Here is a 72089-nt window from a genome sequence, read left to right on the forward strand (position 1 = left end):
GGTATGTCATTGCAATCCTACGTTTTTCTATCGTACGAATCAAAGAGAGCAGTTGTGCATGAAACATTCAGTTATCTTTGCATGTTGGTTAATCCAGTATCTGTGGGTGTTTTTATTTGTCCCGTTATTGTTTTACGTGTCATTAACAAGTGGTCCCAAATTCCACATCACCCGAAAATGCAATGGTTGTTGACATGATCCCAAATCGTCTATCGCTTGGCGAAAACATCCAATAGTTGCAGCATTCCATAGTTGCTGAAACATTCTATCTTTCCTTGATCGTCAATTCCCAATATCTCTTGGAAGTTGATATTCTATTCCGGAAATCTCTTTCCTACAGACTCCTTTAGAAGGTACAAATTTGTTCCAATTTTGTGAAGACTACAAAATTCACTGCACTTGTAAGATCGTGATATGAATATTTTCAAAAAAAAGGAAACGGAAAGATCAAAATTCTCACAAACCCATACATGCTTCAGGTTGCAAGACAGACAGGAAACCCAATGTGGCATCCATTTGGCAGTGGTGGTTGCATAGGAATTCAATACACCAAATGAACACCTCTAGCACCAAAATAAATCCAGTTCCACATAAGAAAAGGTGTATAATGACCAAACTAACATTGAAGGGAAATTCTCCACAGCAGCACAACAAGATGTATGACTTTGTTTTGCAGAAGATTGATGGCCTTTGACAAGTTATATGTCACATCATAAGTTGACTAGCAGAAGCTTTACATGTCCGCATGTCTAATACTTTGAAGTTTCAGAACACTTGTAGATACGGTCCTAATAGTACCTACATCTGTCAAAAGTATGTATCTCCATTGTGGCAATCTGATCATGTACCTGAAAAGAAAATTCATCATGTGTATTAGAACAAATACCCAAGGCTACTGGTGTGTAGTTGGTACATCGTAATTTTGTACAACGTCAGCCATGTTTACAAAAAGTATTATCTAAGATCACAGTCGAAAAGAGAGAGAAGGAATTAAGCAAGTCATTGCGTGCATGATCCATCTACATTGTGCCACTACCTCAGTAACAACCAACAAGGTAATAGCAGTGTAGCACCCACAGCAGTTCAGTGGCCTCGATATGCAACTTGAGAGTACAGTGCTCTACTTGAAGGGGACCAGTTGGTGTGATTTACTCTCAAGTTTAATGACTTTACGCACACATTGCATATAGGGACCGGGCACGACAGTGCTCGTTTGCCACACCAATTTGTTAGAGTGGCCATGCCTGCGGGCAGGTGGGCTGGCTGCAAATTGCACTAGCAATGCTCTCCAGGTGCCAATCAAACGCACCGCATGCCAGTGGAGCATGAGTATGCCATGGCGTCTGTCACCCAGGGGATGGCTTTTATTTTGCAGGGAGGGATTACATACTATTAATCTAGAGAGAAACACTTCAATTTTAACGATATAGACCTGCAACTTGGGAGTTCGATGACCCAAGTCAGGTCACCCAAAACACCATCAACTGTGTATAAAAACAAATATAAAATTGCCTGAGCCATGGGGGTAACAGGATCATGCTTCCAAATAAGCTAGGTGTGAACTATACTCTTTAAAATAATAGTGCACAGGAAACGTTTCTAAGTAATCAAAAGTTCCTAAGCTATATTTGCATAACAAAACAACTACACTGAACTTTTGGTAAATTATTCAGTATATAGTATAATTCATCCAAAGAAGAACCGTGAAGAAAATCCCTTTAGTGGTGCCAAATTGAGCATGAGAACCAATTATTCCAAGGAGTCCGCAACAAAAATGAGCAATGAATGCTAAATTTCTGAAGAAAAAGACAGTTCGTATAGAACTTCTGAAGAAACACCGGAAGAAGAATTGGCAATCCCTACTCACTCACACAGTTGAATATAGAGCAAAAAGAACAATCGATTATCCCAATATAGCTAAGCTAAAGGGTGAAGAGCTCACCCTCGGTCTTGGGGGCGGATTGCTTGGGCTCAGCCTCAGTCTTGGGGGCGGACTGCTTGGCCTCACCGTCAGTCTTGGGGGCAGATTCCGCGGACTCCACCTCCCTCTTAGCCAGCCTCGCCTTCTTCACAATCTGCACCAGGCGAGCGTCAACCCAGCTCAATCGAGGCACCGGAATAAAACGAAACAAGGGGAGCAAGGAGGCGGAATTGGGGGTGGCGGCTACAAAGACTCCGGGCAAACCTTGTTTTTGATGGGGCAGACGTACGGGCAGGTGGGGCAGAAGAGGCGCAGGCGGTGGCCGCCGGTGGCCGGCTGGATCTGCAGCAGCATCCCGCACGCCGGGCAGAAGTCCATCGCTCGCTGCCCTTGTCTGTCGCTTCCTCCGGCCGTCGGCGGCTGAAACCGCCGCTAAAACCCTACGACAGACGAGTTGGGGGCGTTTTAGGTTTGGGCCCGGCGTGACGGCAGTGGACTTCAACTAATGTGAAGTTCAGCCCATAGATTGTGGGCCCGTCTATCAAATGGGGAATTGTTGGCTCACGGGAATCACATGGGATTTTTTTTGTCTAAAAAAAACTTCTGAGAAAGAAAAATAAAGGCAGAAGTTTTATGTTATTTCGTTCGAACGTGAAGTCATATATACGACCAAGTGCAAACACTCCTCTGCCAACTCAATTCGAATTTTCATGTAAAAGTTGCACTCATGTGAAATTTAGATTAAAATGAAAGCTCCTGTGAAGTTTCTCCAGAATTATTACTCACACGTTCGTTAGATGTCTATGACATTATAAAGCTTAAGTTTTGCGGTCAACCAAACAAACACGTGTGCAAAGGGCACTCTCAGTCAAAATAAAATGATCTCGAAGAACAGAAAGACAAAAAAAAAAAAAACTGCAATTCATCAGACACTGGGTGATTCTATATGAACTTAGGTATACTGAAGTTGGACTGATGAGCGTGTACAGCCACACGGGCAAGCATGTTGCCAATGTATCGCTGAAGGAATTACACTTGCTCCTTCTCTACAACTACAACACAAAAAGGATACAGGTGACAAAGACTAGTTAAACAACAGTAGATCCTTGCAAGATGACTCCTCAACGTCAAGCACAGTCAGGTCCTCAGAAGGTACCAGCATCAGGTTGGGCGCTCACCATCCGATACAGCCGGCTTCTGTGATGGAGTACTTTGATCAGCATCCGTAGGTGCGCTTGCTCTGGGAGGTGATGGCGGCTGCACTTCGAAATCAGGATAAGCAGCCTTGTACCTTGCCCTCAGCCCTTCATCCACAAGCCTCGTTCCACTTACCTGGTTACCGAGAGAAAGCCATCTGACCAAACAAAAAAAAGGCTAAAAGGTAAGTACATGATATCTAGAGCGCACAAGAGAATTATAGGTGGAGAGGGACAAATAACTAGTGCGCACCCAGATTGCGTATTATGCATCCTTGCGAAAAGTTCGAGCTTCCTTGTTCTTGGGCTTATCCTTTCTAGCATGGCGTACATCTGCACAGTATAACAGACTTGAAGCAGTGTTTTCGGGAAAAAACTATCAAAAGAAAATAAAACCTACAGATTTTCGGCTGTAGAATTCAAATTAGTATGTGCATGTTTATTATTAGGAGATGCAAATCTGTGCAAGGATCTCTAGTTACAAACACAACCAGGCCATGTTTTTTGTAAGTAATATAGTTGCACTTGTTCTGAACAAGCTAGTGTGAACCATTGGAGCGGGCGTATTACCTCATCAGGTTTTCTGCTTGTTTCGCGCACTTCAGCAACAATAACATCAGTGTCTATATTCCTGTTCACTAAGGGGCTCCCTTTTATTCCAACAAGACAATGTTCTTTACTGTGATTCAACCAATGGCCAGTACGGCCGGTTCGGATAATGCGTTGAAGTTGATTGGTCTTCACCCAAATAATTTCCTCAACACGCTTGTATCCCCAGAGCTCCAAACTGAAGAATAAAAAAGAGGTGCAAGTGGATCAGTGAAAATCAACTGTTTTCCAAAACAAAACAAAATCACCACAAACCAATAAATAACATTGCATCCTGCATAGTGGGCACTGAAGTATAAAAACAATATATAAAGTGCAGAATACCAATTTTGCCAACTAGCATCTGTTGAGTTACAAGTATGAAACATAATGAAAACCCACCAAATGACAAGACATATCATTGGAATGGAAAACAATGTCAAATATGTGTTATGAAGTACAAAAAAAGGCACCCAATGGCAAAGGATTTTACTCCCCTGGCAAATTTTCTGAAGAAAAGTTAAAAGTTTGACAACTTACCACTCCCGACCAAGTTCCATTGCACGCCCAGTGACCCATAAGAAAATCAAACCATCTGTTTGTAAAGCAGGAACATTAAGAGTCCTCATTTCATCGTCTGCCATTGTGCCATATGGCAGTTCCATATGAATATCCCACGGGGGGTCAGCCATGATTACACCAAATTGTCCTAAGATATCCATTCTGAAGTTCCGAATGTCACAATTTATCCATTGCGACTCTCCAAGCTCTATCTCTGAACAATATTCAGCTCTATGGGGCTTTATTTGCCTAGGGGGAGCAAGGGCGCCAGCCATCATTGGAGCTATATCAGGTGTTTGATCAAGCTCGTAGTGGACATACTTGCAAGTCTGCAATGTAGGATACATGTAAGATAAAAAAATGGGTGTTTGAGAAGGTATTAATAAAAGGGTTTATGCCTCTATGACAACCTTAGTGTGACGGCAGGTGTCCAGAAAAGAGCAATCTCCTAGATTTGTATCAGTATGTGGAGCAATAATACGCCGAAAGTGAACCTGCTCAGAATGAAATAAAAGTTGGACACTTATTGTCATTAGTAGCTATAAAAAATGTAGTGAACTAGTAAAGTGTTCAAGCATAGTACCAAGAAAATTTATATGAAGATCTTATTGAAAACATCATATATGGTACTATTGGCACCTCCCAATTCAACAAATATTGAACAACCATATTATTTCCCAGTTCATATACATGTGCTAAAATAACTACTCCCTCCTATCCAAATTACTTGTTACAGATTTAGGTAAAATGGTGAATCTGCAATAGGTAATTTGGATCGGAGGGAGTATTTAACTTACTTCATTATATTATTTAAATTTAAATTACTTCTCCAAATCATTAACAAGAAACTGACAAAAGGATTGTCCTTGAGTCCAGACATGGATTTGGAGCAATGAATGGCAACTACGATTATACCTACTCCAGTTCAGTTTCAATTTACCGAGCCTAGAGAAGCTCTAAAGTAGAAATTTCACATAATATGTTGATGAATCAGATAATTCTAGGGAAAATATGTGCGACCTTATGCATTAGACAAGCTGGAACCTGAGAAACGTAAGGAAGTATTGCGTTACATATACAAGATATATATACGCCTAAAAGAACCAGTCAGAACTCTGAAGGCAGTTAACTGCCATGTAGGTTAAAAAAATCTCAGGAAGTAAACATTGAGTAGGCAAAACAAGTATAATAACATTACCTTAGCACAGGACACAAAGGAACCAGATTGGCGTCTGCAATCTTCTTTAGTCAAATTGGTGCAATACTCCTTTAGCTGGGAACCACCCTTTGTTTTGAACTGCCAGATAAAAAGTAAGGTTAGTAGATAACTAAAATTAGACGATACTCAAACAACGGAAGCCCAAAGATGCCAATCACACTGAGTGATTTAGTATCGCTCATAAAACAAATTAACGCATAAAAATTACTCTATTAATGATTTCAGAAAGTTGGCAACAGGAACTCAAGAAGATCATGCTGAAAATGTCTAAAAAAACAATCTTGCTTGTCTTTCACATTTATCCAGTGCAGCAATTAATACTCGTGTTTCCCAATGACTTAGTCCACCAAAGTCTCAATTTTCTACTAGCTCCGCCCACAAATAAGTGTACTTCTATGTTTTGACCTAACTCCTAAGTAAAACTTTTTAACGTTTGACCAACTTTATGGAAAATTGAAGCAATATTTATGATACGAAATTAGTAATATTATGAAGCTGCAATAGAAGATGCATCTAGTGATATTAGTTTGGTGTTGTAAATATTGATATTTTTCCTATGATATTTTTTATGGCTCAGTATGATATTTTTGTGAACAGATATACATGTTAGCCAATCTAATGATTCCATGGTTTCAAATTAGCCCGGGACTATTACATAGGTTTAGTGCTTGTGTATTGCTGCTTAGCATTAACGAATCGATCCACCTTCTGCTTTTGGGGCCTAACAATATAGGGAGACTTTTAGTCATCTCAAACTACACAGAACAACAGCACATAACAACTAGCAGCTATTTCGGAGTTGGAGGTTGAATGGGAACAAACCTTTGCCGCGACAGCGGTCTCCTTTGCTGTTGGGCGGTGAATGAGATCCAGCAGCTCCTCCCCAGTTTTGGTGTTCTGCTTCTCCTTATATGTCTTCTTGCTGAGCAGCACCTCAAGGTCCTTGAGGTCCTCCTCCTCGGTCCTCTGGTTCTGCTGGGTAGGCATAGGCCCAGCACCTGCGCCCATTGAGATAACTCCGCTTGGTGCCATGAAGGGCCGCATCAACCCTGGCATCATCCTCTGCATCCCCGGCATTGGCATACCCCTGGGCCGTGGGAACATGGGTGGCATCGAGTGTGCCCACATATCCTGCTGCTGCTGCTGCTGCTGTGGTGGTGGTCTTGGCACGATTGCAGTGCTAGTATCGGTCTCCGACGAGGTTGGCTGAGGAGCGGGTGGAGGTTGGGGCGGCAACAATGTGGTGGACTCCGGCAGCTCTTTGAGGAGCTTGGTCCGGTCGATGGCCCAGACCATCATCATCTGCTTGCCTCCAATCATGGCCTCCTCGATCTGCACGCCGCCGCTGTCCTCAGCGATGCGGCGGAGGGCGAGGGCCACGGCGGCGGGCACGGAGCCGCCGAGCTCCGTGGCCAGGTCCGCGAGAGCCGCCCGCTCGGCGTCGCTGGCGGAGGAGGTGTCCGCCTGCAGGCGGCGCGCGAGCACGGCGGCGTCGGTCTCGGCGAAGGGGACGAGCTCGAGGAGGAAGACGGCGACCATGGTGCGCACGGCGTCGAGGCCGCCGGGGGCGGGGGCGGAGGCCGGGGAGGAGCCCGGGGAGGTCTTGCGGCGGGTGGAGCGCGCCGGGTCGGGGGCGGCGCGGCGGTGGTGCGGCTTGAGGTTGCTGCTGGGGTTCTGCGGGTCGGCGGCGGCGGCGTTGGGGTTCGGGGTGGGGGCGAAGGGGCGGGCGTTGAAGGCGGCGACGAGGCGGAGGGAGCGGTCGAGGGTGGGGACCAGGTCCGGGACGAGGCGCTGGAGGGAGCCGACGAGGGCGAGCTGCGCGTCGCGGCGGAAGGTGATGGCCTCCTCCATGCTCCGGCACTGCTCGCGCATGGCCGCCAGATCGTCGCCGCCGCCGGGAGCTGCGTCGGCCTTGGTCCCCATTGTTTTTTGCCCTTGGGATTTTGCCCTTTGGTCGACGGCGAGAAGGGGATGGAGATTTTGGATCGAGCTCGCTGCGAACTCTCTGATTCTGGGCTACAAGCCAGGCCGGTGGAATCCTGCTCAGACACGTCTCCCAGGCCGGTACCGCTCAAGAAAAATAAAAGGCGGCCAGGCCGGTTGAGAGGGCTTTGTGGGCCGTGAAGATAGCCAAGTTTAAATTGTGTGATGGTAAAAACTACTACTCCCTTTGTTCCATTCTATAATGTTTATAGTTTTTTGGCACGGAAATTAGCGTAATAGTATTTTTTACACAAGACCCCCTAGCTGAACGATTTGAGATCAACGCAAAATTTGGGACATCCATATCTTCCTAACTTACCATAACAAATCCCACAAATCTCTCTTGTTGATTCTCCATATATGTGCAAACAAGTTTGATTAAGGAAAGTAAAACATTGTTGCCTAATTTTAAGGAATCGTTGGGCCATGCATTAGAAATCTCAATTAATTGTTTTCAATTTTGTATGGATTTTTTCTCACGCATATTGTGTGGGAGCTGAACGGGGAGGGGGTAATTGAAAAAAAAAAGGCAAGCTATAACCTTATATTCTGAAATAAATACCAAAAATCTATAGGCACTATAGAAAGGAACGGAGGGAGTATCTCTTAAAGCATTTTGTTTGGTTTATATACTTTAATTTGTATTTTATCTATTTTTAGTACAAATTCGCTCACTTAGGTTTATGTCTAGTTTATTTTTTAAATACCTAAAATATCTTATAAGATAATATAAGATATATATATCTTTAGGAAGCTTTGATGTTATACTTTTTAATAATACAATTTTTATATTGCGCAATTGATATTATGTTGGCCGAATTAACAACCTAGAGATACGCACAAGCTCTGTGAACTGTGGGAGTAGTAAAAAAATCTAGGAACGAATGGTTTAGTACTCGGTGACTGAACGAAAGCTATTGATGATTTGATGATAGTGCTATTACTCAACGGTTTCAAACCATGAAGAATATGAAAAACTTATAGCCCTAGGTTAACTATCACATCATTGTTACTATCTCGATACATTCCATTACCTCACGAATTACAACATATTGTAAATGCATGGTCATATGATTTACTATCCATCTTTCTTTGTTATCTTGTAGATATCATCGTGGGTGCATTTGGACATGTATGATTTCGATGGTGCCATCTGATAAATCAAACGGCTAAAAGAAATGACATGAATGATTGGATTTCTAAAATAATTAATGATATCGATAGCTTATGTGTAAATATGGGGAGATGAGGTGGAAAACTGAATGGTTGGAAAAATCATGATATGGATAACTTGTAGATTAAAATAGACCAGAATTAATATATGTTAGTAGAGATGACGTGAAAAGATTGTTGAAAATATATGTATGTGTTGCTACAAAAGTTTATAAAAAATTAATAAAGTAAACAAAGTGAGACCATATAAAAATATAGGAGTATGCGGATATCACAAAACATATATGTTCTCAAGTTATTTGGCATGAACAGTAAGAGTAAGTTAACTGATGAAATTTTTAGACATGCAGCAAAACATGACTCAGCAAATGTCCAAGATGCACGGACATGTCATATCACAGTTTTTCATTATATGCGTATCACCTTATTATTAGAGAATATAACTGCAGAATATTTTAATTTTCAAAATATTTTCTCAAGTAGCATAGATATCCCCATTAGAATCCGACTGCAAGAAAAATTGTGAACTTGTTAGATGCTGCTTTTGAGTTTCAATAAAATTGCACTTATGTAGTGCAATGTGAATAATGATGTCACACACAATAATACAGAAAAACAGAGACGGGTAATTATGGCACATGTGGAATAACAATTGAGGATTTTCTAGCGCAAGAAAATGAAGAAAAAATTGATACCTCGGGATCCCAGCTTGAAAGATTGATGCAGACATATATTCTTTCAAAGTGGGACGAAACTTGTCGCGCCGTCCGTTGCGACCACCTTGACCCCTCTCGTCGGCAAGCTCGGTTGCATTGTATCTCGACGATTTTCATGGCATTGACCCATCCTCCATCGACCTACACAGAACTAAAGGTACAAGATTGGCGTAGTCGACACATTGTTGACCCACATATTGCACGATTCACGAAAATCATTAGCAAACGACACCACAAGCATTGGTGCTGGCCCCGGTACCTCATGAATAGGATAAGATGGAACCGAGTTGACCGTGAAATACCTCTCCATATTGGGTGGAACCGAGTTGGTATGAACCGACCAACCCACCATCGGCATTGCTACATTAGAGGTCATGTGTCGCCTGCTGCTGCACATGCCTACACTCACGCGCCACCTAAAGCCTCACGGGATTCTCCTTCCCCATCGCCACCGCCGTCTAAAGCCACGCCTAAAGGAAGTCTGCTGCCAATACTAAATAAATTTAATATGGATCGGAGCGAGTAACATATTTTTCTATAAGTTCGATCAAACTTGAAAATATTTGACCATGGAGATTTTAATTTTGTTGAAGTGAGAAACTTCTAGGGATGTGGCGAATTAGGCTGACGAGATGAAAAATGACATCTGGGAGATCTACCGAGACGCTACGCTCCAAAAGGGCATCCAAAATAGCAGTTCGATACAAGATCAGACAGGCCAAGTAGTATATACTCCAACAATCAGTAGTAGAGGATGACAATTGCTTCATGGTGTTGTGGACGTTCGTCGGTAGTACAGATCAGAATATGCATGGCAGGGATGCTCCAAGATACTTTCTTCAGTGACCCTTCACCACCGTAACAGGTAAAAATAATTTAGCTGCTGAATTTGATGCAGAAGTAACCTGCTACGAGAACTAATCGCCGGCAATTTCCATTCCATTCAATTTTTGAGCTTGAACTGTTTTTGAGTAAAGAGCGAAGCAAAGACCCCTCTGACTAACAATTTTCCAAAGAGGCCATCTTCAACAAGTATATTACAATCCAAGTAGATTCTTACGATATGAGTACATTCTGATATGCATCAGAGCGGGAGTATATTTTCCTCTCCTTTTCCTGAAATGAAAATATCTATTTTTCCTTGAGGAATAAGTAGCACATTCAGCACGGACACAAGAATGACGTGAAGGGTTCTGAAGAATTAATATCATCAAATACTCTTAGCTGAAGAAACATGTCGCTCATAAAGGCAATTATTCCAAATGATAAAGGCAATCCGAAAGGGGGAAAATCAGCTCTAGTTTTTTTAATGAAAATTCAACCGATTGATAATCATCCATATAAGTACAAAGAAGTTCAAAAGTAATAAAAATTACAAATCTGCCACTAGATCACCTAGTGTCGAATACAAACACAAGCGCGAGGCATAGGCGTGCCGCCGTCCCCTTCCCTCCATCACCAGAGCTAGGCAAAGCTTGTTGTAGTATACAGATGGAAAATCGTCGTGCTAAGGCCCCAAAGGACCAGCACACCAGAGCGACAACTATCGCAAATGATGGCAACCGTGGATCGGAAGAGACTGACATGAAACCACAACAGCGAACACGAAAACCCGCTGGACACACGACTCCACGTGCCCTCCACCGACGTTAGACGCACCAATGGAGCGAGGATAGGACGAAGAGATCGTATTTTAACTTCAGCACGTAGCCGCCTCATCATCTCGAAGAAGACACCGAAATAAAACTAAACGAAGAACTATAACCTTCCCCACCGGCGAGAGGCCATGGTCCGCCAAGAAAACCAACTCTAGTTAACTCTTTGAATCATTCATGATAAGAGACTTACAGTCTTACAGACTTACCACCGAGAAGTGGAGTTATCTGAACGAAGAATACATGAGTGATGTTGGTTCGGCTCACCTCTCGCCTTGCGATCTCCTCAACAAGGACATGAGCCGAAACAACATCACACCGTGTCGTCTCATTCTTTCCTTCTTCTTCATCCTCCCATGTCGTTATGAGACATAACCGACGGCAGGCTCGTTCAGTTATGTGAAAATGGACTGCCTATATACCACCAGTCTAGCACCCTTTCCAATCTAATACTCCATTATTATATTGTCATAAGAAGATCATGTAGCTCCTGGATATGCCCAAGGAACAAGAGAAACTTGACAACATATACACGTGAAGTCACCGAGAATCTTGGTAGAAAGTATGCTCCAATCAATGCATGTGTTGTTTTGTGTTGAATTGTGGCGCCAAGGTGGCCACCTCATCGGAAACCAGAGCACACGATTAACAAAAGAAAACCATCCCTAGTTTATTCATACTTCATCGGTACCAGTATACACAGCAAGGCTGCAAGGGTGTCGTGCTGGACCTGAGGATGCCGCCACCAAACCGTCTAAAATCTAAACCAAACAGCTCACATTGCTCCAGTACATGATGCTGCACATCACATCACGGCTAATTTTTTTTTAAAAAAAATTGAAGGTAAAAGCTTTGTCTCATTCGTTAATTATTAATTAAGAAGAGAGTGCCTAATTTTAGGAGAAATCCAGGCGAAAACCGATAACAACAACCCACGCCCACACTCGCAACCAAATCTAACAAAGACACGAACAACAGAGCAGCACCCACACTAACCACACACAAACAACCACGTGACGACACGAACGAACTCCAAGCACGACAGTCCAACACCGCGCGGACAAAGACACGCAATGACAATGGGGGCACCCATCAGTCAACTGCGGATCTTGAGTAGGTAGCAACCAAAGTGGCGAGAAATTTGCAAACTTCTCTAGCGACGACACCTCCGAGCACTGTTGCCAGCAAGCCTGACTTAGCAACCTCAACACCAATAGAAACCACATGCCTTACTTCCTCGACGGAAGGAGGCATAACCTCAACACCACCCAACTCCAGAAGCTCAGGCACCACAGATGAATCCACACACAACTCAAGTAGCTCTAGCGTGATCTCAACCACCGATGACATCTGCTCCATGGAGCTAAGCGGAAAGGAAGCCTACACGGTGGCAAGCTCCTGCTCACCAGAAGAGCACGTCTCCGTCGTCTCCAAAGAAACACCAACATGTGCCAACAACAGCTTGAGACTTGCCACTTCTTCACGAAGAGGGCGAGATGCCTGATAACCCACAAGTATAGGGGGTGTGATGTCTACGGGAGCTTCTATTCTTGTAGACAGTGTTGGGCCTCCAAGAGCAGAGGTTTGTAGAACAGCAGCAAGTTTCCCTTAAGTGGATCACCCAAGGTTTATCGAACTCAGGGAGGAAGAGGTCAAAGATATCCCTCTCATGCAACCCCGCAACCACAAAGCAAGAAGTCTCTTGTGTCCCCAACACACCTAATAGGTGCACTAGTTCGGCGAAGAGATAGTGAAATACGGGTGGTATGAATGAATATGAGCAGTAGTAACGGTGCCGAGAAAATAGCTTGCTGGCGTGTAGTTGATGGTGGTAATATGGTAGCGAGTAGTAACGCAAAGAAACGAGTAAACAAGCAGCGATAGCAGTATTTAGGAACAAGGCCTATGGATTAGACTTTCACTAGTGGACACTCTCAACTTTGATCACATAACGAAATAGATAGATGCATACTCTACACTCTCTTGTTGGATGATGAACACATTGCGTAGGATTACACGAACCCTCAATGCCGGAGTTAACAAGCTCCACAATTCAATGTTCATATTTAAATAACCTTAGAGTGCATGAAAGATCAACACGACTAAACCAAGTACTAACACAGCATGCACACTGTCACCTTCACACTATGTAGGAGGAATAGATCACATCAATACTATCATAGCAATAGTTAACTTCGTAATCTACAAGAGATCACAATCATAGCCTACGCCAAGTACTAACACGGATGCACACACTGTCACCATTACACCGTGCAGGAGGAATAAACTACTTTAATAACATCACTAGAGTAGCACATGGATAAATTGTGATACAAAACACATTGCAATCATAAAGGGATATAAATAAGCACTTCACTATGCCATTCATAACGGTGAATAAGTATTCTGTGAAATATAGCCTAAGAGACCCACACGGTGCACACACTCGTCACCTTTACACACGTGGGACAAGGAGTCTCCGGAGATCACATAAGTAAAATTCACTTGACTAGCATAACGACATCTAGATTACAAGCATCATCATATGAATCTCAATCATGTAAGGCAGCTCATGAGATTATTGTATTGAAGTACATAGGAGAGAGATGAACCACATAGCTACCGGTACGGCCCCGAGCCTCGATGGAGAACTACTCCCTCCTCATGGGAGACAGCAGCGTTGATGAAGATGGCGGTGGTGTCGATGGAGAAGCCTTCCGGGGGCACTTCCCGGCCCGGCGGCGTGCCGGAACAGAGACTCCTGTCCCCCAGATCTTGGCTTCGCGATGGCGGCGGCTCTGGAAGGTTTCTCGTACCGTGGCTTTTTCGTATCGAGGTTTTAGGTCTGGGACCTTTATATAGGCGAAGAGGCGGAGTCGGATGGGCGACGAGGCGGTGGCACCATAAGGCGGCGCGGCCAGGGCCTGGGCCGCGCCGGCCTATCATCTGGGGCCCCTGTGGCCCCCTCCGGTCCTTCCGGGTGTTCCGGAAGCTTCGTGGAAAAATAGGAACATGGGTCTTGATTTCATCCGATTCGAGAATATTTCCTTACTAGGATTTCCGGAACCAAAAACAGCAGAAAACGAGAACCGGCACTTCGGCATCTTGTTAATAGGTTAGTTCCGAGAAAATGCATGAATATGACATAAAGTGTGCATAAAACATGTAGATATCATCAATAATGTGGCATGGAACATAAGAAATTATCGATACGTCGGAGGCGTATCGGCATCCCCAAGCTTAGTTACGCTCGTCCCGAGCGAGTAAAACGATAACAAAGATAATTTCGAAGTGACATGTCATCATAACCTTGATCATACTATTTGTAAACATATGTAATGAATGCAGCGATCAAAACAATGGTAATGACATGAGTAAACAAGTGAATCATAAAGCAAAGACTTTTCATGAATAGCACTTTCAAAACAGGCATCAATAAGTCTTGCATAAGAGTTAACTCGTAAAGCAATAATTTAAAGTAAAGACATTGAAGCAACACAATGGAAGATTAAGTTTCAGCGGTTGCTTTCAACTTGTAACATGTATATCTCATGGATAATTGTCAATGCAAAGCAATATAACAAGTGCAATAAGCAAGTATGTAAGAATCAATGCACAGTTCACACAAGTGTTTGCTTCTTGAGGTGGAGAGAAATAGGTGAACTGACTCAACATAAAAGGAAGAGGAAAGCATCGATTGCTATATTTGTGCTAGAGCTTTTATTTTGAAAACATGAAACAACTTTGTCAACGGTAGTAATAAAGCATATGAGTTATGAAAATTATATCTTACAAGTTGCAAGCCTCATGCATAGTATACTAATAGTGCCCGCACCTTGTCCTAATTAGCTTGGACTACCGGATCATTGCAATACACATGTTTTAACCAAGTGTCACAATGGGGTACCTCCATGCCGCCTGTACAAAGGTCTAAGGAGAAAGCTCGCATTTTGGATTTCTCGCTTTTGATTATTCTCAACTTAGACATCCATACCGGGACAACATGGACAACAGATAATGAACTCCTCTTTAATGCATATAAGCATGTGGCAACAATTATTATTCCCATATGAGATCGATTGAGGATATATGTCCAAAACTGAAACTTCCACCATGATTCATGGTTTTAGTTAGCGGCCCAATGTTCTTCTCTAACAATATGCATGCTCCAACCATTAAGGTGGTAGATCTCTCTTACTTCAGACAAGACGGACATGCATAGCAACTCACATGATATTCAACAAAGAGTTGATGGCGTCCCCAGGAACATGGTTATCGCACAACAAGCAACTTAATAAGAGATAAAGTGCATAAGTACATATTCAATACCACAATAGTTTTTAAGCTATTTGTCCCATGAGCTATATATTGCAAAGGTGAATGATGGAATTTTAAAGGTAGCACTCAAGAAATTTACTTTGGAATGGCGGATAAATACCATGTAGTAGGTAGGTATGGTGGACACAAATGGCATAGTGGTTGGCTCAAGGATTTTGGATGCATGAGAAGTATTCCCTCTCGATACAAGGCTTAGGCTAGCAAGGTTTATTTGAAACAAACACAAGGATGAACGGTGCAGCAAAACTCACATAAAAGACATATTGTAAACATTATAAGACTCTACACCGTCTTCCTTGTTGTTCAAAACTCAATACTAGAAATTATCTAAACCTTAGAGAGACCAATTATGCAAACCAAATTTTAGCAAGCTCTATGTATTTCTTCATTAATGGGTGCAAAGTATATGATGCAAGAGCTTAAACATGAGCACAACAATTGCCAAGTATCAAATTATTCAAGACATTTTACCAATTACTACATGTAGCATTTTCCGTTTCCAACCATATAATAATGAACGAAGCAGTTTCAACCTTCGCCTTGAACATTAAAAGCTAAGAACACGTGTGTTCATACGAACCAGCGAAGCGTGTCTCTCTCCCACACAAGCATTTATTCAAACAAAAACAAAAACAAAAGCACACAGACGCTCCAAGTAAAGTACATAAGATGTGGTCGAATAAAAATATAGTTTCAAGAGAAGGAACCTGATAATTTGTCGATGAAGAAGGGGATGCCTTGGGCATCCCCAAGCTTAGACGCTTGAGTCTTCTTAGAATATGCAGGGGTGAACCACCGGGGCATCCCCAAGCTTAGACTTTTCACTCTTCTTGATCATAGTATATCATCCTCCTCTCTTGACCCTTAAAAACTTCCTCCACACCAAACTCGAAACAACTCATTAGAGGGTTAGTGCACAATAAAAATTAACATGTTCAGAGGTGACACACAATCATTCTTAACACTTCTGTACATTGCCCAAAGCTACTGGAAGTCAATGGAACAAAGAAATCCATCCCACATAGCAAAAGAAGCAATGCGAAATAAAAGGCAGAATCTGTCAAAACAGAACAGTCCGTAAAGACGAATTTTAAAAGGGCACCGAGACTTGCTCAAATGAAAATGCTCAAATTTAATGAAAGTTGCGTACATATCTGAGGATCACTCACGTAAATTGGCTTAATTTTCTGAGTTACCTACGAGAGAATTAGACCCAGATTCGTGACGGCAAAGAAATCTGTTTACTGCGCAGTAATCCAAATCTAGTATCAACCTTTCTATCAACGACTTTACTTGGCACAACAAAACACAAAACTAAGATAAGGAGAGGTTGCTACAGTAGTAAACAACTTCCAAGACACAAATATAAAACAAAGTACTGTAGCAAAATAACACATGGGTTATCTCCCAAGAAGTTCTTTCTTTATAGCCATTAAGATGGGCTCGGCGGTTTTGATGATGCACTCGCAAGAAATAGTAGTTGAAGCAAAAGAGAGCATCAAGAGGCAAATTCAAAACAAATTTAAGTCTAACATGCTTCCTATGCATAGGAATCTTGTAAATAAACAAGTTCATGAAGAGCAAAGTAACAAGCATAGGAAGATAAAACAAGTGTAGCTTCAAAAATTTCAGCACATAGAGAGGCATTTTAGTAACATGAAAATTTCTACAACCATATTTTCCTCTCTCATAATAACTTTCAGTAGCGACATGAGCAAACTCAACAATATAACTATCACATAAAGCATTCTTATCATGAGTCTCATGCATAAAATTATTACTCTCCACATAAGCATAATCAATTTTATTAGTTGTAGTGGGAGCAAATTCAACAAAGTAGCTATCATTATTATTCTCATCAAGTGTAGGAGGCATAGTATAATCACAACAAAATTTGCTCTCCATAGTAGGTGGCACCAAAAGACCACTATCATTATAATCATCATATATGGGAGGCAAAGTATCATCAAAGAAAATTTTCTCCTCAATGCTTGGGGGACTAAAAAGATCATGAAAACCAGCTTCCCCAAGCTTAGAACTTTCTATATCATTATCAACAATGGTGTTCAAAGCGTCATACTAATATTACTACCAGCATGCAAATAAGATTTCATAGGTTTTTTAATTTTCGCATCAAACAATCCATGTTTTAAATCAGGAAATAGAATAAGAAGCTCATTGCTGTCCATTATGCCTAACTAGTGTAAACAAGAAACAAAAAGATGCAATTGCAGGATCTAAAGGAAATAGCTTCGAGTACTTACAACAACGAAAATAGCTTAGTAGCCGAGATCCGGAGTGTGAGTACCTTTTACCTTTCCTCCCGGCAACGGCGCCGGAAAATAGCTTGATGTCTACGGGAGCTTCTATTCTTGTAGACGGTGTTGGGCCTCCAAGAGCGAGAGGTTTGTAGAACAGCGGCAAGTTTCCCTTAAGTGGATCACCCAAGGTTTATCGAACTCGGGGAGGAAGAGGTCAAAGATATCCCTCTCATGCAACCACTGCAACCACAAAGCAAGAAGTCTCTTGTGTCCCCAACACACCTAATAGGTGCACTAGTTCGGCGAAGAGATAGTGAAATACGGGTGGTATGAATGAATATGAGCGGTAGTAACGGTGCCGAGAAAATAGCTTGTCTGGCGTGTAGTTGATGGTGGTAATATGGTAGCGATAGTAACGTGATAAAACGAGTAAACAAGCGGCGATAGCGATATTTAGGAACAAGGCCTAGGGATTAGACTTTCACTAGTGGACACTCTCAACTTTGATCACATAACAGAATAGATAGATGCATACTCTACACTCTCTTGTTGGATGATGAACACATTGCGTAGGATTACACGAACCCTCAATGCCGGAGTTAACAAGCTCCACAATTCAATGTTCATATTTAAATAACCTTAGAGTGCATGAAAGATCAACACGACTAAACCAAGTACTAACATAGCATGCACACTGTCACCTTCACACTATGTAGGAGGAATAGATCACATCAATACTATCATAGCAATAGTTAACTTTGCAATCTACAAGAGATCACAATCATAGCCTATGCCAAGTACTAACACGGATGCACACACTGTCACCATTACACCGTGCAGGAGGAATAAACTACTTTAATAACATCACTAGAGTAGCACATGGATAAATTGTGATACAAAACACATTGCAATCATAAAGGGATATAAATAAGCACTTCACTATGCCATTCATAACGGTGAATAAGTATTCTGTGAAATATAGCCTAAGAGACCCACACGGTGCACACCTTTGTCACCTTTACACACGTGGGACAAGGAGTCTCCGGAGATCACATAAGTAAAATTCACTTGACTAGCATAACGACATCTAGATTACAAGCATCATCATATGAATCTCAATCATGTAAGGCAGCTCATGAGATTATTGTATTGAAGTACATAGGAGAGAGATGAACCACATAGTTACCGGTACAGCCCCGAGCCTCGATGGAGAACTACTCCCTCCTCATGGGAGACGAGCGGCGTTGATGAAGATGGCGGTGGTGTCGATGGAGAAGCCTTCCGGGGCACTTCCCCGCCCGGCAGCGTGCCGGAACGGAGACTCCTGTCCCCCGGATCTTGGCTTCGCGATGGCGGCGGCTGCGGAAGGTTTCTCGTACCGTGGCTTTTTCGTATCGAGGTTTTAGGTCTGGGACCTTTATATAGGCGAAGAGGCGGAGTCGGAGGGGCGACGAGGCGGTGGCACCATAAGGCGCGCGGCCAGGGCCTGGGCCGCGCCGGCCTATCATCTGGGGGCCCTGTGGCCCCCCTATGGTCCTTCCCGGGTGTTCTGGAAGCTTCGTGGAAAAATAGGAACCTGGGTCTTGATTTCGTCCGATTCCGAGAATATTTCCTTACTAGGATTTCTGGAACCAAAAACAGCGAGAAAACGAGAGCCGGCACTTCGGCATCTTGTTAATAGGTTAGTTCCAGAAAATGCATGAATATGACATAAAGTGTGCATAAAACATGTAGATATCATCAATAATGTGGCATGGAACATAAGAAATTATCGATACGTCGGAGGCGTATCAGGGTGTATCGTATTACTTTCGATAAATAAGAGTGTCGAACCCAACGAGGAGCAGAAGGTGTTGACAAGCAGTTTCGATGAAGGATGCACTGTAAATGCTCACAGACAAGTATTCAGGGGGTTTTGATATAGCAGATAAATAAAGTACAAGTAAGTAAAATGCGAGAGTAATAGTTGCAGCGAGTGGCCCAATCCTTTTTAGCACAAAGGACAAGCCGGTTTGTTTACTTATGATGATCAAACGTTCTTGAGGACACACGGGAATTTAGTCTAGTGCTTTCGCTTCATATAGCTGATTAATCTTCATTGTTTTGATAAGTGTTGTGTGGGTGAACCTATGCTAATGCACCTCCCTTCCTAGGACTAATACATACTTGTGATTATACCCCTTGCAAGCATCCGCAAATACAAGAAAGTAATTAAGATAAATCTAACCACAGCCTTAAACTCTGAGATCCCGCTATCCCTCCTGCATCGATATACCAACGGGGGTTCAGGTTGTTGTCACTCCGGCAACCCCACAATTAGCAAACGAATACAAGATGTACTCCCCTAGGCCCATAAAGGTGAAGTATCATGTAGTCGATGTTCACATGACACCACTAGAAGAATAACACCACAACTTAAATATCAAACCATTGAATATTACTCAACATAGTTCACTACTAACATTTAGACTTCACCCATGTCCTCAAGAACTAAACGAACTACTCACGAGACATCATATGGAACATGATCAGAGGTGATATGATGATGAATAACAATCTAAACATAAAACTTGGTTCAATGGTTTCACTCAATAGCATCAATAACAAGGAGTAATCAATACCGGGAGAGTTTCCCCTATGAAACAATCAAGATTTAACCCTAGATGTTACAGCGGTGACGAGGTGCAGCGGTGGAGATGACGGTGATGGTGGTGGAGATGATGGTGATGATGATCCCAATGAAGTCCAGCTCGATGACGGTGACGATGGCGTCGATTTCCCCCTCCGGGAGGGAATTTCCCTGGCGGATTTCAGCCTGCCGGAGAGCTCTTTTCTCTCTGGTGTTTTCCGCCCCGCAGAGGCGGCTGTGTCTCCTCGCGATTATTCCCTGCACCTTAGGTTTTCGGGTAGATGAAGTACGTGAAAGAGAGGCGGCCGAGAGGGGCTGTGGGCCCCCTCCCCACAAGGCGGCGCGGCCAGGGTAGGGTCCGCGCCGGCCTATGGGGGGCCCATGGCGGCCCTCCTCGGCCCCTCCTTTTGGCTGGCTCATTCTTCTGGAAAAATAAGATCTTCGGTGTAATTTCCGTCAATTGTTGATCTTCGAAATATTGTATTCGACGGTGCTTTTTCCAGCGAGAATCCGACTCCGGTGAGTGATTCTCCAATAATCATGAATCATGCAAAATAGGTGAAATAACATAAGTATCATCTCTAAATATGAAATATATCAATGAATAACAGTAAATTATGATAAAAAATAGTGATGCAAAATGGACGTATCAATGCCTCCTGGACGTAGTTAGCAACCAACTGAGCGAGCTCCAAGCGTAGTAAGGCAAACTGGCACTGGAGGTGAGAGTCGAAACAGGCGTTGCCGTTGAACTCCTCGAAACACCTTGGAGAGGGCCTTGGCGGAGATGTTGCAGGCGACAACGAGTAGCACACAACCTCAGCCCAACTCCGGGACACCGAGGGACGACGTGGTTGAGCAGGCGGGGAGCGGCTCTGCTGGCAAAGATCACGTGCCTCCGGAGAACGTGCACGAGCGTTCGGAGAGCGAGAACGAGCGGCGGGAAAGCACGCACGAAAGAATCACTCCTGATGACTAGGACGACGACAACGGATGCATCTGAAGGACGCGTGGCATGAGCTGACCTGGTGGTCACGCTCGAGGCACCGAAAGCATCTCCCCCGAGCCCAACGCTTGAAGGCGAGACTACGGTCGAGGCCCTCCTTTCGAAGCAAAGACAATGGCTCACGGCTCGGACGGCCGCCTCCACCCACCTGCACCCAGTTGTCATTGACACCAAGAGCGTCAGCAACAGTAGAGAGGCCACTGCATGGCTCCGCACGCACCTCCTCAACATGTACCGAGACGGCCAACGGCGACCACGGAGCCAACTCTTCATCGTCATCATCCTCATCGAACCCAAAGAAGCAACCCAAAGCAAGCTCGGGGTTGGTAGCGCATCATCGGCAAGGGGCACCTCAGCAGGGCCGCCAAAGACAGCCATCGATAGTGATAGAGACAAGGAGCCAAGCCCCCTCGACCAACACGGCAGGGTCGCTTGCCAGAAAGGAGCTGCTAGTAGCTGGCGGCGTCAACGGGGTCAACTCCTCCTCATCGGAGCCATCATCCTCCTCAGCGAGGGAGACCCATGACCCGGCCACTGCAGACCCGCCAAAGTGGAGCGACGGCGAAGCAGCGGCCAGATTGGCGGACATTGGGGTCAGCACCGGAGGCGCTTCATCAGCAGGCACATTGCAGCCAGCCGCTAGAGGCGGCAACAAGTCAGAGACGACATCAGCAAGCATAGCAGGGATGATACGCCTATGCGCGAAGCCAACACGCCGACGTTCTCCTGCCGGAACCTACTTGTTGGCGGCCGCCTGGACGCGCGAGGGGGAGTGATACGTCTCCAACGTATCTATAATTTCTGATGTTCCATGCTTATATTATACCAATTGCTACATGTTTTATATACACTTTATACATTTTTATGCATTTTCCGGGACTGACCTATTAACAAGATGCAGAAGCGCCAGTTCCTGTTTTCTGCTGTTTTTGGTTTCAGAAATTCTACACAGGAAATATTCTCGAAATTGGACCCCACGAAGACAGAAGTCAATATTTTGCCGAGGCGGACCCATAGAGCCAGAGAAGGGCCGGAGGGGGTCCAAGGGGCCCCCACACCATAGGGGGGCGCGGGCCCACCCCTGGCCGCGCCACCAGGTGGGGTGGGCACCCTGGGGCCCCTCCGAGGCCGCCCTTCCGCCTATATATTCTCCCAGACGCGAAAACCCTAAAGATATCAGTCATATTCCACGAAAAGTTACGTAGCCGCCACCATCGCGAAGCCAAGTTCAGGGGACAGAAGTCTCTGTTCCAGCACGCCGCCGGGACGGGGAAGTGCCCCCGGAATCCATCTCCATCGACACCACCGCCATCTTCATCGTCGTTGCTGTTTCCCATGATGAGGAGGGAGTAGTTCTCCCCCGAGGCTGAGGGCTCTACCGGTATCTATGTGGTTCATCTCTCTCTCCCATGGTGTGATCTTTATGTGATCATGAGCTTTGTAATCTAGTTGAATATGTAGATGTTACTCTTGTCTATTATGCACTTTAGAGGTTACTTTAATATGAACTCCGGAATCACTCTCCATGGTGTGATGGTGACAGTGTGCGCATCGTGTGTGATTCCTTTATGACGTTGTGGAGCTTGTTTACTCCGGCTTGAGGTGTGCTTTTGCAGCCCTACACAATGAATGGTGTTTGTTATCCAACAAGAGAGTGTTTGAGAGTAGCATTTATTTATTCAATTATGTGATCATTGTTGAGGGTGTCCACTAGTGAAAGTAGGATCCCTAGGCCTTGTTTCTAAGCATTGAAACACCGTTTCCAACAAGTTCTGCTACATGTTCGCTTGCTGCCATTTTTATTTCAGATTGCAATTACTACTTATAATCATCCATATTACTTGTATTTCACTATCTCTTCGCCGAACTAGTGCACCTATACATCTGACAAGTGTATTAGGTGTGTTGGGGACACAAGAAACCTTGGGTGATTCACTTTAGGGAAACTTGCTGCTGTTCTACAAACCTCTGCTCTTGGAGGCCCAACACTGTCTACAGGAATAGAAGCGTGCGTAGACATCAAGCTATTTTCTGGCGCCGTTGCCGGGGAGGTAAGGTAAAAGGTATTCACATCCTCCGACTACTAAGCTATTTCCTAGCATTGTTGCCGGTGTGTGAGTGCTCGAAGCTATTTCCTTTAGATTCTGCAATTATATCTTTTTGTTTCTTGTTTTTATTTCACTAGTTAGGCATAATGGAAAACAACAAAAAATTTAGTGAGCTTTTTAATCTTTTTCCTGAGTTAAGACATGAATTGTTTGATGCGAAAATTAAAAAACCTATGGAACCTTATTTGCATGCTAGTAGCAATGTTATTAGTATGAACACAATCACTGCTAATGCTATGGAAAAGTCTAAGCTTGGGGAAGCTAGTTTATATAAAAATAATCTTTTTTGCTCCTCAGCTTTGGAAGAAGTATTTTGCCTTGATAATGCTTTGTCTCCAATATGTGGTGATTCGAATGATGCTTGTGATATTCCAAATCCACTTACTGAAAGTATTCCCTTCAAGATACCTACAAAAATTGTTGAACTTGCTATGAACAATTGTTATTTTGGAGATGGGACTCTCCATCCTAGTGATCATTTACTCTTTATACATGAATTATGCGAGTTGTTGGAGAGTGCAGGTATTTCAAAGGACCAAGTTAAGAGGAAGCTATTCTCTATATCTCTGAAGGGCAGAGCTGCGGAATGGTATAAGATGCTTTGAAGAATGGTCGATCTATTGGTTGGGAGGAAATTGTACCTCTCTTTTATTCTAAATTTTATCCTCCTCATGAAGTGCATGTTGATAGGAATTACATTTATAACTTTTATCCTCGTGATGGAGAGAGTATTTCCCAAGCATGGGGAGATTGAAGTCACTAATGCTCAAATGTCCCATTCATGAGCTCCCCCGTAATGTTATTATTAATAATTTTTATGCAAGACTTTCAGGACACCACAAGGACTATCTAGATGCCTGTTTGGAGGGATCTTTCACAAGCAAGGAGATTGAAGCTAGATGGGATCTCCTTGAAAGAATTCAAAGCAATAGTGAAGATTGGGATAATGACAAAGGTAAAGAATCAGGTATAAACTACGAGTATGATTGCATTAAGTCTTTCGCTCAAACTGCTGATTTTCAAGAGCTTAGTGCTAAATATGGTCTTGATCCTCAAATTATGGTCGATTGTTATAGAGCCTTTCCTTCTCATATTAATGTTCCTAAAGAAAATTGGTACATGTATCATGAACCTTTTAAAGACACTTGCATGGAAAATGAAATTGTTGTTAATGATTGCAATAAACATGCCCAAACTTCTGAAAATGCTATTTCCTATAAGCATGTTATTTTTTGTGGAATTCATAGACCTTGTGAAAAGAATAAAATTGAAGAAGAATATTGTATCCATCACAGGAATGAAAAAACTAGAAAGTGGTCTAGGGCTCTAGATGATCTTGGTGAAAAAGTTTATGCCCTCTATCCTTTTATTTGTGAACTTTGCCATAGAGTGGGTCATTTTAATTTTCAATGCTCCTCCAATGATAATTCGAACCTCATGAGTGCTGCAAATTTGTATTGTGATGATTAAATTACTCCTAATCAGCATGATGAACTTACTTTATTTTTGGGGTGTGAAGAGTTATCAAGAAAAATTTCTTTGTTAGATATGAGTGATCTTGATATGAATAGTGTGTTGCATGGATGTTATCTCTATTGTGTTAATAATTGCCATGCCAACACCTACATACAAAGTGTTATAAAGGATGGGACTTTACCAAAATATGACAGGAGTAATATGTGTTTTGTTCTTATTAATGAAAGAGAGGTATCCTCCCAAGTTTCTTCTATTGTTTCTAATAATAAACCAGGTTATGTGGATGATACGCGTACAACACGCGTCCGTTGGGAACCCCAAGAGGAAGGTGTGATGCGTACGGCGGCAAGTTTTCCCTCAGAAAGAAACCAAGGTTTATCGAACCAGGAGGAGCCAAGAAGCACGTTGAAGGTTGATGGCGGCGAGATGTAGTGCGGCGCAACACCGAGGATTCCGGCGCCAACGTGGAACATGCACAACACAACCAAAGTACTTTGCCCCAACGAAACAGTGAGGTTGTCAATCTCACCGGCTTGCCGTAACAAAGGATTAGATGTATAGTGTGGATGATGATTGTTTGCAAAGAACAAGTAAAGAACAATAGCAGCAGATTTGTATTTCAGATGTAAAAGAATGGACCGGGGTCCACAGTTCACTAGAGGTGTCTCTCCCATAAGATAAATAGCATGTTGGTTGAACAAATTACAGTCGGGCAATTGACAAATAGAGAGGGCATAACAATGCACATACATGATATAGTGAGTATTGTGAGATTTAATTGGGCATTACGACAAAGTACATAGACCGCTATCCAGCATGCATCTATGCCTAAAAAGTCCACCTTCAGGTTACCATCCGAACCCCTTCCAGTATTAAGTTGCAAAACAACAGACAATTGCATTAAGTATGGTGCGTAATGTAATCAATAACTACATCCTCGGACATAGCATCAATGTTTTATCCCTAGTGGCAACAACACATCCACAACCTTAGAACTTTTCGTCACTATCCCGGATTTAATGGAGGTATGAACCCACTATCGAGCATAAATACTCCCTCTTGGAGTTAAGAGCAAAAACTTGGCCGAGCCTCTACTAATAACGGAGAGCATGCAAGATCATAAACAACACATAGGTAATAGATTGATAATCAACATAACATAGTATTCTCTATCCATCGGATCCCGACAAACACAACATATAGAATTACGGATAGATGATCTTGATCATGTTAGGCAGCTCACAAGATCCGACAATGAAGCACATGAGGAGAAGACAACCATCTAGCTACTGCTATGGACCCATAGTCCAGGGGTGAACTACTCACTCATCACTCCGGAGGCGACCATGGCGGTGAAGAGTCCTCCGGGAGATGATTCCCCTCTCCGAGCAGGGTGCCGGAGGCGATCTCCAGAATCCCCCGAGATGGGATTGGCGGCGGCGGCGGCTCAGTAAGATTTTCCGTATCGTGGCTCTCGGTGCGGGGGTTTCGCGACGAAGGCTTTAAGTAGGCGGAAGGGCAACGCGGGGGGCCACACGAGGGCCCCACACACCGGGGCCGCGCGGCAAAGGGTTGGGCCGCGCCGCCTCGTTGTGGCGGCGCCTCGTGGCCCCACTTCCTTTCCCCTCGGTCTTCCGGAAGCTTCGTGCAAAAATAGGACCCCGGGCGTTGATTTCGTCCAATTCCGAGAATATTTCCTTTGTAGGATTTCTGAAACCAAAAACAGCAGAAAACAGACAATCGGCTCTTCGGCATCTCGTTAATAGGTTAGTGCCGGAAAATGCATAAATACGACATATAATGTGTATAAAACATGTAGATATCATCAATAATGTGGCATGGAACATAAGAAATGATCGATACGTCGGAGACGTATCAGCATCCCCAAGCTTAGTTCCTGCTCGTCCCGAGCAGGTAAACGATAACAAAGATAATTTCGGAGTGACATGCCATCATAACCTTGATCATACTATTGTAAGCATATGTAATGAATGCAGCGATCAAAACAATGGTAATGACATGAGTAAACAACTGAATCATAAAGCAAAGACTTTTCATGAATAGTACTTTCAAGACAAGCATCAATAAGTCTTGCATAAGAGTTAACTCATAAAGCAATAAATCAAAGTAAAGGTATTGAAGCAACACAAAGGAAGATTAAGTTTCAGCGGTTGCTTTCAACTTGTAACATGTGTATCTCATGGATATTGTCAACATAGAGTAATATAACAAGTGCAATATGCAAGTATGTAGGAATCAATGCACAATTCACACAAGTGTTTGCTTCTTGAGGTGGAGAGAGATAGGTGAATGATGTCTACGGGAGCTTCTATTCTTGTAGACAGTGTTGGGCCTCCAAGAGCAGAGGTTTGTAGAACAGCAGCAAGTTTCCCTTAAGTGGATCACCCAAGGTTTATCGAACTCAGGGAGGAAGAGGTCAAAGATATCCCTCTCATGCAACCCCGCAACCACAAAGCAAGAAGTCTCTTGTGTCCCCAACACACCTAATAGGTGCACTAGTTCGGCGAAGAGATAGTGAAATACAGGTGGTATGAATAAGTAGTAGCAACGGCGAGAAAAGTGCTCTGCCCAGGACAGTAAACAAGCAGTAGTAATGTAGCAGTAGTAACGCAGCAGTAGTAAACAAGCAGTAATAACTCAGCAGTATTTAGGAACAAGGCCTAGGGATTACACTTTCACTAGTGGACACTCTCAACATTGATCACATAACAGAATAGATAAATGCATACTCTACACTTTTGTTGGATGATGAACACATTGCGTAGGATTACACGAACCCTCAATGCCGGAGTTAACAAGCTCCACAATAATGCTCATGTTTAAGTAACCTTTAGTGTAAGATAGATCAACGCTACTAAACCAAGTACTAGCATAGCATGCACACTCGTCACCTTCATGCATATGTAGGAGGAATAGATCACATCAATATTATCATAGCAATAGTTAACTCCATAATCTACAAGAGATCATGATCATAGCATAAACCAAGTACTAACACGGTGCACGCATCGTCACCATTACACACGTGCAGGAGGAATAGAACTACTTTAATAACACATCACTAGAGTAGCACATAGATAAATTGTGATACAAACATGCTGCAATCATAAAGAGATATAAATAAGCACCTCACTATGCCATTCAATGAGTAAGTATTCTGTGAAATCTAGCCTAAGAGACCCACACGGTGCACACACTGTCACCTTTACACACGTGGGACGAGGAGTCTCCGGAGATCACATAAGTAAAACTCACTCGACTAGCATAATGACATCTAGATTACAAGCATCATCATATGAATCTCAATCATGTAAGGCAGCTCATGAGATTATTGTATTGAAGCACATAGGAGAGAGATGAACCACATAGCTACCGGTACAGCCCCGAGCCTCGATGGAGAACTACTCCCTCCTCATGGGAGCAGCAGCGGTGATGAAGATGGCGGTGGAGATGGCAGCGGTGTCGATGGAGAAGCCTTCCGGGGGCACTTCCCCGCTCCGGCAGGGTGCCGGAACAGAGATCCCGTCCCCGGATCTTGGCTTCGCGATGGCGGCGGCTCGCGGAAGGTTTCCGTGGGTTTCGTCAATCGTGTCGGGTTTTCCGATCCAGGGGCTTCTTATAGGCGAAGAGGCGGCGCCGGGGGTCGAAGGGCTGGCCAAACCCTAGGGGGCGCGGGCCCCCTAGGCCGCGCCGGGGTATGGTGTGGTGGGCCTCGTGCCCCCTCTCGGTCCCTCTCGTGTGTTCTGGATGCTTCCGGGGATTCTAAGATCTTTGGCGTTGATTTCGTCCGATTCCGAGAATATTTCGTTACTAGGATTTCGAAACCAAAAACAGCGAGAAAACGAGAACTGGCACTTCGGCATCTTGTTAATAGGTTAGTTCCAGAAAATGCACGAATATGACATAAAGTGTGCATAAAACATGTAGATAACATCAATAATGTGGCATGGAACACAAGAAATTATCGATACGTTGGAGACGTATCAGCATCCCCAAGCTTAGTTCTGCTCGTCCCGAGCAGGTAAAACGATAACAAAGATAATTTCGGGAGTGACATGCCATCATAATCTTGATCATACTATTTGTAAAGCATATGTAGTGAATGCAGCGATCAAAACAATGGTAATGACATGAGTAAACAACTGAATCATATAGCAAAGACTTTTTATGAATAGCACTTCAAGACAAGCATCAATAAGTCTTGCATAAGAGTTAACTCATAAAGCAATAATTCAAAGTAAAGGCATTGAAGCAACACAAAAGAAGATTAAGTTTCAGCGGTTGCTTTCAACTTGTAACATGTATATCTCATGGATAATTGTCAATGCAAAGCAATATAACAAATGCAATATGCAAATATGTAAGAATCAATGCACAGTTCACACAAGTGTTTGCTTCTTGAGATGGAGAGAAATAGGTGAACTGACTCAACAATGAAAGTAAAAGAATTGTCCTTCAAAGAGGAAAGCATCGATTGCTATATTTGTGCTAGAGCTTTGATTTTGAAAACATAAAGAGAGCATAAAAATAAAGTTTTGAGAGGTGTATGTTGTTGTCAACGAATGGTAGCGGGTACTCTAACCCCCTTGCCGGACAAACCTTCAAAGAGCGGCTCCCATTTTATTTTATTTTTGGGTGGCACTCCTTCCAACCTTTCTTTCACAAACCATGGCTAACCGAATCCTCGGGTGCACTGCCAACAATCTCATACCATGAAGGAGTGCCCTTTTATTTTAGTTTTATTATGATGACACTCCTCCCAACCTTTGCTTACACAAGCCATGGCTAACCGAATCCTTCGGGTGCCGTCCAACAATCACATACCATGGAGGAGTGTCTATTTTTGTTAATTAATTTGGGACTGGGAATCCCATTGCCAGCTCTTTTTGCAAAATTATTGGATAAGCGGATGAAGCCACTAGTCCATTGGTGAAAGTTGCCCAACAAGATTGAAAGATAAACACCACATACTTCCTCATGAGCTATAAAACATTGACACAAATAAGAGGTAATAAATTTTGAATTGTTTAAAGGTAGCACTCAAGCAATTTACTTTGGAATGGCAGAAAATACCATGTAGTAGGTAGGTATGGTGGACACAAATGGCATAGTGTTGTTTGGCTCAAGGATTTGGATGCATGAGAAGTATTCCCTCTCGATACAAAGTTTAGGCTAGCAAGGCTTATTTGAAACAAACACAAGGATGAACTGGTGCAGCAAAACTCACATAAAAGACATATTGAAAACATTATAAGACTCTACACCGTCTTCCTTGTTGTTCAAAACTCAATACTAGAAATTATCTAGACTTTAGAGAGACCAATTATGCAAACCAAATTTTAGCATGCTCTATGTATTCTTCACTAATAGGTGCAAAGTATATGATGCAAGAGCTTAAACATGAGCACAACAATTGCCAAGTATCACATTACCCAAGACATTATAGCAATTACTACATGTATCATTTTCCAATTCCAACCATATAACAATTTAACGAAGAGGAAACTTTGCCATGAATATTATGAGCTAAGAACACATGTGTTCATATGAACCAGCGGAGCGTGTCTCTCTCCCACACAAGCATGATGTAATCCAATTTATTCAAACACAAACAAAAATAGAAACAAACAAACAGACGCTCCAAGTAAAGTACATAAGATGTGGCCGAATAAAAATGTAGTTTCAAGAGAAGGAACCTGATAATTTGTCGATGAAGAAGGGGATGCCTTGGGCATCCCCAAGCTTAGACGCTTGAGTCTTCTTGATATATGCAGGGATGAACCACCGGGTGCATCCCCAAGCTTAGAGCTTTCACTCTCCTTGATCGTAGTATATCATCCTCCTCTCTTGACCCTTGAAAACTTCCTCCACACCAAACTCGAAACAACTCATTAGAGGGTTAGTGGACAATAAAAATTAACATGTTCAGAGGTGACACAATCATTCTTAACACTTCTGGACATTGCATAAAGCTACTGGACATTAATGGATCAAAGAAATTCATCCAACATAGCAAAAGAGGCAATGCGAAATAAAAGGCAGAATCTGTCAAAACAGAACAGTTCGTATTGACGAATTTTAAAATGGCACCAGACTTGCTCAAATGAAAATGCTCAAATTGAATGAAAGTTGCGTACATATCTGAGGATCATGCACGTAAATTGGCATAATTTTCTGAGCTTCCTGCAGGGCAGTGGGCTCAGATTCGTGACAGCAAAGAAATCTGGAACTGCGCAGTAATCCAAATCTAGTACTTACTTTTCTATCAAAGACTTTACTTGGCACAACAAAACACAAAACTAAGATAAGGAGAGGTTGCTACAGTAGTAAACAACTTCCAAGACACAAATATAAAACAAAGTACTGTAGCAAAATAACACATGGGTTATCTCCCAAGAAGTTCTTTCTTTTTAGCCGTTAAGATGGGCTCAGCAGTTTTAATGATGCACTCGCAAGAAATAGTATTTGAAGCAAAAGAGAGCATCAAGAGGCAAATTCAAAACACATTTAAGTCTAACATGCTTCCTATTCAAGGGAATCTTGTAAATAAACAAGTTCATGAAGAGTAAAGTAACAAGCATAGGAAGATAAAACAAGTGTAGCTTGAAAAATTTCAGCACATAGAGAGGTGTTTTAGTAACGTGAAAATTTCTACAACCATATTTTCCTCTCTCATAATAACTTTCAGTAGCAACATGAGCAAACTCAACAATATAACCATCACATAAAGCACTCTTATCATGAGTCTCATGCATAAAATTATTACTCTCCACATAAGCATAGTCAAATTTATTAGTTGTAGTGGGAGCAAATTCAACAAAGTAGCTATCATTATTATTCTCATCAAGTGTAGGAGGCATAGTATAATCACAACAAAATTTACTCTCCATAGTAGGTGGCGCCAAAAGACCACTATTATAATCATCACAAATAGGAGGCAAAGTATCATCAAAGAAAATTTTCTCCTCAATGCTTGGGGGACTAAAAATATCATGAAAACCAGCTTCCCCAAGCTTAGAACTTTCTATATTATTGTCAACAATGGTGTTCAAAGCGTTCATACTAATATTACTACCAGCATGCAAAGAAGATTTCATAGGTTTTTTAATTTTCGCATCAAACAATCCTAAATCAGGAAAAAGATTAAAAAGCTCACTAATTTTTTTGTTGTTTTCCATTATGCCTAACTAGTGTAAACAAGAAACAAAAAGTTGCAATTGCAGGATCTAAAGGAAATAGCTTCGAGCACACACACAACGGCGCCAGAAAAATACTTTACCTGAGACCGTAGTATGAGTGCCTTTTACCTTTCCTCCCCGGCAACGGCGCCAGAAAAGTGCTTGATGTCTACGGGAGCTTCTATTCTTGTAGACAGTGTTGGGCCTCCAAGAGCAGAGGTTTGTAGAACAGCAGCAAGTTTCCCTTAAGTGGATCACCCAAGGTTTATCGAACTCGGGGAGGAAGAGGTCAAAGATATCCCTCTCATGCAACCCTGCAACCACAAAGCAAGAAGTCTCTTGTGTCCCCAACACACCTAATAGGTGCACTAGTTCGGCGAAGAGATAGTGAAATACAGGTGGTATGAATAAGTAGTAGCAACGGCGGAAAAGTGCTCGCCCGGGACGAGTAAACAAGCAGTAGTAATGTAGCGGTAGTAACGCAGCAGTAGTAAACAAGCGATAATAACTCAGCAGTATTTAGGAACAAGGCCTAGGGATTACACTTTCACTAGTGGACACTCTCAACATTGATCACATAACAGAATAGATAAATGCATACTCTACACTTTTGTTGGATGATGAACACATTGCGTAGGATTACACGAACCCTCAATGCCGGAGTTAACAAGCTCCACAATAATGCTCATGTTTAAGTAACCTTTAGTGTAAGATAGATCAACGCTACTAAACCAAGTACTAGCATAGCATGCACACTGTCACCTTCATGCATATGTAGGAGGAATAGATCACATCAATATTATCATAGCAATAGTTAACTCCATAATCTACAAGAGATCATGATCATAGCATAAACCAAGTACTAACACGGTGCACGCACTGTCACCTTTACACACGTGCAGGAGGAATAGAACTACTTTAATAACACATCACTAGAGTAGCACATAGATAAATTGTGATACAAACATGCTGCAATCATAAAGAGATATAAATAAGCACCTCACTATGCCATTCAATGAGTAAGTATTCTGTGAAATCTAGCCTAAGAGACCCACACGGTGCACACACTGTCACCTTTACACACGTGGGACGAGGAGTCTCCGGAGATCACATAAGTAAAACTCACTCGACTAGCATAATGACATCTAGATTACAAGCATCATCATATGAATCTCAATCATGTAAGGCAGCTCATGAGATTATTGTATTGAAGCACATAGGAGAGAGATGAACCACATAGCTACCGGTACAGCCCCGAGCCTCGATGGAGAACTACTCCCTCCTCATGGGAGCAGCAGCGGTGATGAAGATGGCGGTGGAGATGGCAGCGGTGTCGATGGAGAAGCCTCCCGGGGGCACTTCCCCGCTCCGGCAGGGTGCCGGAACAGAGATCCTGTCCCCTAGATCTTGGCTTCGCGATGGCGGCGGCTCTGGAAGGTTTATGTGGGTTTCGTCAATCGTGTCGGGTTTTCTGATCCAGGGGCTTCTTATAGGCGAAGAGGCGGCGCCAGGGGGTCGAAGGGCTGGCCAAACCCTAGGGGGGCGCGGCCCCCCCCTAGGCCGCGCCAGGGTATGGTGTGGTGGGCCCGTGCCCCCCTCCGGTCCCTCTCGTGTGTTACGGATGCTTCCGGGGATTCTAAGATCTTTGGCGTTGATTTCGTCCGATTCCGAGAATATTTCGTTACTAGGATTTCGAAACCAAAAACAGCGAGAAAACGAGAACCGGCACTTCGGCATCTTGTTAATAGGTTAGTTCCGAGAAAATGCACGAATATGACATAAAGTGTGCATAAAACATGTAGATAACATCAATAATGTGGCATGGAACACAAGAAATTATCGATACGTTGGAGACGTATCGGTGAACTGACTCAACATAAAAGTAAAAGAAAGGCCCTTCGCGAGAGGAAGCATTGATTGCTATATTTGTGCTAGAGCTTTGGTTTTGAAAACAAGAAACAATTTTGTCAACGGTAGTAATAAAGCATATGTATCATGTAAATTATATCTTACAAGTTGCAAGCCTCATGCATAGTATACTAATAGTGCCCGCACCTTGTCCTAATTAGCTTGGATTACCGGGATCATCGCAATACACATGTTTTAACCAAGTGTCACAAAGGGGTACCTCCATGCCGTCTGTACAAAGGTCTAAGGAGAAAACTCGCATTTGGATTTCTCGCTTTTGATTATTCTCAACTTAGACATCCATACCGGGACAACATAGACAACGAGATAATGGACTCCTCTTTAATGCATAAGCATTTAGCAACAATTAATGTTCTCATATGAGATTGAGGATATATGTCCAAAGCTCGGAACTTCCACCATGATTCATGGCTTTAGTTAGCGGCCCAATGTTCTTCTCTAACAATATGCATGCTCTAACCAATAAAGTGGTAAATCTCCCTTACTTCAGACAAGACGGACATGCATAGCAACTCACATGATATTCAACAAAGAGTAGTTGATGGCGTCCCCAGAAAACATGGTTATCGCACAACAACCAACTTAATAAGAGATAAAGTGCATAAGTACATATTCAATACCACAATAGTTTTTAAGCTATTTGTCCCATGAGCTATATATTGCAAAGGTAAAGAATGGAAATTTTAAAGGTAGCACTCAAGCAATTTACTTTGGAATGGCGGAGAAATACCATGTAGTAGGTAGGTATGGTGGACACAAATGGCATAGTGGTTGGCTCAAGGATTTTGGATGCATGAGAAGTATTCCCTCTCGATACAAGGTTTAGGCTAGCAAGGTTATTTGAAACAAACACAAGGATGAACCGGTGCAGCAAAACTCACATAAAAGACATATTGTAAACATTATAAGACTCTACACCGTCTTCCTTGTTGTTCAAAACTCAATACTAGAAATTATCTAGACTTTACAGAGACCAAATATGCAAACCAAATTTAGCAAGCTCTAGGTGTTTCTTCATTAATGGGTGCAAAGTATATGATGCAAGAGCTTAAACATGAGCACAACAATTGCCAAGTATCAAATTATTCAAGACATTTTAGAATTACTACATGTAGCATTTCCCAATTCCAACCATATAACAATTTAACGAAGAAGATTCAACCTTCGCCATGAATATTGTGAGTAAAGCCTAAGGACATATTTTTCCATATGCAACAGCGGAGCGTGTCTCTCTCCCACACAATGAATGCTAGGATCCATTTTATTCAAACGAAAACAAAAACAAAAACAAACCGACGCTCCAAGCAAAGGACATAAGATGTGATGGAATAAAAATATAGTTTCAAGGGAGGAACCTGATAATGTTGTCGATGAAGAAGGGGATGCCTTGGGCATCCCCAAGCTTAGACGCTTGAGTCTTCTTAAAATATGCAGGGGTGAACCACCGGGGCATCCCCAAGCTTAGAGCTTTCACTCTCCTTGATCATATTGTATCATCCTCCTCTCTTGATCCTTGAAAACTTCCTCCACACCAAACTCGAAACAACTCATTAGAGGGTTAGTGCACAATAAAAATTAACATGTTCAGAGGTGACATAATCATTCTTAACACTTCTGGACATTGCATAAAGCTACTGGACATTAATGGAACAAAGAAATTCATCCACCATAGCAAAAGAGGCAATGCGAAATAAAAGGCAGAATCTGTCAAAACAGAACAGTCCGTAAAGATGGATTTTATCGAGGCACCAGACTTTCTCAAATGAAAATTCCCAAATTGAATGAAAGTTGCGTACATATCTGAGGATCACGCACGTAAATTGGCATATTTTTCTGAGCTACCTACAGAGAGGCAGGTCGAAATTCGTGACGACAAAGAAATGCAATTACTTGCGCGATAATCCAAATCTAGTATGAACCTTACTATCAACGACTTTACTTGGCACAACAATGCACAAAACTAAGATAACGAGAGGTTGCTACAGTAGTAAACAACTTCCAAGACTCAAATATAAAATAAAAGTGCTATAGTAAAAACATGGGTTGTCTCCCATAAGCGCTTTTCTTTAACGCCTTTCAGCTAGGCGCAGAAAGTGTATATCAAGTGTTATCAAGAGATGAAGCATCGACATTACCTTGGGTGTTGGGAGTTTTCTCAACCATGCATAGTATGTTGGATACATAAGTTTCAGCGGCTCCCTTTTCATTAGTCTTGGGCTTGCTACTCTCATCAAACAAATTTTCAGGAACAAGCCAAGCATAATTATCATCTAGAGCTTCATGCATCGCTAGGACCTTACATGGTATTGGTGCTTTAATCTCCCCACCATCATTAACATTATTAGTGTACCTTATTCTATCCATATCCATTTTTTCAAGTGTTCTTTTAAAATCGGTGATCATACCAAGCCTCTCATGCTTACTAAAAACTTTTCTAGCTTCTCTAGCTATATCCGCAAATTCTCGCACTAAGACTTTTAGAACAAAATCTCTCTTCTCTCCCCGCTCCATATCAGAAAGTGTAAGAAACATGTGTTGTATCATGGGGTTGAGACTAATAAATCTAGCTTCCATCATGCGTACCAAACAAACAGAGGCATCTTCATAAGTAGGGGCAGCTTTTGCAAGGGGTATATCTTTAAGATCTTCATGCATACTAACATGGGTGAAAAATTCTTCTATATTATCTCTTCCAATTATAGACCCTTGTCCTACAGGTATATCTTTTACAGTAAAATTAAAAGGAAACATGTTGAAATAAGTAAAGCAAATGCAAGTAACTAATTTTTTTGTGTTTTTGATATAGAGTGCAAGACAGTAAATAAAGTAAAGCTAGCAACTAATATTTTTGTGTTTTGATATAATGCAGCAAACAAAGAAAGTAAATAAAATAAAGCAAGACAAAAACAAAGTAAAGAGATTGGATTGTGGAGACTCCGCTTGCAGCGTGTCTTGATCTCCCCGGCAACGGCGCCAGAAAATATGCTGGCGTGTAGTTAACGTGGGAGTTAGAAATCTTTGTGGTGTAGCTTTTCTTCGTTCCCCGGTAACGGCGCCAGAAAAAGAACTTGATACGCGTACAGCACGCGTCCGTTGGGAACCCCAAGAGGAAGGTGTGATGCGTACGGCGGCAAGTTTTCCCTCAGAAAGAAACCAAGGTTTATCGAACCAGGAGGAGCCAAGAAGCACGTTGAAGGTTGATGGCGGCGAGATGTAGTGCGGCGCAACACCGGGGATTCCGGCGCCAACGTGGAACCTGCACAACACAACCAAAGTACTTTGCCCCAACGAAATAGTGAGGTTGTCAATCTCACCGGCTTGTTGTAACAAAGGATTAGATGTATAGTGTGGATGATGATTGTTTGCAAAGAACAGTAAAGAACAATAGCAGCAGATTTGTATTTCAGATGTAAAAGAATGGACCGGGGTCCACAGTTCACTAGAGGTGTCTCTCCCATAAGATAAATAGCATGTTGGGTGAACAAATTACAGTCAGGCAATTGACAAATAGAGAGGGCATAAAAATGCACATACATGATATAGTGAGTATTGTGAGATTTAATTGGGCATTACGACAAAGTACATAGACCGCTATCCAGCATGCATCTATGCCTAAAAAGTCCACCTTCAGGTTATCATCCGAACCCCTTCCAGTATTAAGTTGCAAAACAACGGACAATTGCATTAAGTATGGTGCGTAATGTAATCAATAACTACATCCTCGGACATAGCATCAATGTTTTATCCCTAGTGGCAACAACACATCCACAACCTTAGAACTTTCGTCACTCGTCCCGGATTTAATGGAGGCATGAACCCACTATCGAGCATAAATACTCCCTCTTGGAGTTAAGAGCAAAAACTTGGCCGAGCCTCTACTAATAACGGAGAGCATGCAAGATCATAAACAACACATAGGTAATAGATTGATAATCAACATAACATAGTATTCTCTATCCATCGGATCCCGACAAACACAACATATAGAATTACGGATAGATGATCTTGATCATGTTAGGCAGCTCACAAGATCCGACAATGAAGCACATGAGGAGAAGACAACCATCTAGCTACCGCTATGGACCCATAGTCCAGGGGTGAACTACTCACTCATCACTCCGGAGGCGACCATGGCGGTGAAGAGTCCTCCGGGAGATGATTCCCCTCTCCGGCAGGGTGCCGGAGGCGATCTCCAGAATCCCCCGAGATGGGATTGGCGGCGGCGGCGTCTCGATAGGTTTTCCGTATCGTGGCTCTCGGTACCGGGGGTTTCGCGACGAAGGCTTTAAGTAGGCGGAAGGGCAACGCGGGGGCCACACGAGGGCCCCACACACCGAGGCCGCGCGGCCAAGGGCTGGGCCGCGCCGCCCTGTTGTGGCGGCGCCTCGTGGCCCCACTTCCTTTCCCCTCGGTCTTCCGGAAGCTTCGTGCAAAAATAGGACACCGGGCGTTGATTTCGTCCAATTCCGAGAATATTTCCTTTGTAGGATTTCGAAACCAAAAACAGCAGAAAACAACAACCGGCTCTTCGGCATCTCGTTAATAGGTTAGTGCCGGAAAATGCATAAATACGACATATAATGTGTATAAAACATGTAGATATCATCAATAATGTGGCATGGAACATAAGAAATTATCGATACGTCGGAGACGTATCAGTGGAGAAGCTTCCTTTCAAGCCTCTCCCTCCTAAATGGGAAAAGAAGAAGAAGAAGGGAACGAAGAAGAAGAAGAGGGGGAATAAAAAGAAATAGGTAACGGCATATCCCCGCGTGTATGAGATAACGATAGGTAACCGTAAGTATGTTGCTCCTAATGATTATTATGATAATGAATCTGTGTACAATGATCTTCCTATGCCCTTTACCTATATTAGTGATCATGATTTGGAAGAGCACATCACTTTTGATATTGAAGATCTCTGGAACACTAATTCTGAAAATGATGATGTTAATAATTGCCATAGTATTAGTACTATCCATGTTTCTTCCCATGATGATATAGAAAGCTCTAAGCTTGGGGATGAGGTGTTTGAAAATCATTTTGCTACTGATGATTATATGTTTGATACATCTCCTTCTAGTAACAATGATGGTATGTTTACAGATGAACACACTGTGGAAGATAACTATTCTATTTCTTATGATGACACTATGCCTCCAGTCTTTGAAAATTATTATAAAGAATACTATGACATAGGTTATAATTACAGTCATCCTCATGAAACTTGTCATAGTTATGGAGGGATTACCCAAAACCATCTCTCTAATATACAACTTGTCTATCATATTCAAGTTCGTTATGGTGATTGTGATATTTTCAGTCCATCTACTATTGAGGATAAATTAATTATGATTACAATATGCCTCCTATATATGATGATTATGGTGATGAGAATAATAATGATAGCTATTTTATTGAATTTGCTCCCACTACAATTAATAGTAATGACTATGCTTATATGGAGAATGATACTTTTATGCATATGAACCATAATAAGAATGTTTTAATTGATGGTTATATTGTGGATTTCATCAATGATGCTACTGAAAGTTATTATGAGAGAGGGAAACATGGTTATATGCATCTTAATAATATTAAGTCTCCCCTCTTTATGTTGAGAATCTTGAAGTTGCGCTTGTGTTGCCTTTCCATGCTTGTTGCATTATGCTTACATGACTTGTTTATTTACAAGATTCCTTTTCATAGGAAGTGGGTTAGACATAAAAGTGTTTCTTATTTGCTTTTGATGCTCTCTTTTGCTTCAACTCTTATTTCTTGCGAGAGCATCATTAAAATTACTGAGCCCATCCTAATGGTTATAAAGAAAGCACTTCTTGGGAGATAACCCATGTTTTTATTTTGCTACTGTTTTGTTGTGTCTTGGAAGTTGTTACTACTGTAGCAAACTCTCCTTATCATGTTTACTAGTACAAATGCCCGTGCGTTGCCACGGGTCCTCAAATTTCATTTCTCAATACACATATAATTTACAACTCACTATGAAAATTCAAAACAAATAAGGGATATCATAATATACTATAGCATGATAATACCGAACGCAATAACAAGATAGCATTGTAACTCCAATGATGATAAATTTAGCATGTTCCTTTCTGAACCCAAAGGCACAAGTGACGCAATCAAGCCTCTTTGAAGAAAGGCAATCATCATTGACATGAGATCAAACACATCTACCTAATTTTGGCCACTTCAGATGCAAGAATTTTGTAACAATGGTGACACAAACAACACAGTATCAACTCACAACACCACACTGACCTAACTCAAACAGTATGCAAGCAATAGCTCTACCGCTAGGCACAACTCTAAAAGAACTCAAAAGTCAAGGTACTTCCCTCCAGACTTCGTGTTCATGCCTACCGCCCTCTTGCTGTTGTTGGCGATGACTACTGACATTCTGTACTTCATGGGAAGCTCTGATTCCACGGGCCTTGGTACCTCAGGAAGCGTGCTGCAACGGATGAAAGCCCAGTTCACGCCCTCGGAGAATGGATGTTGTTTTATCTTCGTCGCACCCCTCTTCACGCCGAGACGCTGCTCATCATCAACATGAGATCAAACATATCTACCTAATTTTGGCCACTTTAGACAAGAAGTTTGTAACAGTGGTAAGGTTTGTTCTGATCTCACTCAAATGTAGAAACATGCTCTAAACTTTTCTCCTGGTAAGGTTTGTTCTGCAAATTTGCTATCCTATTAACCGTAAAACCAGGGGCTTAACAACACACACCTGAATACCTCGTCCAATAATTGGACAACAGAACATAGAAAATGAAAAAATGATGGCATTTACTGACCTTAATGCCGAACGAAGCTTGTTAATAATCGTGTGTCCAATGCGAGCATTCAAAAATAAAGCTGAAGCATGTAGCTGTAAGGACAAATCAGATAGCATTCAAATTCAGAATCTTCCATGTGTACATTTATCAAAACTGAAAACTGTAAAATAGCGAATAAAACAAGGAGTTGTAGTTCTCTCTCAAATTTGCATGAACCACATTCAAGTTATCTCACCTTTAAAATGGAAACACCTCCAGAGTCCAGAAAGCTTTTCTAACTGCTCCAGCAGCTTTTCCTTGCCATAATCGAAAGCTTTGCTCAATTACGAGTGTGTAACACAATATTCATGTGGGCCAACATAATTCAAATAAGATGAAAAGGAATTCACATGTCCCAACACTTTAAACCGACACCTGCATCAACCTGTTATGCTCTTTCTTCAATGTTCTTGTCCCCATCTCCATCAAAGAAAAACGAGTGTCATCTTCGGAAACAATCGGCGAATTGAGCATTTTATTAATAAAACAATTACTACAATCGGACACGAGCTTGACTGCCTCTTCCAATGAGTTCCTCCTCACATCAGTGTAGATCTTGTCTAGTAAATCTTATCATCATAACTGTGATGTATACAATTATTAATTAGTGCTGATCATGATAGGAATACAATACTCATGATACTTTCAATGTGTCCACTAATAGTGTACTTATTGTGCTTTGCTATATTTGGACAAGCTGCGTATCATCGGCTCGAAGCTAGAGAAAATGGTGGTGTCCCTTGCATACTCAAAGATTACATGTTTCCAAATTGCAAATCAGATGCGTTAGACAGGTATACCGCAAAAACTAAAACATAATAATCCACTGTAGTAAGTAAAACATGACACTTAAGGATGGTTTGGAGGATGCCGCAAAAAACTGAAACATAATTTGGATTGACCTTCTCTAATGCTTCTTGAAGGTTGCAACCAGGATCAACTGATCGCACATTCCAATTGAACATCCTACCATCCTTCATTTTTCGCAGCACAGGCTTCCCATTCTGGAAGCATAAAGCAAATTATTATTAGATTCGGCTGAACTACTGAAGTCATTAAAGCAAATAGGTATTTTGCATTGTTATCGTACCTTTCCCTTCTTATTTGTGGGCAATATAGGAGAAAAATCTACCAACTAAAGATCTGTGACAAGTTTATCTGAGTGCAGAGCTCAAAGTAAAAATTGCAAGAAAGGTAAGCACAATAATATCACCATCCTATTCCGGGAAAAATAATGCCAGTATTAATTCTATTCCTAAGAGAATAATATCACCATTCAAATGAAATTACACCATTGTTCAAGTGACAACACCTTGGACCGTTTGCCCATGAAGGTGCTATATGATTTCACTATTCCACGGTAAGAGCATGAATGCAAGGGGATAAACAGAGATATCTGAACCAGGCCATCCACTGAAAAAACTTTAACCCTGGCTACATCACCAATACTCTATATCTGTTAATAAGACTCAGTATTATTCGGATTGAGAAGTATATGACTCTGCTGAATTGCCGTGATAAACAGTACATTATCCAGACTGTATTAGTTTGAAGAACTTATACAATACGCACTGAGGATCCAACCTTTTTTGATTCAGCACTTCTCCCTGAAGAAAGTTGCGAATACCAATCCAATGAGTTAAAGCATGAAAATGTGGTTCTCACATGGAATTTTAACGGCAAGTATAAAAATGGTTCCAAAATTGCAGAAAATTGGAGAGAATTTCAACAGAAAAGATAAACCAATATACTGTCCAAACTGCTACAACACTTTATAATATTCATCTCCTATGTTGGTTGGTAACATGAAGTGAAAGGATATTTATTTTTAAGATCAGTTAGAGAAAAAGGGAGTTCATCTATACATAGAAACCTCCTACACAACAAAAGTGTTCACGTGGATCAGGAGCAAAAAATACCTAGCAGCGCCTAGGAGATGGACTAAGTACTCGATGATCAGAGAGATTTGAAAGATTTTGGGATGGATTATTGGATCTGACCTTGGGGAAATTGGCAGTTGTCATGGATGAATCAAATCGCAGCCCACCTCGGTGGGCTCCCCCTCCTCGTCTTTGTCTCTGGAATCGGCCACGGCGGGGAGCGCCGTCGACGGCATAGCGGCGGCGACAACCTATTGACTCCCGCTAGGAGCCGTCCACTTTGGGGAGGGTCGTCTCCGGCGAAGCGGTGATGTCCGGACGCCAGCCTCGCCATGAATTGGCTTTTCGCTACAGCTTCGTAAGCTATAAGGAAGGAAATTGTAGATCAATGAGACTAATTGCGGCAACAAATCGTTGGATGGTAGTGAAGAAATCGCGAGTTAAAGTTATTTTCCTTGAACCAAACGATGAGCCTGCATGAACGAAAAACCTTGCTCGTGGTGATCTCCATGGAAAACTCACCTTGCTCAACCTAGAACTCGTGCTCGACGGTGTGGGCTGACTGGAGGATGGTACCCACCGGCTTCTTCGGCAGCACGAGGCCTCGAGGTGGTTGTTCTAACAGTGGTAGAACTTCGTGAGGGACCTTCTCCTCTCTAAGGAGAATGTCCTCCCTGGCCGCAACATCATGGACCTTCTGCCGGAGCATCTACCTGCGGGAGGCGCACATGACGATGGCCAGCATGTCTGGTGGATGTATCCGGGAGGCCAGTGGCGGAGCTTGATAAAAATCTTAGTAGGGGCGAAACTACAAAATGAGATAAAAAAATTGGAACGCAAATCATAGGACAACATGCTAAAATCCGTAGCAGCTTGAGAAATTTATATAATATGTTGACTTTATTCACAAAATACGTTTCTAGCATCAACATACGACATAAGCTACTTCAAAACAAAATAAACTTTCTACTAAACCATGGACATTCACATTTGTCATATATAACCTTATCACTACAGATTAGCTCTTCATTTCTTTGCTCCCGCAGAATGCGAAAGAACATCCTCACAGAAATTCCCCTCTATATTTACCAGAAAGTTGTTGGGGAAAAAAATCGTCGCTACTTCCTAGCTACACAATGAAACAACAATCTGCAATCAACAATTTCAGCGTGTTATTAAATCTATAACATAGCTAGAATTTTCCCCAATCTATAACAATCTGCAAGAATCTTTCCCAAACTATAACAATCTTAATCTGCAAGATCGGAGCTATTCAAGCAAGAACTAAATTCAGACTGTGGTAGGAAAGGGAAAATTTACCAGCAGTGAAACTTGAAGGCAGGGAAAGAGTTCGTCGGACGGCCGGAGACCGCAGCCGCCCTACCTCATCCACCACCCGGTGGCCACGCCCTCGGAGAGCAGGATGAGGGGCAGTACCGGGCGGCGCCGCCCCAGCGCTAAGCTCTAGACGGACCGACGGACCAAGGACGCGGCCGAATCGCGTGAGTCCCAGCGAGGCGCGAGGTGGTCGGGGAAGTGGTATGTCGACGGAGACCCCGGCGTGAGAGCGGCTAGGTTCTGATCGAATTTGAGAGATTCTCCCCTTCCCCGTACGCCCGAAGCTCGAAGGAAAAAAAAAAGCCACAGATCGATTCCTTACCGCTCCCGTCGCCCAATAGGCCTCCTCCACAGATCGAGTCCCTGCTGGCCTGCTCACCGTGCGTGGCGCGCGATGGAGGCCTTCTGACCACCGCTGGGGCACCCCGCTCCATCGGCGGCCAATCACATCCACAACACCATATGCTCAGTCGCCGTCTAAGTTCACGAACACACTACCGATGCGTCGAGATCGAGGTGGAGCACTCTTGGATCGAGAGTGGTGACGTGGGAGGGGAGAGGATGGCGGCGCTGGAATCTGTAGAGGACGAGAGAGGTGGTTCTCGGCTGCGGCGTGAGCGGCGACAGGCGGAAGATCTACGGGCGAGCGGAACGGCGATTGCGGGAGGGTTTCCTCCTTCTGTTTGGGAGGTGTGACGAAGCAGGGAGCGGAATACAGGAAGACGAAAGGGTTTGACCGATTTTGTTTGACTAAGGTGGGAGGGCAAAATAGTCAGATGAAAATATGTAGGACGAAAGTTTTGACCGGAGGAAACAGAACCAGTTCCTCCTTTTTATATAGTAGAGATTTCGTTTTTGTGCCAAGTAAAATCTTTGATAGAAAGTTGATACTAGATTTGGATTTCTGCGCAGGAACATATTTTTTAGCTGTCACGAATTTGAGTTGTTCTCTCTGTAGAAAAATCTAAAAATCTTGAAAAAATTCATGAGTAATCCTCAGATATGTACGCAACTTTCATTCAACTGGAGCTTTTCCATCGGAGCATGTTAAGTGCCTCGAAAAAATTCGTCTTTACGAACTGTTCTGTTTTGACAGATTCTGCCTTTTATTTCGCATTGCCTCTTTTGCCGTGTTTGAGTGGGTTTCTTTGCTCCATTAAACTTCAGTAACCTTGGGTAATGTCCAGAAGTGTTGGGAATGATTGTGTCCTTGCTTAACATGTAAGTTTTTGATTATGCACTAACCCTCTAATGAGATTGTTTTGAGTTTGGTGTGAAGGAAGTTTTCAAGGATCAAGAGAGGAGGATGATATAATATGATCAAGAAGAGTGAAAAGTCTAAACTTGGGGATGCCCCCGTGGTTCATCCCTGCATATTTCGAGAAGACTCAAGCGTCTAAGCTTGGGGATGCCCAAGGCATCCCCTTCTTCATCAACAACTTATCAGGTCACCTCTAGTGAAACTATATTTTAATTCCGTCACATCTTATGTGCTTTACTTGGAGCGTCTGTGTGCTTTTATTTTCGTTTTGTTATCTTAGTTCTCTGAATAAATTGTATCCTATCTATCTTGTTCGGGAGAGAGACACGCTCCGCAGTTTCATTTGAATACTCCTATTCTTCACTTATATTTGTTGAGTATTCAGTTTTCGCAATGTGTAGCTTCTAGCTCTTGGTTTTCATGTATCTCTTGTTCAGAGCTATTAGTTATTTTATAGAAAGTACTCTCTTACTTCACTTATATTTGTTTTGAGAGTTTCTTGCTATTTGGTTGGAAACAGAAAATGCTTCATGTGGTAGTTGTTATATTGTCTTGAATAATTTGATGCTTGGCAATTGTTTTGAGCTCTCAAAGTAGATCATGTTTAAGCTCTTGCATCATGTAGTTTAAAGCTATTAGTGGAGAGCTACTATAGAGCTTGTTGAAATTTGGTTTGCATGATTGGTCTCTCTAAGGTCTAGATATTTTCTGGTAAAAGTGTTTGAGCAACAAGGAAGACAGTGTAGAGTCTTATAATGCTTGCAATATGTTCTTATGTAAGTTTTGTTGTACCTGTTTATACTTGTGTTTGCTTCAAACAACCTTGCTAGCCAAAAGCCTTGTACTGAGAGGGAATGCTTCTCGTGCATCCAAAATCTTGAGCCAAAACCTATGCCATTTGTGTCCACCATAACTACCTACTATGTGGTATTTCTTCGTCATTCCAAGTAAATACTTCATGTGCTACCTTTAAACAATTCAAAAGTTATTATCTCTTATTTGTATCAATGTTTTATAGCTCATGAGGAAGTATGTGGTGTTTTATCTTTCAATCTTGTTGGGCAGACTTTCACCAATGGACTAGTGGCACATCCGCTTATCCAATAATTTTGCAAAAAGAGGCGGCAACGGGGTTCCCAACCCCAATTAATTAACTTTCATTAATAATTATCTTCACATGTTTTGCCCCGATTTATCGGTAAGCAACTTAATTTTGCAAATAGACACTCCTCCATGGTATGTGAAATGTTGGAAGGCACCCGAGGATTCGGTTAGCCATGGCTTGTGAAAGCAAAAGGTTGGGAGGAGTGTCATCCATAAATAAAACTAAAGTACATGTGTAAACAAAAGAGAAGAGGGATGATCTACCTTGCTGGTAGAGATAACGTCCTTCATGGGAGCCGCTCTTTGAAAGTCCGTTTGACAAGGGGGTTAGAGTGCCCACTACCATTCGTTGACAACAACAAACACCTCTCAAACTTTACTTTGATGCTCTCTATATGATTTCAAAACTTGAAAAGCTCTAGCACATGATTTAATCCCTGCTTCCCTCTGCGAAGGGTCTTTCTTTTACTTTATGTTGAGTCAGTTTACCTACTTCTTTCTATCTTAGAAGCAAACACTTGTGTCAACTGTGTGCATTTATTCTTACATGCTTGCTTATTGCACTCATCATATTACTTTGTGTTGACAAATTATCCATGAGATATACATGTTGAAAGTTGAAAGCAATTGCTGAAACTTAAATCTTCCTTTGTGTTGCTTCAAAACCTTCTATTAAGAATCTATTGCTTTATGAGTTAACTCTTATGCAAGACTTTTTGATGCTTGTCTTGAAAGTACTATTTATGAAAAGTTTTTGCTATATGATTCAGTTGTTTAGTCATTACCTATTTGTTAGCAAACTATAGACCATTGCTTTGAGTCACTTCATTCATCTCATATGCTTTACAATGGTACTGATCAAGATTATGTTGGAAGCATGTCACTTCAGAAATTATTCTTTTTATCGTTTACCTACTCGAGGGCGAGTAGGAACTAAGCTTGGGGATGCTTGATACGTCTCCAACGTATCTATAATTTCTGATGTTCCATGCTTATATTATACCAATTGCTACATGTTTTATATACACTTTATATCATTTTTATGCATTTTTCGGGACTAACCTATTAACAAGATGCCGAAGTGCTAGTTCCCGTTTTCTGCTATTTTTGGTTTCAGAAATTCTACACGGGAAATATTCTCGGAATTGGACCCCACGAAGACAGAAGTTAATATTTTGCCGAGGCGGACCCAGAGAGCCAGAGAAGGGCCGGAGGGGGGCCAAGGGGACCCCACACCATAGGGGGCGCGGGCCCACCCCTGGCTGTGCCACCAGGTGGGGAGGGCACCCTGGGACCCCTCAGAGGCCGCCCTTCCGCCTATATATTCTCCCAGACGCGAAAACCCTAAAGATATCAGTCATATTCCACGAAAAGTTACGTAGCCGCCACCATCGCGAAGCCAAGTTCGGGGGACAGAAGTCTCTGTTCCGGCACGCCGCCGGGACGGGGAAGTGCCCCCGGAATCCATCTCTATCGACACCACCGCCATCTTCATCGTCGTTGCTGTTTCCCATGATGAGGAGGGAGTAGTTCTCCCCCGAGGCTGAGGGCTCTACCGGTATTGATACGTCTCAAACGTATCTATAATTTCTTATGTTCCATGCTAGTTTTATGACAATACTCACATGTTTTATATACACTTTATATCATTTTGATGCATTTTCCGGCACTAACCTATTAACAAGATGCCGAAGCGCCAGTTCCTGTTTTCTGCTGTTTTTGGTTTCAGAAATCTTACACAGAAAATATTCTCGGAATTGGACGAAACAAAAGCCCACGGTCTTATTTTCCACGGAGCTTTCCAGAACACCGAAGGAGAGACGGAGAGGCGCCTGATGACCCACAAGTATAGGGGGTGTATCGTAGTACTTTCGATAAATAAGAGTGTCGAACCCAACGAGGAGCAGAAGGTGTTGACAAGCAGTTTCGATGAAGGATTCATTGTAAATGCTCACAGACAAGTATTCAAGGGGTTTTGATATAGCAGTTGAATAAAGTACAAGTAAGTAAAGTGCGAGAGAAATAATTGCAACGAGTGTCCCGATCCTTTTTAGCACAAAGGACAAGCCGGTTTGTTTACTTATAATGACCAAACGTTCTTGAGGACACACGGGAATTTAGTCTAGTGCTTTCGCTTCATATAGCTGATTAATCTTCATTGTTTTGATAAGTGTTGTGTGGGTGAACCTATGCTAATGCACCGCCCTTCCTAGGACTAATACATACTTGTGATTATACCCCTTGCAAGCATCCGCAACTACAAGAAAGTAATTAAGATAAATCTAACCACAGACCTTAAACTGCGAGATCCTGCTATCCCTCCTGCATAGATATACCAACGGGGGTTTAGGTTTCTGTCACTCCGGCAACCCCGCAATTAGCAAACGAATACAAGATGTATTCCCCTAGGCCCATAAATGGTGAAGTATCATGTAGTCGACGTTCACATGACACCACTAGAAGAATAACACCACAACTTAAATATCATAACATTGAATACTAACCAACATAATTCACTACTAACATTTAGACTTCACCCATGTCCTCAAGAACTAAACGAACTACTCACGAGACATCATATGGAACATGATCAGAGGTGATATGATGATGAATAACAATCTGAACATAAACCTTGGTTCAACGGTTTCACTCAATAGCATCAATAACAAGTAGAAATCAATACCGGAAGAGTTTCCCCTATCAAACAATCAAGATCCAACCCTAATTGTTACAGCGGTGACGAGGTGCAACGGTGGATATGGTGGTGATGATGATGAAGATGATGGTGATGATGATGGAGATGATGTCCAGCTCGATGACGGTGACGATGGCGTCGATTTGCCCCTCCGGGAGGGAATTTCCCCGGCAGATTTCAGCCTGCCGGAGAGCTCTTTTCTCTCTGGTGTTTTCCGCCCCGCGAGGCGGCCGTGACTCTTCGCGACTATCCCCCGAGCTTAGGTTTTCGGGACGAAGATGTACGCGAAGGAGAGGAGGCCGAGAGGGGCTGTGGGCCCCCTCCTCACAAGGCGGCGCGGCCAGGCCTTGGCCCGCGCCGGCCTATGAGGTGGGCCCATGGCGGCCCTTCGCGGCTCCCCCTTCTGGCTCCCTTCGTCTTCTGGAAAAATAGGATTTTTCATATAGTTTCCGTCAAGTGTTGATCTTCCGAAATATTGCATTCTGACGGCGCTTTTTCTAGAAGAATCCTGACTCCGGTGCGCGATCCTCCAATAATCATGAAACATGCAAAATAGATGAAATAACATAAGTATCATCTCCAAATATGAAATATATCAATGAATAACAGCAAATTATGATATAAAATAGTGATGCAAAATGGACGTATCAACTCCCCCAAGCTTAGACTTCGCTTGTCCCCAAGCGAAACCGAACTCGGTAAACAAGACCACATGTTTATGGAGTGAAGAGTCGATAAATAAAATACGGACAAGAAGCATCATATTCATTCACACAAGACATTCTAGTGAACAACTTCCTCATATAATTCAACTTGAAACAAGTAGAAGGAAATCACAAATAAAGGTGCATAAGAAATCATAATTGGTGATGGCAAACTTCGTTCTTGGTCAGAGAACAATTAACAGATTATACTTATCTATTGAGCAGCGCTCTCATATTAAAGCTTATAATAAACTTGCATACTCAATCATAGTAATCTCCTCATAATCATTGATAACTTTCAAAGCTATATTCATTCGGATAAAACTTGTGCTAAAACAAGGAAGAGTAGAAGACATGATTAAATAAATCACAATATAGATGGTTGGATCACAACAACTCAAATGCTTGCTTGAGATGGAGGGAAATAGGTTTACTGACTCAACATGAAAATAAAAGAAAGGCCCTTCAGCTGAGGGAAGCGGGGATTAAATCATGTGCTAGAGCTTTTTAAGTTTTGAAATCATATAGAGAGCATGAAAGTAAAGTTTTGAGAGGTGTTTGTTGTTGTCAACGAATGGTAGTGGGTACTCTAACCCCCTTGCCAAACAGACTTCCAAAGAGCGGCCCTCTTCTCTTTTGTTTACACATGTACTTTAGTTTATTTAAGGATGACACTCCTCCCAACCTTTGCTTACACAAGCCATGGCTAACCGAATCCTCGGGTGCCTTCCAACAATCTCATACCATGGAGGAGTGTCTATTGCAAAATTAAGTTGCTTACTGATGAATCAGGGCAAAACATGTGAATAGAGTTATTAATGAAGGTTGATTAATTGGGGCTGGGAACCCCGTTGCCAGCTCTTTTTGCAAAATTATAGGATAAGTGGATGAAGCCACTAGTCCATTAGTGGAAGCTGCCCAACAAGATCGAAAGATAAAACACCACATACTTCCTCATGAGCTATAAAACATTGACACAAATAAGAAGTAATAGCTTTTGAACTATTTAAAGGTAGCACATGAAGTATTTACTTGGAATGGCAGGGAAATACCACATAGTAGGTAGTTATGGTGGACACTGATGGCATAGGTTTGGTTTAAGGGTTTTGGATGCACGAGAAGTATTCCCTCTCGGTACAGGTCTTTGGCTAGCAAGGTTAATTAGCAAGCATAAGAGTTGAGGGAAACAAACAAATATACATGTGATAGAAACAATCATGCATCTTACTTGTAAGCACAAACAATTTTAACTTCAGAATACTAAGCTAGGAACTAACAAGAAAGATAATAACATATCTACATGTATTTCTTCTTCTCTACTTAAAACTCAAAGTGTTGTTGTTATTGACCAATGCTAAGTTTGCCAAGACCAAATAGATTTACTCAATGCTCCCAAAGTGATACCCATACTAACAACAAGATCAATCATATAATAGAGATTGCAAACTAAAATAAGATGTGCAATATGTAAATGATAAGACTTCTCATTAATATTCCATAACGATAACTCACACCAAGGGATACATAGATAACCAACTAAAGAGAGATACTTCCATACCACAACACATCTTATATGATAACTTCCCTACTCATGATATGACACTACTTGAAAGTAAAAAGGTAAAAGATAGTGATGATGTGATACCGCGGCACTCCCCCAAGTTGGAACAAACCAAGGGGATGCCAATACCGATGATGAATTACTCCTCCGGCGGTGGTGGTGGCCCGTTCCTGCGACTCTTAAAGATCTCCTTCAGCTTCAGCTTCTCAGTTTGGCAATTCTGCACTAAGACTCGAAGAGATTCATTGTTATCCAAAGATGGCGGTGGTGTCCTTGTGATGGGAATTGAGTGATATTCCAGCCATTCTGCGAAGCCGGTTGTTCTCCTCCTGAAGTATCTCCACCTCCCTTCTGAGAGCACGGTATTGATCACAAAACTCATCGGTGACCCGTAGTGCTTCCTCCACAGCAGGGAAAGAGTTGAGGCTAAGAGCAGGCGGTAGAGGTTCCTGCAAGTTATGAGAAAAAGAACGTCCAGTGTTAACCGATCCCACCAATTGCTGCTTCCTTTTTGTTGATGACATCCCCTTCACTTCCTCCTTGAATTCTTCTTCCAACTCGGGATCTTGAATATCTTCCTCCAAAGGCTCCTTGTCCTTGTTGTTGGAGACCATGGTGCTTCTAGATCAAAGACAGATCCTGGCAGAAACAGCTCGAAACAAAACACGACGAGAAAACGATATACGGACCTCCAGGGGTCCGGGGGATTATATAGCAGATATTTTTATGACGAAAGGAAAGTACCAGGTCGAACCAGAGTCGGAGAGGGGCAACGAGGGGCCCTCCTCATAGGGCGGCGCGGCCAGGCTGGGGCCCGCGCCGGCCTGTGGGGGCACGCCCTCGTGCGTCTCCTCCACTCCGTTTCGATCTCGTAATTTTTCATATTTTCCAAAAGTTGCAAAGACATTGTTCGAAAAGTTAAACGCGGACTTTTTCTTCCCAGAACTGTTACCTATTCAAATTCGAACTCTGCAGGACTGTCAACTTGTCCTTTGATGAAGGCTTCCAGAGTTACCACTTGAATAACATCAACATCTTCATCATAAGAATCACCAGAGATATAATATGCTTGAGTCTTTGTCCATTCACCACTTGTGTGGCATTACCTTGCAGAGAGCTAATTTTAATTGCTCCTGATCGATACACCTCATCAATGACATATGGTCCTTCCCATTTTGAGAGTAATTTCCCTGCAAAAAATCTGAGACGAGACCGATACAATAGGACTTTATCTCCAACATTAAATTCTCTTTTGATAATTCTTCTATCATGCCATTTCTTAACTTTCTCTTTAAAGAGTTTAGCATTTTCATATGCTTCACTTCTCCATTCATCTAGAGAACTCAATTGTAGCAGTCTTTTCTTACCGGCAAGTTTATGATCTTTATTTAGTTCTCTTACGGCCCAGTAAGCTTTGTGCTCTAGTTCTAAAGGTAAATGACAAGCTTTCCCATAAACCATTTTATACGGTGACATACCCATGGGATTTTTATAAGCAGTTCTATAAGCCCATAGTGCTTCCTTCAATTTAATAGCCCAGTTCTTTCTAGATTTATTAACAGTCTTTTGCAAGATAGATTTAATCTCTCTATTTGATAATTCTACTTGCCCACTAGTTTGAGGATGATAAGCGGAAGCAATTCTATGATTAATACCATATTTAGCAAGAGTTTTTCTAAAACCACCATGAATAAAATGAGAACCTCCATCAGTCATAATATATCTAGGAACTCCAAATCTAGGAAAAATAATATCTAAAAGCATTCTTAAAGAGGTCTCACCATCAGCACTTTTTGTAGGTATGGCTTCCACCCATTTAGTAACATAATCAACAAGCAACAAGTATATGAGTGTTACCTTCTGAAGAAGGGAAAGGACCCATGAAGTCAAATCCCCAACAATCGAATGGTTCAATAACAAGAGTATAATTCATAGGCATTTCATTGCGTCTGGAGATATTACCAACCCTTTGACATTCATCACAAGATAGGATAAACTTTCTTGCATCTTTGAAGAGAGTTGGCCAATAAAAACCTGATTGTAGAACCTTTTGCGCGGTCCTATCTCCGGCGTGATGTCCTCCATAAACACTACCATGACACTTACTCAATATCTCTTGCTGTTCATATTCAGGAACACATCTTCGCAGAATACCATCCACTCCTTCTTTATATAAGTGTGGGTCATCCCAAAAATAATGCCTCAAGTCATAAAAGAATTTCCTCCTTTGCTGAGCTGAAAAGGTTGGAGGCAAGTACTTGGATACAATAAAGTTAGCATAATCAGCGTACCAAGGACTATCTCGCGAGCTCACCTTTATTACAGCCAATTGTTCATTTGGAAAACTATCATTAACAGGAATAGGATCATAAGTAATATTTTCCAATCTAGACAAATTATCAGCAACAGGATTATCAGCACCTTTCCTATCTATAATATGCAAATCAAATTCTTGCAAAAGAAGTACCCATCTAATAAGCCTTGGCTTAGCATCTTTCTTTGCCATAAGGTATCTAATTGCAGCATGATCAGTATGAATTGTAACTTTTGAATCAACAATATAGGATCTAAACTTGTCACAAGCAAAGAATACAGCTAATAATTCTTTTCAGTTGTAGCATAATTTCTTTGAGCAGCATCAAGAGTTTTGCTAGCATAATGAATAACATTCAATTTTTTATCTACTCGGTGTCCAAGAACAGCGCCTACAGCAAAATCACTAGCATCACACATAATTTAAAAAGGCAAATTCCAATTAGGAGGATCAACTACAGGAGCAGTTGTTAAGGCTTTCTTTAGAGTTTCAAAAGCTTCCTTACAATCATCATCAAAAACAAAAGGTACATCTTTTTGAAGAAGATTAGTAAGAGGCTTTGAAATCTTAGAAAATTCTTTAATAAATCTCCTATAAAACCTAGCATGACCAAGGACACTACGAATACCTTTAACATCCCTAGGATAGGGCATCTTCTCAATTGCTTCAACTTTAGCTCTATCAACTTCAATACCTCTCTCAGAAATTTTATGTCCCAATACAATTCCTTCATTAACCATAAAGTGGCATTTCTCCCAATTAAGAACAAGGTTAGTTTCTTCACATCTCCGCAATACTTTATCAAGGTTTCGCAAGCAATTATCAAAAGAATTCCCATAGACAGAAAAATCATCCATGAATACCTCTACAATATTCTCACAAAAGCCATGAAAAATAGAGACATGCATCTTTGAAAAGTAGCAGGAGCATTACATAAACCAAAAGGCATACGCCTATAAGCATAAGTTCCATAGGGACAAGTGAAAGTGGTTTTCTCTTGATCTTTAGTTTTAACGAGCAATTTGTGAAAACCCGGAATAACCATCAAGAAAGGAAAAATGAGTATTTTTAGACAACCTTTCTAACATTTGATCAATAAAAGGTAAAGGGTAATGATCTTTCTTAGTAACCTTATTAACTTTTCGATAATCAATGCACATTCTATACCCTACAACTACTCTTTGAGGGATGAGCTCATCATTATCATTAGGCACAACGGTCATTCCCCCTTTCTTAGGAACACAATGCACAGGACTAACCCATCTACTATCAGCAATAGGATATATAATACCAGCTTCAAGAAGTTTTAATACCTCATTCCTTACCACATCCTTCATCTTAGGAATTAGACGACGCTGATGTTCAACAACGGGCTTTGCATCATCTTCCATATTGATTGCATGTTGGCAAATAGAGGGAGAAATCCCCTTCAAGTCATCAAGAGTGTAGCCAATAGCTCCTCGGTGTTTCTTCAACATTTCCAATAACCTTTCTTCCTCAAAATCTGAAAGCTTAGAACTAATAATAACAGGATATATTTTCTTATCATCAATATGAGCATACTTAAGATTATCAGGCAACGGTTGTAAATCAAAAACAGGATCTTCCTTTGGTGGTGGTGTTGTACCTAAATCTTCAACCGGCAAGTACCAAAAACTCAGCAGGACATTTAATCTTACCACATAGAACTTCCACATCTCGAACAATACCAATAGGAGAGATATTTTCTCTATTAGCTAGCCGAATAACCACATCAATATCTTCAAGTTCACAAGAACCAATTTCATGCATGATCTCCGTATAAAGCTCATAAGGATGGCGCAAATACTTGCACCAATGTCGCATAAACCATAATAACAATGATCACCAATTCTAACAGAGAGCATAGGAACACTGGCTTTCCTAGACTTATTAGGATGCGAAACAATATTAGAAGCATCTTCACAGAAAATAATATGACCATCTTCTACATTTTCAGTCACAAGATCTTTAAATATTGCAATAGCAGGTTCAACCTTTATTTGTTCTTCAGGTTCTATAGGTTTCTTTGCACTTTTATTAACCGCACTAGATATAACAGAATGCTCCTTCATTTTAGCAGGGAAAGGAGTTTTTTCAATATAAGCTTCAGGAAGAATATGATCAACAGTTTCAATTATAGCACATTTATTTATAGATGGGTCAGTTTTATCTTTATAAGGTTCATGATACTTATCAAAATTCTTCCTAGGCAATTCAAAGTGAGAGGCGAAAGCTTTATAAAAATTTGCAATGACTTGAGAATCAAGACCATAAGTAGCACTCATATTACGAAATTTATCAGTATCCATAAAAACTTCAATGCATTTATAATCATAGTTTATACCTGACTCTCTATCTTTGTCGTTCTCCCATCCTTCGGTATTCTCCTGGATCCGATCAAGAAGGTCCCTTTTAAACTCTTGTTTGTTGCGTGTAAATGATCCGGAACAAGAAGTATCCAAGCAAGGTCTTATCTTGAAAAGACAAGTCTTGCATAGAAATTATCAATAATAATATTACCAGGAAGCTCATGAATGGGGCATTTGAGCATTAAAGACTTCAATCTCCCCCATGCTTGGGCAATACTTTCTCCATCATGAGGCCAGAAATTATATATGCGGTTCCGATCTTTGTGAATTTCACTTGGAGGATAGAATTTGGAATAAAATAAAGGCACAATGTCCTCCCAACCAAGAGAGTCCCTATTCTTCAGCAATTTATACCAATGCGCCGCTTTACCAGACAGCGATATAGAGAATAGTTTCTTCCTAACTTCATCCATAGCAATACCTGCACATTTGAATAACCCGCATAATTCATGTAAAAACAGTAAATGATCACCAGGATGGAAAGTTCCATCCCCTTCATAGCGGTTATCCACAACTCGTTCAATAATTTTCATAGGTATTTTGTATGGAACCTCTTTCTCACCTGGTGCCTCATCCACTACCTTTGCAGTAGTAGTATATTTTCCAAAGAGGAATTCAAGAGAAGACCTCTCCATAATGAATTATAGCAGCAGGCAGAAATAAAAACAGCACATACAGTAAAAGTTTCCCTTACCAATTCCACTTACCAATAGCGCTTCACTCCCCGGCAACGGCGCCAGAAAATAGTCTTGATGACCCACAAGTATAGGGGGTGTATCGCAGTACTTTAGATAAATAAGAGTGTCGAACCCAACGAGGAGCAGAAGGTGTTGACAAGCAGTTTCGATGAAGGATTCACTGTAAATGCTCACAGACAAGTATTCAGGGGGTTTTGATATAGCAGTTGAATAAAGTACAAGTAAGTAAAGTGCGAGAGAAATAATTTCAGCGAGTGGCCCAATCCTTTTTAGCACAAAGGACAAGCCGGTTTGTTTACTTATAATGACCAAACGTTCTTGAGGACACACGGGAATTTAGTCTAGTGCTTTCGCTTTATATAGCTGATTAATCTTAATTGTTTTGATAAGTGTTGTGTGGGTGAACCTATGCTAATGCACCGCCCTTCCTAGGACCAATACATACTTGTGATTATACCCCTTGTAAGCATCCGCAACTACAAGAAAGTAATTAAGATAAATCTAACCACGACCTTAAACTCGAGATCCCGCTATCCCTCCTGCATCGATATACCAACGGGGGTTTAGGTTTACGTCACTCCGGCAACCCCGCAATTAGCAAACGAATACAAGATGTATTCCCCTAGGCCCATAAATGGTGAAGTATCATGTAGTCGACGTTCACATGACACCACTAGAAGAATAACACCACAACTTAAATATCATAACATTGAATACTAACCAACATAATTCACTACTAACATTTAGACTTCACCCATGTCCTCAAGAACTAAACGAACTACTCACGAGACATCATATGGAACATGATCAGAGGTGATATGATGATGAATAACAATCTGAACATAAACCTTGGTTCAACGGTTTCACTCAATAGCATCAATAACAAGTAGAAATCAATACCGGGAGAGTTTCCCCTATTAAACAATCAAGATCCAACCCTAATTGTTACAGCGGTGACGAGGTGCAGCGGTGGAGATGGCGGTGATGATGATGAAGATGATGGGGATGATGTCCAGCTCGATGACGGTGACGATGGCGTCGATTTCCCCCTCCGGGAGGGAATTTCCCCGGCAGATTTCAGCCTGCCGGAGAGCTCTTTTCTCTCTGGTATTTTCCGCCCCGCAGAGGCGGCTGTGACTCTTCGCGACTATCCCCCTGAGCTTAGGTTTTTGGGACGAAGATGTACGCGAAGGAGAGGAGGCCAGAGGGGCTGTGGGCCCCCTCCTCACAAGGCGGCGCGGCCAGGCCTTGGCCCGCGCCGGCCTATGAGGTGGGCCCATGGCGGCCCTCCTCGGCTCCCCTTCCGGCTCCCTTCGTCTTACGGAAAAATAGGATTTTTCATATAATTTCCGTCAAGTGTTGATCTTCCGAAATATTGCATTCTAACGGCGCTTTTTCCAGCAGAATCCTGACTCCGGTGCGTGATCCTCCAATAATCATGAAACATGCAAAATAGATGAAATAACATAAGTATCATCTCCAAATATGAAATATATCAATGAATAACAGCAAATTATGATATAAAATAGTGATGCAAAATGGACGTATCAGGGCCAAGGTGGCCCCACACCCTAGGGCGGCGCGGCCTGGAGGGGGGCGCGCCGGCCTGTGGGGTGGGCCCCTCGGCCGCCTCCCGACTCTGCCCCTTCGCCTATTTATTCTCTCCGTCGCGAAAACCCTAGTACCGAGAGCCACGATACGAGAAAAGTTCCAGAGACGCCGTCGCCGCCAATCCCATCTCGGGGGATTCAGGAGATCACCTCCGGCACCCTGCCAGAGAGGGGAATCATCACCGGAGGACTCTACATCATCATGCCCGCCTCCGGATTGATGCGTGAGTAGTTCATCCTTGTACTATGGGTCCATAGCAGTAGCTAGATGGTTGTCTTCTCCTCTTGTGCTATCATGTTTAGATCTTGTGAGCTGCCTATCATGATCAAGATCGTCTATTTGTAATGCTACATGTTGTGTTTGTTGGGATCCGATGAATATGGAATACTATGTCAAGTTGATTATTGATCTATCATATATGTGTTGTTTATGATCTTGCATGCTCTCCGTTGCTAGTAGAGGCTCTGGCCAAGTTGATACTTGTAACTCCAAGAGGGGGTATTTATGCTCGATAGTGGGTTTATGCCTCCATTGAATCTGGGACAGTGACAGAAAGTTTTAAGGTTATGGATGTGCTGTTGCCACTAGGGATAAAACATCAATGCTTTGTCTAAGGATATTTGTGTTGATTACATTATGCACCATACTTAATGCAATTGTCTGTTGTTTGCAACTTAATACTAGAAGGGGTGCGGATGCTAACCCGAAGGTGGACTTTTTAGGCATAGATGCATGCTGGATAGCGGTCTATGTTCTTTGTCGTAATGCCCTGATTAAATCTCATAGTAGTCATCGTGATATGTATGTGCATTGTTATGCCCTCTCTATTTGTCAATTGCCCAACTGTAATTTTTTCACCCAACATGTTATTTATCTTATGGGAGAGACACCACTAGTGAACTGTGGACCCCGTTCCATTCTTTACATCTGAAATACAATCTACTGCAAACTCTGTTCTTTACTGTTCTTCGCAAACAAACATCATCTTCCACACTATACATTTAATCCTTTGTTTACAGCAATCCGATGAGATTGACAACCTCACTGTTACGTTGGGGCAAAGTACTTTGATTGTGTTGTGTAGGTTCCACGTTGGCGCCGGAATCCCTGGTGTTGCGCCGCACTACACTCCGCCACCAACAACCTTCATGTGTTCCTTGACTCCAACTGGTTCGATAACCTTGGTTTCTTACTGAGGGAAAACTTGCTGCTGTACGCATCGCACCTTCCTCTTGGGGTTTCCAACGGACGTGTGTCTTGCACGCCATCAAGCAACTTTTTCTGGTGCCGTTGCCGGGGAGATCAAGACACGCTGCAAGGGGAGTCTCCCACATCCAATCTCTTTATTTTTTTTTGTCTTGCTTTACTTTACTTTATTTACTGCTTTGTTTGTTCTCTATATCAAAAATACAAAAAAATTAGTTGCTAGATTTACTTTATTTACTGTCTTGTTTGCGTTCTCTATATTAAAAACACAAAAAAATTAGTTACTTGTATTTACTTTATTTACCTTTTGTTTATTTCATCATGTTTCCTCCTAAGTTTACTCTGAAAGACATACCGGTAGGACGAGGGTCTATCATTGGAAAAGATAATATAGAAGATTTTTTCACTCATGTTAGTACAGCTGAAGATTTTGAAGATAGACACTTGGTAGAACTTGCTCCTACTTATGAAATTGCTGCTTGCTTCTTTAGTACACATGTTGGAAGCTAGATTTGTTAATCTTAACCCCGTAATGCAACATATGTTTCTTACACTCTGTGATATGGAGGAAGGAGAAAAGAAAGATTTTGTCTTAGAAACCCTTCTTAAAGAATTTGGTGATGTAGCAAGAGAAGCTAGAAAAGTCTTTATTAAATATAAGATGCTTGGCTCTTATACCAACTTTGCTAGTACCCTTGAAAAAATGGAAAAAGATAGATTAAAATACACTAATAAAGTTAATTGCGAAGGGGAGATTAAGACATCAATACCTTGCAAGCTCTTAGGAATGTGCGAGGCACTAGAAAATAATTATGATTGGATTATTCCTGAAAATTTGTTTGATGAGAATAGCAAGCCTAAGAGTAAGGAAAAAGGGGCCTCTGAAACTTACATAGATAAGATACAATGCGTAGTTGAGAAAACTCCAAACCCCTCTGTTGATGCTTCATCTCTCGATAATACTTGATTCACACTTTCCGCGCCTAGCTGAAAGGCGTTAAAGAAAAGCGCTTATGGGAGACAACCCATTATTTTACTTCTGCACTTTTGTTTTATATTTGAGTCTTGGAAGTTGTTACTATTGTAGCAACCTCTCCTTATCTTTATTTTATTGCATTGTTGTGCCAAGTAAAGTCTTTGATAGTAAAGTCAATACTAGATTTGGATTACTGCGCAGAAACAGATTTCTTACTGTCACGAAATTGAGCAGCCCCTTATGTAGGTAATTTAGAAACATCTGCCAATTTACGTGCGTGATAACTTTCATTCAATTTGGGCATTTTCATCTGAGCAAGTTAAGTGCCCTAGAAAAATTCGTCTTTACGGACTGTTCTGTTTTGACAGATTCTGCCTTTTATTTCGCATTGCCTGTTTTGCTATGTTTGATGGATTTCTTTGTTCCATTAACTTTCGGTAGCTTTGTGCAATGTCCGAAGTATTAAGAATGATTATGTCACCTCCGAATATGTGAATTTTCGATTATGCACTAACCCTCTAATGAGTTTGTTTTGAGTTTGGTGTGGAGGAAGTTTTCAAGGGTCAAGAGAGGAGGATGATACAATATGATCAAGAAGAGTGAAAAGTCTAAGCTTGGGGATGCCCCCGTGGTTCATCCCTGCATATTTTAAGAAGACTCAAGCATCTAAGCTTGGGGATGCCCAAGGCATCCCTTCTTCATCGACAACTTATCAGGTCACCTCTAGTGAAACTATATTTTTATTCCGTCACATCTTATGTGCTTTACTTGGAGCGTCTTTTTGTTTTTGTTTTTGTTTGAATAAAATAGGATCCTAGCATTCCTTGTGTGGGAGAGAGACACGCTCCGCTGTTGCATATGAACACATATGTTCTTAGCTTTACTTTTAATGTTCACGGCGAAGGTTGAAACTGCTTCGTTCATCATTATATGGTTGGAAACAGAAAATGCTTCATGTGGTAATTGGTATAATGTCTTGAATAATTTGATACTTGGCAATTGTTGTGCTCATATAGATCATGTTTAAGCTCTTGCATCATGTACTTTGCACCTATTAATGAAGAACTACATAGAGCTTGTTAAAATTTGGTTTGCATGATTGGTCTCTCTAGAGTCTAGATATTTTCTCGGTTAAGGTGTTTGAACAACAAGGAGAAAATGTAGAGTCTTATAATGCTTGCAATATGTTCTTATGTAAGTTTCTGTTGTACCGTTTTATACTTGAGTTTGCTTCAAACAACCTTGCTAGCCTAGCCTTGTATTGAGAGGGAATTCTTCTCGTGCATCCAAATCCTTGAGCCAAAAACTATGCCATTTGTGTCCACCATACCTACCTACTACATGGTATTTCTCTACCATTCCAAAGTAAATTACTTGAGTGCTACCTTTAAAATTCTATTCTTTGTCTTTGCAATATATAGCTCATGGGAAAATAGCCTTAAAAACTATTGTGGTAGAGAATATGTACTTATGTATCTTATTTCTTAATAAGTTGCTTGTTGAGCGGTAACCATGCTTCTGGGGACGCCACCAACTATTACACCTTTGTTGAATATCATGTGAGTTGCTATGCATGTTTGTCTTGTCCGAAGTAAGGGTGATTTATCATGATCAAACGGTTTGAGTATGCATATTGTTAGAGAAGAACATTGGGCCGCTAACTAAAGCCATGATCCACGGTGGAAGTTTCAGTTTGGACAATTAATCCTCAATCTCTTATGAGAATATTATCTGTTGTTGAATGCTTATGCATTAAAGAGGAGTCCATTATCTGTTGTCTATGTTGTCCCGGTATGGATGTCTAAGTTGAGAATAATCAAAAACGAAAATCAAATGCGATATTTCTCCTTAGACCTTTGTACAGGCGACATAGAGGTACCCCTTTGTGACACTTGGTTGAAACATATGTTATGCAATGATAATCCATGTAAATCCAAGCTAATTAGGACAAGGTGCGAGCACTATTGGTAATTTATGCATGAGGCTTGCAACTTATAGGATATCTTATACATAACACATATGATTTATTACTACCATTGACAAAATTGTTTCTATGTTTTCAAAATGAAAAGCTCTAGCACAAAAATAGTAATCCATGCTTCCCTCTGCGAAGGGCCATTCTTCTACTTTATTGTTGAGTCAGTTTACCTACTTCTTTTTATCTTAGAAGCAAACACTTGTGTGAACTGTGTGCATTGATCCTTACATGTTTACCTGTTGCACTTGTTATATTACTTTGTGTTGACATTTATCCATGAGATATACATGTTGAAGTTGAAAGCAACTGCTGAAACTTATATCTTCCTTTGTGTTGCTTCAAAGGTTTCTACTAAGAATTTATTGCTTTATGAGTTAACTCTTATGCAAGTCTTATTGATGCTTGTCTTGAAAGTACTATTCATGAAAAGTCTTTGCTATATGATTCAGTTGTTTATTCATTGTCTTTACCATTGCTTCGAATCGCTGCATTCATCTCATATGCTTTACAATAGTATTGATCAAGATTATGATAGCATGTCACTTCAAAAATTATCCTTGTTATCGTTTACCTACTCGAGGGCGAGTAGGAACTAAGCTTGGGGATGCTTGATACGTCTCCAACGTATCCATAATTTCTTATGTTCATGCTACTTTTATGATGATACTCACATGTTTTATACACACTTTATGTCATATTTATGCATTTTCCGTCACTAACCTATTGACGAGATGCCGAAGAGCCGATTCGTTGTTTTCGCTGTTTTTGGTTTCAGAAATCCTACAAAGGAAATATTCTCGGAATTGGACGAAATCAACGCCCAGGGTCTTATTTTTCCACGAAGCTTCCAGAAGACCGAAAGGGATACGAAGTGGGGCGACGAGGCGCCGCCGGCATAGGGCCGCGCGACCAGAGGGGGGCCCGCGCCGCCCTATGGTGTGGGCCCCTCGTCAGCCCTCCAACGTTGCCCTTCCGCCTACTTAAAGCCTTCGTCGCGAAAACCCCAGTACCGAGAGCCACGATACGGAAAACCTTCCGGAGACGCCGCCGCCGCCAATCCCATCTCGGGGGATTCAGGAGATCGCCTCCGGCACCCTGCCGGAGAGGGGAATCATCTCCCGGAGGACTCTTCATCACCATGATCGCCTCCGGATTGATGTGTGAGTAGTTCACCCCTGCATTAGCTAGATGGTTGTCTTCTCCTCATTGTGCTATCATGTTAGATCTTGTGAGCTGCCTATCATGATCAAGATCATCTATTTGTAATGCTACATGTTGTGTTTGTTGGGATCCGATGAATATGGAATACTATGTCAAGTTGATTATCAATCTATCATATATGTGTTGTTTATGTTCTTGCATGCTCTCCGTTGCTAGTAGAGGCTCGGCAAAGTTGATACTTGTGACTCCAAGAGGGAGTATTTATGCTCGATAGTGGGCTCATGCCTCCATTGAATGCGGGACGAGTGACGGAAAGTTCTAAGGTTGTGGATGTGCTTGTTGCCACTAGGGATAAAACATCAATGCTTTGTCTAAGGATATTTGTGTTGATTACATTACGCACCATACTTAATGCAATTGTCCGTTGTTTGCAACTTAATACCGGAAGGGGTTCGGATGATAACCTGAAGGTGGACTTTTTAGGCATAGATGCATGCTGGATAGCGGTCTATGTACTTTGTCGTAATGCCCTGATTAAATCTCATAGTAGTCATCGTGATATGTATGTGCATTGTTATGCCCTCTCTATTTGTCGATTGCCCAACTGTAATTTGTTCACCCAACATGCTATTTATCTTATGGGAGAGACACCACTAGTGAACTGTGGACCCCGGTCCATTCTTTACATCTGAAATACAATCTACTGCAAACTCTGTTCTTCGCAAACAAACATCATCTTCCACACTATACATTTAATCCTTTGTTATAGCAAGCCGGTGAGATTGACAACCTCACTGTTACGTTGGGGCAAAGTACTTTGATTGTGTTGTGCAGGTTCCACGTTGGCGCCGGAATCCCTGGTGTTGCGCCGCACTACACTCCGCCACCAACAACCTTCACGTGTTCCTTGACTCCCACTGGTTCGATAACCTTGGTTTCTTACTGAGGGAAAACTTGCTGATGTACGCATCACACCTTCCTCTTGGGGTTCCCAACGGACGTGTGTCTTGCACGCCATCAATGCTCTCCGTTGCTAGTAGAGGCTCTGGCCAAGTTGATACTTGTAACTCCAAGAGGGGGTATTTATGCTCGATAGTGGGTTCATGCCTCCATTGAATCTGGGACAGTGACAGAAAGTTCTAAGGTTATGGATGTGTTGTTGCCACTAGGGATAAAACATCAATGCTTTGTCTAAGGATATTTGTGTTGATTACATTACGCACCATACTTAATGCAATTGTCTGTTGTTTGCAACTTAATACTAGAAGGGGTGCGTATGCTAACCCGAAGGTGGACTTTTTAGGCATAGATGCATGCTGGATAGTGGTCTATGTTCTTTGTCGTAATGCCCTAAGTAAATCTCATATTAGTCATCATGATATGTATGTGCATTGTTATGCCCTCTCTATTTGTCAATTGCCCAACTGTAATTTGTTCACCCAACATGCTATTTATCTTATTGGAGAGACACCACTAGTGAACTGTGGACCCCGGTCCATTCTTTTACATCTGAAATACAATCTACTGCAATCATTGTTCTCTACTGTTTTTTGCAAACAAACATCATTCTCCACACCATACGTTTAATCCTTTGTTTACAGCAAGCCGGTGAGATTGACAACCTCACTGTTAAGTTGGGGCATAGTATTGTGATTGTGTTGTGCAGGTTCCACGTTGGCGCCGGAATCCCTGGTGTTGCGCCGCACTACACTCCTTCACCAACAACCTTCACGTGGCCTTCATCTCCTACTGGTTCGATAACCTTGGTTTCTTACTGAAGGAAAACTTGCTGCTGTACGCATCACACCTTCCTCTTGGGGTTCCCAACGGACGTGTGCTTCACGCGTTATCAGGTATCTATGTGGTTCATCTCTCTCTCCCATGGTGTGATCTTTATGTGATCATGAGCTTTGTAATCTAGTTGAATATGTAGATGTTACTCTTGTCTATTATGTACTTTAGAGGTTACTTTAATATTAACTCCGGATTCACTCTCCACGGTGTGATGGTGACAGTGTGCGCATCGTGTGTGATTCCTTTATGACGTTGTGGAGCTTGTTTACTCCGGCTTGAGGTGTGCTTTTGCAGCCCTACACAATGAATGGTGTTTTTTATCCAACAAGATAGTGTTTGAGAGTAACATTTATTTATTCAATTATGTGATCATTGTTGAGAGTGTCCACTAGTGAAAGTATGATCCCTAGGCCTTGTTTCTAAGCATTGAAACACCGTTTCCAACAAGTTCCGCTACATGTTCGCTTGCTGCCATTTTTATTTCAGATTGCAATTACTACTTATAATCATCCATATTACTTGTATTTCACTATCTCTTCGCCGAACTAGTGCACCTATACATCCGACAAGTGTATTAGGTGTGTTGGGGACACAAGAGACTTCTTGTATCTTAATTGCAGGGTTGCTTGAGAGGGATATCTTTGACCTCTACCTCCCCGAGTTCGATAAACCTTGGGTGATTCACTTAAGGGAAACTTGCTGCTGTTCTACAAACCTCTGCTCTTGGAGGCCCAACACTGTCTACAGGAATAGAAGCGTGCGTAGACATCAGGGAGCCAACGAAGAGGCCTTGAGTGAGGGCAACCTCATGTCGCGCCCAGCTGAGCACCCGCAGCCAGCAGACATCCCAGGGAAGACGAGTGAGCAGCCGGTCGAAGAGCGACGGGCTGAGCAGCCTGACGAGGGGCGACGGGTGCCCGGCGGCGGAGAATTTGCAGTGGCGGTGCCACACCTCCTCCATCGTGGCCGGCTCGCGGGGTCACTTTGATCCGGCGGCGGGCGAGACACTACTCCTCCGCTATGCGCTCATGGCCGGCGGCGGTGCAAATGCGGCGGCGTGCGCGTGCGAATTGCTCGCCGGAGTGGGTGCGGGGAGGCGGTGGCACACGGTGGGCTAGGGTTGCGAGTGAGGGGTTGGACCCCCACTCGCACCTTCACCCTGTATTTGTAGGGGCGGCGGGGTGGGTTTAACGGGCCCCGTATTCTGCCGATACGGGTCAGCCCGAATACGGGGTCTGCTAGACGGCCCATTTCGCCCTCACCCACTATGCTCTGAGCGTCCTCGAACCAGACGCGGACGAGGCCATGGTAGAGGCTGGGCTGGCCGGAGAGATGAAGATCTTCCGCCCTGACCCCGCAATCGGAGAGAGCGTGCCGAGGAGAGGAGATCCTAGGAAGAGAGAGCGCACCGAGAAGAGCCTCGATCTGGCCGAAGCGAGGGATGACATAGCCGGAGCACACAGATCAGGGCAGCGGGGGCAGTGCGCTTACCCGGCGGCGGCGAGCGCTATCGCGAGGCGCGGCTAATTTTGAAATCTTCCATTCAGCCATTAATAAATTGGATGCAATTGGGTCTTGTTTGGTTTAGTGTTTATAGTGATTAATGAGCATAATCTCCGCTGGGATTTGGCGAAACCTCTCTCTTCACACAATCATGTCAAATCCTCAATTCCTAATTTCAATTCGCAAGGAAATGGTAGTATTGATCTTGAGGATAATACACTTGGATTTGAGAAATTCGGAGAAAAAGTGGAACTAAAACCAACCCAATAGGCCAATACACTCGAGCCAATTGTGCTTTAAAAATACGTGGGGATTTAAGATTCGATCTGGATAATCTCCACAAATGTCTAAAAACATACTAGCACCAAACAAGACGAAAAGTGGTAATGACACATGAGCTCCAGTGCACCTGCCAGGAACTATTCTGAGCCGTTCCTTCTCTCAATCTGGCATCCTTTTACCCGTATCTTTGCAGTACAGAGACAGATTTATTAGTGTATATATGCACGTAGATGAGCAACGCTGATGCATTTCCTGCCACTGTGCATTTCATGAGGTACCACGTGAGCAACAGCTATGCCAACAACATTCGAAGCAGGCAGAAGTGATGGGGGCTTCGAGCAGTCAGTGAGCTACCTTTGTTGAGCAGTGTAAAAACCATCTCAACTTTGACTTCACCATCTGACGCTTATTTTTATATTTGTTTATATATGTAATTTCTGCAGCACCACAAAGACTTGTATAAATAATACAAAATAGATTCTTCCTATTTCATGTTTACGAGTAATTCAATTATTTTATTTTAAGTTGTAAAAAAATATCGTAGAAGCAGGTAGACTTTTTATGAAACCATGTAGAATATATTTCATACTAGCACAATACCCGTGCGTTGCAACGGAGCAAGTGATAAATATTTTGCATTAAAAATAAATAAATAATATGATCTTTGGTTTTTTATCTCGAGGGTGACACCGATCTTCGATCAAATGACCTATGGGATTTGAACATGTTTTTTTATCTCGCCCGTCAACACCGATCTAGCGGTAGATGTTTTTCTCACGCGGGGATATGTGTTAGCCGGTAAAAAAATCATATCCCGATTTTTATAACCCCATGGTTTTCAGATAAATTAACCTACGTCCTAGTATGGTAACTCACCGTATTGATTTTGTAGACACCTAGTGGCTGATTCAATAGACTGAACAAATGATGCATTGAGCAGCAGTACTGCAGTGACACTTGACTTTAAATAACTAAAAATAGAACTCTATATGCTAATCCCTGGTACTTCCGTTTGTTATACTACTGGTCTAAAGAACTTGAGCTACGAGAGCACCCACCGCACGTACTGATGGCAAGCAGGAAAAGACCAATGGAGAAAGCAGAGTCCACACCCACCCGGTTCTTCTTCCTCAAATGGTGTGCTCACCTGTTGTTTGTCCACATTCCTCAAATGGAGATTCAAAGCTAGCCTAGCGCCTTAGCCTAATGAATGACTGATGTTGAATGACTAAATGCTGAGCTGAAAACTTCTCTACTGAACACGCTGCTGAGCTGAAAACTTCTCTGCTGAACACGCTGGCCATCAGAAACTTAATTTAGAAATGTCCAGGCTTGTGCAAAATATCGTGAGTTGCTGCTGCTGCCTGTGCTAGAGTGGCAGAATCTATTACAAAAACGGGGTCCTAAACATCAATGATTTTTCCAGTCTCGACCACTGAAGAACAGTCGCAGGCTCGAATAGCAAGCACACAACCTGTACATCGTCGCTAGTGGCCACTGCATCCGACCACGCGCGCGGTTGCTCTTCAGGCCGTCCGCTTCGCGTATTGCCGTTTTGGTACCGCTCCACAGCAGGATCTGAGCAGGTTGACGCGTCGCAGTGGCTGTTGTTTAGCACGAAGGCACGGAGATGTACCACATGAAGGTGTCAAGGTGCCCTCGCATGCGTAGCTTGGGGGACTATGGTTTGGCGGACAGATAGCATCGAATCGAGTCGACCTCGTCGCAGATCGACATCGATGACGCTGTGTACGCGGCCCTAGTCGCGAGCGTTTGTCTCAGATCCTTCGCGCTAGACACTTGTGTCCGCCCGTTCCACCTTTTGTCGCGGCCGGAGCCGGACGGGTCCGCTCGTTCCACCTCTCGTCGCGGAGCCAGCCAGGGGGCGGCGTGGTTGGGGAAGGAGCGGGGAGGCGGATGGGTCTAAGTGCAAAAGCACCAACGGACAACTTTGTTCGGGAACAGAAGAAATTTTGGCTCACGGGTTTACTAACAGAAAAGATAAGGGGGCAAATTAAATAATGTACACGACTTACCACGGTCTCTTTTCAATTTAATAGTAAAGATGACTTGCAGCATTGGAGACAATTAATTTCGTAAAAAATCTACCTGCTTCTACGATATTTCTTTTACAACTAAAATAAAATAATTGAATTACTGGTAAACGTGAAATTGGAAGAATCTATTTTGTATTATTTATACAAGTCATTGTGGTGCTGCAGAAATTACATATATGAACAAATAAAAAAATAAGTGTCAGATGGAGAAGTCAAAGTTGAGATCACGACACTCTAGCTCATACGGCGCATATGCGATTTCCAAACGTTCGTATTCCCTGCAAAATATTTTTGGCACAGCTACCAACATCAAAACGAGCGAATCACAAAGCACCAGCTGGCGTGTGCACGAAATCCTCTTCCCAAACAAGACCCTAATAATGTTACTGCAATACACCCCTAAAGAAAGAAAGAATAAACACCAATGGATCATGGACCGCAGTTGCAAGAGTACCCATACAATTACCAGTTGCGGCAGTGCGTATCGGCCTCACACTGGGGTCGTCGGTCTAAATTAGGCCAATTAGAACTTAGAGCATCTCGAACAGACGCTGTAAATTTCGGCGCGATATACCTTCCTTCTGACGCGCTGTAAACGTTTGCCGCGCGCTTTGCCGCACTTTGCCCCGCCGGACGCGCCAAAAATGCAGCGCCTGCGCGGGCAGACACTCTAAAATACAGCGCGCGCCGCCACGCGAACGGCTAGTTTTTTGTATATCGTTTGAAATGGATCAAACAAATCAAATAAAATTACGAAAATTTACCTGAAATTACGAAATATATTAAAAGTTCGACAAATACCGACATTTTATTTAAACTAAACTAAACTAAACTACTCCGAGTCGTCCCAATCGAGTCCGACGATCCGCTAGTCGGAGTCGTGTCGGACACCGGAGTGGTCGTCCACTCAAAGGAGGAGGAGGAGGTCGGCATGTTCGTCGACGGTCCGGCGCCTCTCTTCTTCTCCTCCGCCCTCTTTGCCCTCCGCGCCGCCTTCTCCGCCCTCTCCGCCTTCCTCGCCGCCGACTCAGCGCGGCGCCTATCGCGGTCGGCCTTCTTCTTCGCTGCCGCCTTCGCCTTGGCCTCCTTCTTCTGCGCGTAAAATGCCTCCGTGGCGGCGAAGTCCTCCGGGAACGCGCGCGCCCTCTCGAGGCGCACGCGCTCGTCCTGCTCCGCCACGCGCAGACGCTGCTCGAGCTCGCGGGCGCGGTGCCGCTGCTCGTTCGTGACGATCGGCGACGGCGGCGCGAGCATCTCCGCCTGCTCGCGCGTCCAAACGTCGTCGAAGTTCATGTGCCGGCGGGGACGGCCGAGGCGCCACGCGACGGCGTCGTAGGCTCGCGCCGCCTCATGCGCGGTGTCGAAGGTTCCGAGTCGGATCCGCTCCTCGCTGGAGCGGATCTCCGCGTCGAAGCGGCCGCTCGACCGCGCGCGGACGCCGCGGTAGCCGGAGGCGGAGCGGCGGCGCGGAGGCATGGCGTCGGAGGCGGACCGGAGACGGAGGCGGACCGTCGGCGCGGAGGCAGAGCGCTAGGGGAGAGAGAGCGAGGCGAAGCGACACGCGGAAGTTTCAGGCAGTTGGCGCGTTCGCGCGTGTCGCGTTTATAGCGCGCACGGCAGCGCACGCGGTAACTTTCCCGTGTGGGATGGCGCAAACGCGCGGGCGCGGCAATTTTTTTACCGCGCGTGCCCTTTTCCCGCGTCTGCTGGAGCTTCGCGTGGGCGCCCGCGCGCGCCAAACAGGCGGTTTTTTTGCCGCGCGCGCCTTTTACAACGTCTGTTGGAGATGGTCTTACTCCAGCCACGCTTTACTTTGTGCTTTACATTTTTTATAGTACATCGTTTTCATTTTTTTATGGAACACGGGAATACACATATATTATATTATGACTTAGTTATTACTGCAAGTAAGAAAGAGACTTTTCTTGCAACAAGCTCTACATAGGAAGGGATTTGCACAACAATGGTGTGAATGGATCACTCTTTTTGTGCAAGGGTAGAGTTTTTATAAGAGTCAATGATGCTATTAGGATTTTTTTCTCCATTACTTTTCATTTTGGGGATATGTTGGATATCCTCATTGCTAGGGCAAAAGGGCAGGACACGGTAAGCACGAACTGCGGCCCGATCTCCTCATGTCGTCCGACACCGATCCCTTCCCTAAAATCCAAATTCATAATTTATGGGCATTGCCGTGGTACCCTCACGTTAATAAGCGTGTCTTCTATCATCATGTCGAGATTATCAAACACTTATTCTTCAAGTGCAAATTTGATAGATCTAAATAGATAGTCATCCACATAAGTTCTACCTTATACTCGTCACGTAGCGTTACTAATATATCCAACAATTGATTAAATGGCGTGGACCATAGGTTTAAAATTCTTATTAGATTGGAACGGTTACAATTATTTGGTCGCTTTGACTATGTAGAAAAGAAGGTTTTCAGTGATAACAAATTATTCTCTCGTGCAGGTTATTTGCCGGTGCACAATTACGCTTCATTTATGGTCGTCTCTACAGCGTGTGGAAAACTGTGATCTGTTTATAGAGGTGTCTATATGCTTGGAGGATGCGGCGAGTGATATTTTTATCCAACAGGGATGATAACATAATCTACGGATTGACCCTCCATCACCACAGGCCTCTATGCAATTTTCAAGATAATTACGTATTGCTTTTTTTTTTACTTTATGTCCATATGCGTGAATTTATATGACCGTGTGCATCCTAGTTATGTAGAGACTAAATATAATTTTTTAACATTTTAAGTAAT

General features: G+C 42.5%; 1 protein-coding gene across 1 annotated transcript; it reads right to left on the minus strand.

Moving 5' to 3' along the window:
- Positions 1-2837: 2837 nt before the first annotated feature.
- On the minus strand, positions 2838-7425 carry LOC124688050 (probable N6-adenosine-methyltransferase MT-A70-like). The gene is made up of 7 exons (XM_047221765.1): positions 6308-7425; positions 5465-5563; positions 4677-4760; positions 4246-4595; positions 3688-3904; positions 3371-3450; positions 2838-3275 (listed from the first exon to the last, which is right to left on the minus strand). The coding sequence occupies exons 1-7, from the start codon at positions 7406-7408 to the stop codon at positions 3083-3085; spliced, it is 2124 nt and encodes a 707-aa protein (XP_047077721.1). The 5' UTR covers positions 7409-7425; the 3' UTR covers positions 2838-3082.
- Positions 7426-72089: the final 64664 nt, after the last annotated feature.

Source organism: Lolium rigidum, chromosome 2 (assembly GCF_022539505.1).
Source record: "Lolium rigidum isolate FL_2022 chromosome 2, APGP_CSIRO_Lrig_0.1, whole genome shotgun sequence".
In the NCBI taxonomy this organism is placed as follows: Eukaryota; Viridiplantae; Streptophyta; class Magnoliopsida; order Poales; family Poaceae; genus Lolium; species Lolium rigidum.

What these genes read in the sequence shown, in the direction of transcription:
- LOC124688050 (XM_047221765.1), bottom strand. Translation starts at nt 7,408, where the DNA reads ATGGGGACCAAGGCCGACGCAGCTCCCGGCGGCGGCGACGATCTGGCG. An exon ending in AGACCGCTGTCGCGGCAAAG is followed by an intron (nt 5,564 to 6,307) that starts GTTTGTTCCCAT and finishes TTTATCTGGCAG; the next exon opens with TTCAAAACAAAGGGTGGTTC. An exon ending in ATGCATAATACGCAATCTGG is followed by an intron (nt 3,276 to 3,370) that starts GTGCGCACTAGT and finishes TTGTTTGGTCAG; the next exon opens with ATGGCTTTCTCTCGGTAACC.